The sequence below is a fragment of the Lactuca virosa genome, chromosome 9, assembly GCF_052849685.1.
Source record: "Lactuca virosa cultivar CGN04683 chromosome 9, Lactuca_virosa_CGN04683_v6, whole genome shotgun sequence".
NCBI lineage: Eukaryota > Viridiplantae > Streptophyta > Magnoliopsida > Asterales > Asteraceae > Lactuca > Lactuca virosa.
Window position 1 is genome coordinate 59,142,709 of NC_136434.1, and position 72,089 is coordinate 59,214,797.

The 72,089-nt window shown below is 35.2% G+C and overlaps 5 protein-coding genes across 5 annotated transcripts; 1 reads left to right on the forward strand and 4 right to left on the reverse strand.

Annotated features, from left to right (window-relative positions):
- Positions 1-17,911: 17,911 nt before the first annotated feature.
- On the forward strand, positions 17,912-22,104 carry LOC145135966 (phytochrome-associated serine/threonine-protein phosphatase). The gene is made up of 10 exons (XM_079070180.1): positions 17,912-18,272; positions 19,358-19,504; positions 19,591-19,658; positions 20,413-20,470; positions 20,546-20,656; positions 20,752-20,802; positions 20,916-21,059; positions 21,467-21,562; positions 21,639-21,710; positions 21,817-22,104. The coding sequence occupies exons 1-10, from the start codon at positions 18,192-18,194 to the stop codon at positions 21,898-21,900; spliced, it is 912 nt and encodes a 303-aa protein (XP_078926306.1). The 5' UTR covers positions 17,912-18,191; the 3' UTR covers positions 21,901-22,104.
- A 1,522-nt stretch (positions 22,105-23,626) lies between these two features.
- LOC145135925 (protein sym-1-like) lies at positions 23,627-25,730 on the reverse strand. The gene is made up of 8 exons (XM_079070136.1): positions 25,271-25,730; positions 24,927-25,014; positions 24,751-24,845; positions 24,585-24,657; positions 24,405-24,497; positions 24,208-24,294; positions 24,046-24,126; positions 23,627-23,824 (listed from the first exon to the last, which is right to left on the reverse strand). Exons 1-7 carry the CDS (start codon positions 25,636-25,638, stop codon positions 24,046-24,048), a joined length of 885 nt encoding a protein of 294 aa, XP_078926262.1. The 5' UTR covers positions 25,639-25,730; the 3' UTR covers positions 23,627-23,824.
- A 6,323-nt stretch (positions 25,731-32,053) lies between these two features.
- Positions 32,054-34,322, reverse strand: GLN1;5 (glutamine synthetase 1;5). Its single transcript, XM_079070315.1, is given in 11 exon segments — positions 32,054-32,206; positions 32,276-32,435; positions 32,541-32,632; positions 32,746-32,820; positions 32,946-33,074; positions 33,180-33,267; positions 33,430-33,572; positions 33,681-33,729; positions 33,835-33,938; positions 34,038-34,077; positions 34,219-34,322. Coding segments are annotated over 11 exon segments (1,107 nt in total). The 5' UTR covers positions 34,293-34,322.
- Positions 34,323-39,102: 4,780 nt separating this feature from the next.
- Positions 39,103-42,554, reverse strand: PYD1 (pyrimidine 1). The gene is made up of 7 exons (XM_079071460.1): positions 42,052-42,554; positions 41,152-41,415; positions 40,884-41,054; positions 40,661-40,773; positions 39,683-39,869; positions 39,487-39,596; positions 39,103-39,403 (listed from the first exon to the last, which is right to left on the reverse strand). Exons 1-7 carry the CDS (start codon positions 42,325-42,327, stop codon positions 39,247-39,249), a joined length of 1,278 nt encoding a protein of 425 aa, XP_078927586.1. The 5' UTR covers positions 42,328-42,554; the 3' UTR covers positions 39,103-39,246.
- A 1,386-nt stretch (positions 42,555-43,940) lies between these two features.
- Positions 43,941-46,445, reverse strand: D-CDES (D-cysteine desulfhydrase). Its single transcript, XM_079074488.1, has 10 exons — positions 46,118-46,445; positions 45,978-46,043; positions 45,478-45,672; positions 45,287-45,397; positions 45,112-45,203; positions 44,928-45,020; positions 44,749-44,806; positions 44,561-44,674; positions 44,392-44,489; positions 43,941-44,278 (listed from the first exon to the last, which is right to left on the reverse strand). Exons 1-10 carry the CDS (start codon positions 46,370-46,372, stop codon positions 44,074-44,076), a joined length of 1,287 nt encoding a protein of 428 aa, XP_078930614.1. The 5' UTR covers positions 46,373-46,445; the 3' UTR covers positions 43,941-44,073.
- Between the last annotated feature and the right edge of the window lie 25,644 nt (positions 46,446-72,089).

Sequence of the window (72,089 nt, forward strand, 5' to 3'; positions counted from 1 at the left end):
CGAATTTTTATAGAACATTCTGTGGGGTTTTAACCCACAAAATTTTAGACATAACTTGATGGATATGTTAAGTTTGTAAAATATTTTTCCCCAGATTTAATTTGGGGTGTAAGACCCTTGATCATGTAAATCAAAACTAATGATCATAGAAAGAGTGTTGTTTGCGCAATTATTTTGTAAAAATTGTCAAAAATCCGATTTTTAATATTTTACAGTACGGCCAATTGGGTTCGAAATCTAACTCATAGAACTATCCCTCACAAAAAGAATATCGTGATTTGGTTTAGTAATGAGTGAGTTGTGGCCGTTCAAATCTGAACAAAATATTCTGACAGAATGCATGTCATCCTAGGTTGCTTTGAGTGTGCTCTTAGGGGCACTTTGACAAAGACAACATGCATACTTCTATTATGGTCAAAGATAAATATCAATAAACTAGAGTTTAAAGAAGAAAAATAAACTTTTAGGTTCATTCATCCAAGTCATAGATTTAGGGTTATTCCAAGGCCCCAAAGTGGGTGTTTCATTCATGTGTTATAGAACTCCTTGGAACCATCGAATCTTACACTAGGATTGCACCACAAATCTGATTTCTAGCACATGCATGGTGTGAATAAGCATCCAAAATGTACTATAAATGGTTTAATTGGTTTTTGTTATGTAGAATACAAAAGAAATGAAGAAGAAGATGCAAAACTCGATTTTTGAAATCATATGAACATATATGCTTCTTTTCACTCTTAGCATCGGTTTGATCCCGGATTTTCACCATCTCAAACACATGAAATGTGTTATGGTAAGAATCTACAAACACCAAGAGGAAAAACAAGGATTTCTAGCCATAAGAGGGCATAGAATCCGAGTTTAAGAAGAAAATTTGCAAAAACTAGCATAAGATGAAGAGCTTAATGGAGGGGATGAAATCTTTGACCTTGTATCTGAGTTTGAAGCTTCAAAGGACACTCCAAGGATTCAAGATTTCGTGATTTGGCTGAAAGTTGCTGGAAAATCTAGTTGAGGGGATTTCGTGTCTAGGGAAGTGAGAGAAGGTAGAGTGAAGGAAGAGGAGTAATGAGTAGTTAAAAGTGGAATAAATGGTGAGTGAGAGATATAGAGAGAGGGATGTATTTTTGAATGGGGTATAGGAGAGAGAAAGATCTATTCTTGGTATTAGGCATAATCATAATAACCTTCTTTAATTTTTAACAAATTTGATTTTTGAAATGGATTTCTAATTCATTTGTGTTTGCCATATAATTTAGGTTAATAAAGCTTTTGTGTTTAACTTAACTAACTCAAAAAAATGGTTAGTTTATGATTTGATTTTTATAAAATTAATATTTATATTTTCAAATAAATGAATTTTAAAGGTTCATAACATGGAATATAGGATTAGGAAATCCTTAACTCTATATTTTGACTCATAATTCAAATTATGAATTGTATGATCTTGTCATCAACTTTGTAGTTGGATCGTATTACGATTTAATTTTGTTCATATTAGCTTAGAATACATAACCTTGTTAAGCATTAGATTTTTCCAATATGGAAATTTTAGGGTTGTGGTCTACCGAACATAGTTTTGTGTTTAGACTTAAGGTTCAACTTTGGCACTTTACCACTCAGTTGGTTCATTCATATATCAATGTGATCGTTCAATACAAGCTAAGGTACACTAATTGTTCCGAGGGATCTATTAAGTTGCAAATCTAGTTTAACTTGTACTCTAGAGCCAAGTTAAGTGCACACAAGGAAATGACGAGGTTCTAGATGAGTACTGACCTGAGTTTTGGCGAATGTCACATCCACTTTGAGATTGGTTGTCCCATATAGGTCTCCATATGTCTCATTGCAAAGACCCCACAATCAACTTTGTTTTTAACTGTTCTCCATGGCATTTTAAGTCTTTGGGGTGTGATACTTTCTTTTGAGATGGCATTGGCTCTTGGATGGTTTATTTCTTTCAAGTATCTCACAAACAAATTTTTCTGATCATTAAATAAAATAAAAGTTAGATATGTAATAAATTGGTTCTTATATGTTGTTGTGAATTGGGTACTTACCAAAGGTTTCAAAATTACTCCATATTTCCCTTCCTAATCGCCCTCAACTGCACTATTGTTGAGAATTTCAATTGATGGTTTCTTTAAGTTGAAGACAATCACAAAAATGTAAGCATTCCTAAGAACTGGAAAGAATACTTGTTTTTATTTATATAATGGTAAGTATTTTTTGACAAAATATATACAAAAAAAAAGTTTAGTTAACATACCATGTCAATATCTTTTATGTTCAAGATTTTTTTGTACCCATCAGTGCTGTCATGAAAGTTCTCCTTGAATTTTCCATACTTTCTTTCATCAGACAATGTTGAATATACATAAGCACTCTGTAACCAATATAATTTTAAAGGATTAGTAAGTTGTTAATCATAAATGAATACATCATGTTGGTATAATCATAAGTATATAGTAAATATTTTTATTTTTGATTTTTATTTTCAAAGATGAATACATGATTTTGTTATAATCATATATGAATTTCAGTTGCATATACATAATTATATTAAAGAATATATGATATTGGTATAATCATAAATTAATATAAATATAATATTCATAAATGAATACATCATATTGGTATATTCATTTATCAATAAAGAAGAAATTAATGTTAGAACATGAACTTACAGAAACTTCAACTTTCAAGAAAAGTCTGTATGGTGAATTTCCGAAATCCTTTTCCAGTTCTTGGTGGTTAAGTAAATAAGCCCCAAGTGTCTAAAACTTCTGCAAAAATCTCTGTGTTTGCATATAGACTTTCCATAAATGCTATTTCTGTTACCTGGCCATATATTGTCTGGACAACCACATCTCTGCAAATATATAAGCAAATGTCATACATTATTATCTATATAATAATCATATGTGAATATGTCTATAAAATAAAGTTACTTACGATGTATTCCCTTGCAAGTTGAACAACCACTCACAGACAATACTCTCATGATTTGTCAGCTTAGCTTTTGTGTCTATTATCCTGCATTTGTAAGGTGATTTGAAAGCATCAGCAAGCTTCTTCTCTCTTGGTTCCTAAAGATCATTCTTTGATGGTCCTACTTCTGTAGGAATTGATACAGAGATTGGATTTGGATTAAGAACATTTTTGTTTGCTAATTTGATCACAACCCTCTGATGGTCTTCTTTGATTTGTTTCTTTGTAAGTGGTTTTTTTGGTGAAGATTCATTAGATTTTTTACTTGAAGTTTGATCTGAATCTTGACTGAGACCTAGACTAAAGCTTGGATGTGTGTTATCTGCATGGCAAGAGATTTATCATATTAAATAGTTTTATGTTAATTATAATATTTTTGAAATGTTTTTCCAAATTGTTACCTTCTTCCTTTCCTTTTGTCTTGTCAGCTTCTCCTCCTTTGTTGTTTTCATTTTCAGACTTTTTCTTTCCTGAAAGATAAAGAACATATATGAATATTTTATATATGTTCAAAATGTTGTATTAGTTATTCATAAATGAATATAAATATTGCAATATGTTAATTTTTGAATAAGTAATGCATAGCATTACTTACATTGTCTTATTCACTTGTGAATAAGTAATGTATTCAGTTATGAATAAGTAATGCATATCATTATTTATGAATAAGTAATACTATATTTTTTATTTATTCGTATATTTTGTTATTCATTAGTGAATAATCAAACTTATTATATTCATTTATTAGTGAATCAACTATTTACCTCTATCATCTGTATTTCCTTTCTCAATTTCTGTTTGTTTATCTGCACCTCCATCTTTTGTGTTGTTAGCTTTTACTCCTCCTTTGTTTACATGTTCAGAGCTTCCGTTGACTGAAACATATACATCATATATGAATATTCTATCTTTTTTACTCATTTATATAGTGTCTTATTCACTTATGAATCATTCATTTACCTGTATCATCTCCCTTTATTTTTCAACTTCTTCTCCTTGTTTATGTACACCTTCTGATTTTCCCTTTTCTGCAAGATCCAGTTAATATTATATATTAAATATAAATAATTAATGAATTAGTGAATAAATAATAAGTTGATAGTAACATACGTTGAATAACTTGACTGATCAGAGTATTAGTTTTACTTCTAGTCGTTGGTGACCCTGGTCAAAATTTATTAAAAAAATTGGTTATTGTGTATTAATATTTTTATATATTTTATAAAATAAAAGTTAGTCAAAATTTACCTATATCAATATTATCCAAAATAGTTTTCATTTCAGGGTCATTCCAGATTTCATCTTCTTGATTATTTAAACTTGAAAATCCAACTCCAAGGACATTATCCACAATGTTGTCAACAACTTTATCCAACAGATTTTGATTTGTTTCATTTTGTCGACTAGTCTCTCCATCTTTATTTGTTTCTTCAGTCTTCTCATCATTTTTCTCTTCATCATTCTCATTTTCATTGATCTCTCCATCATTCTCTTTTACTTCAGTTTCACCATCTTTTTTATTGTTATCTCCATCATTCTTTATTCCTTCATTCTCTGCTTCGTTTGAATCAAACAAATAATCTACTTCTGGTTGACATCCATCATTATCATTTTCTTCTTCACGATTTCCTTCTTCATCTTCATTTTCTTTTTGATCATTTGTTTTTTGACCCATTGTAACGCCCTGTTTTGAATTAAGTCTTAATTCGAGGCGGTAGCTGAAGAGCAGTCATCATAAGGATTAGGGCCTTTATAAAGGTAAGATTTAGGCCCATTTGGATGGGGGTAATGTGGGTATGTAACCCAATAGTTCGGTTTGCACTTTGGAGTCAAGGGTAAAACGGGAATGTAGTGTTTCAGACTTCTTTTATGAATTTTGGGTTTTAGTTCGGTTGGTTTTCAGTTTAAATAAAGTTGATATAAGTGTGGGGATTCTCGTTACCTTTCCGTGGATATAAGGATCGTCAGAATCGGGTTTATAACGAAGAAGTTATGGCCTTCGGAAGTTTCGTGGGTTTTCAGGCCTAGCCGAGTACACGGGGCGTACACAAAGCGTACGCGGGGCGTACTAGTAAAGAAGGCATTACGTTGGGCGTACCTTGGAGTACGCTGGGCATACTGACTAGGATGGTCGCGAATGTTCTTCGTAGTACGTTGGGCGTACGCCAAACAGATCAGAACCCTATTTTAGGGTCTTGGACCCTATTTAAACTCCTTATCTCATAACCTAACCCTAATACCTTCAGCCTCCACCCTCTAAAACCCTAGAAAACGTCATATATCATCCATGGTGGCATTTTAAGCTCATGGAGTCCATTTTTGGAGTGTTTGGGTCCATTTCCAAGAAGGTGGAGTTGATGCAAAGATGGGGGATCAAGGAGAAGCTTATGGATCTGGATTTTGTGACTCATTTTCATCTTAATGAAGGTATAAAGCTTTGAACTTGATCATTGGTATCTTAGATCTACCATTTGTGTGTTTTTGTTCATTTTGGTCCCAAGTATGAGATCTAGTGGTATTGATTTCATTCCAGGAGCTTTGAGTTGCCCCTCTTAGTGTTTCTGAGGTCCAAGGTCCATAAAGTTGGTACCTTTAGAGCTTAAGACCATCTATGTGGGAGTTTGGGTCATTCCCATGAAAGTAGAATGTTATTTGGTCTTTTTGGAGCATGCAAAGGCATAAAGTTGTCAACTTTATGCCTTAGGACTCATCAAACAACTTAGATCTGCGTTTGGGACGTAAAGTCTTCATGTATTAAGAACTTAATGGACTTTGTGCATAAGCTGTTTGTACGCTAGGCGTACTATGTTGTACGTTGCACGTACAACCCTTCACCCAGTACGCTAAGCATACAGAAGAGGTACGTCGAGCGTACGCTCTCAGGAAGACTTGGGCCTTAGCGTACTTCGGGCCTTTGGGCCCACATGGTTTTGGGCCTGGATTTGCTGGTTGTTGGGCCTGAATGTATGTTTGGGCCAATATTGGAACATTTGGGTCCATTGGGCCTTGTGGCCCAATAGAATCGTCTGATTACATGATGCCTGCTAGCCTAGGGTTTCCTCTATATGAGATTGACATCATTACTGTAGTTGCTTAGTGTATGCATCACGGTTATACATAATTAAGATCTTATAGCCTGAGAATGTTTGATTCGGCCTTATGTTCTGTTCTTGCTTAATTGGGAGCTTAGGGTAGGATTGTATATTCGAAAGTCTATAGGGTCCAGCGTTATGTATGGCTAGCATACACTAGTGCTTCAGGGTTGGTGGAAATTTCATGGGTGGGTTGTGCGAGGCCGGGAGGCCAGTCATGAGATATTTAGCATTCCTCTAGGAGTGGGGATTGAGCGATCGCTATGTTTATGTATATTGTTAGGGTGTTGTGGTGATACTTGAGACAAATATGGGTAGGTGTGGAAGGTAGTATGGGCCCGTACTACTGAAATCATAGGACCTATACGCGTAGCAAGGAAGTAACAACCCCTAGGGTTTGGTTGGGAGTTGGTTCCATGTCATTATATGGGTTAGCAGAGATCTTTTTGGTGTATTAATAGAATGGTGGTTACGAGACGTCTTGAGAACGGATTCTGATCAGGATCGGGAGCTGGCAGCTAGGATAGGCCAGCATTGTCAGAGGATCGTGTCAGTGAGATCATCCAGGAGGAGGTGATCGAGATCGTCCGGGGACAGTTGCCGGAGATGTTTGGGTCTATCAAGACCACCATGGTTGAGTATTTTGATGAGCGCTATGCAACCATTGTCGAGACGGCTGCCGCGACAACTACATAAGTTGTAACGGCAGCAGGGGGAGGAGCTGGTCGAGCTTTCCAGTATCGGGACTTTGATAACGCGAAGCCTCGAATTTCGATAGGGTTCAGGACCCGGTTATAGCCATGAGGTGGCCATATGACGTGGAGGGATGTTGCTTCACACGATCATGTCCTACTGATCAGAAGGTCAGGCGCGCTATGAACCTGCTAAGGTCCGCGGGGAAGGACTGGTAGGGACTTGTTACTGGGATGTATTCTGATGAGTAGAGAGTTGCAGTTACTTGGGAGCAGGGAGATTTTTCGTACTCGTTGCACTCCGCGGGGTGAGCGGGGGAGGCTGGCACAGGAGATTCTGGATTTGAGGCTTCGAGGGTTTTGTTCGAGGTCAGGATTCGAGTCGCGGGGACTCCGGAAGGGAGTGATGATTATGATCAGTTGGAGTTTCACAGCTGGAAGTAGAATGGTTAATTGATGGATTGAAATGTCGTTTTATAGGGCAAGGGTTGTGCTCTTTCAGTTTTCGAGCTCGAAGGAGTGAGCAGACTTGGGACCCCAAGATCTGGTTGTAATCCAGCTCGGGGTCAGTTGGTCGTCGGGATTGGCGACAGTAGTTCAGCGCTGGTGAGCGCGGATGGGTCGATGTGGCATAGTATTTTGTGAGGTCCGGTTTGTCTTGGATCTCTTGTATCGGGCGGTAAGGATTGATTGTACGATCTATTGCACTTTTAGGATTGAAGACTATGTCTTGGGAGTAGTTTGTAGCCCGATATAAGGCAGAGGTTGCTTCAGCTACTGCAGTTCAACTGTGAATGATTGAGCTGGTGAGTGAGTCAGGGTGCGAGACCCTGAATGATATGACTTCTAGAGCCCGGGAGCGGGAGATTGGTTTGGAGCACATTTCGAAGAGGGGACCAGATCTGGTGCATTATTGGAGGGTCCCAGGAAGAGACCCAAGATTTCGGACCAACTTTTGAGAGGCCAGCAGGGCCGAATTCAGTGCAGCTTGCGGGTAACTGCACGATGGAGTTTTTCGCTCCAAGGGTTGTCATTATGTCACCGTTGGGCTGTATCTTTGGGGAGTGTTATGCGTGTTTTGCATGTCATGAATCATTAGAGGGTTAGTGACGGGTCATTTCTCGTATAGCAGCTCCAAGTGTTTGGTTACATGTTGGGTAGTAGTCGAGATCGGTTCAGGGGTATTATGAGAAAGGTATGTGCCTCGGGTTCAGCAGGGTGGTTATCCACCATCGTCGGGGTTTGGGGTTTCAGTCACTGTGTTCAGATCGGTTGTGGGGTCGCCAAGGGAAGTGGTCTATTGTTGTGGTTTGGTCAAAGCATTTGTCATTTGGATTTCAAGATTTGAGTGTAGTATCATTCGAGCGTCTGGGATTATCAGTGTGCTGGGATTCAACAAGTGTTCATTTAGCCTTCAGTGAGTATGCGGTCTTTTAAGTTGGCTAGAAATGGATCAATGGCAAGGTTAAGCGTTAGTAGTCAACGGGTCGATCGTTGCAAGATAAGAAGGATTGGAAATCCTTTAGTTCTCGTGTGCTTTGAGGATTTAGTTGATTCAAAGTGGGGGAGAATCGTCCCAAGATTCAGAAGCAGGAGCGATTTTGAAGTTGGGATAAGTTTCGCATCCCCGTCGGGAAGGAAGGCGACCCAAGTGGCTGTTTGGTTTGAGGGTTGTGTGAGATGGGAATTCGCTAAAACTCCTCAGCATGTGGATCGCGTCTTTTGAGTGCTTGATAGCAGAATTTGGGAAATCAGGTTGGGATTTCAGTCATGCATTGAGTTCAGTTCGGGTGTTCGGTCAAGTGTGTGCTCGAATCTGAGTAATAAGGAAGGGCCTTCGAGAAGAATATGAGTGTCCATTTTAGAGAAGGCTTATAGTGGAAACTCGCGTTGGGAATCACGAGAGTATCTACGCGAGGCGTGCATTCTGGAAGTCAGTAACATAAGTGGGGAATCTTTTGGGTTTGAGGTGCGAGTCGCAAGTTTTGGACGAAGAGTGTGATGTCATCGATGGTGAGATCGAAGGTGGCTGGGTTAGGATGTCCCTGTCTTTCAGGTTCTGGGAACCGGGTTAGATCTTTCTCATGATCGTCTATGGCAACACATTGTATTTGGGTAGGGTTGAGGCGGTCCTGCTCTATGCAGTAGGCCAAGATACCCATTGCAGTCCAACTAAAAGTCGTAGGCACGAAGGCTCAAGAGGAGCGGTAGGGTTGAGGCGGTAGGCCAACAAACCCTGAGAATTTCAACTCGATGGTTGGATTGATTCGACATGTTGGTATTTCAGTCTGAGGCTGATCGGACCAGTCATGGGTGTTTGTGGTTAGGAGCTAGCACTGATGTATATATTGATTCGGGGGTTAGTGGAAGAATTTTCGGTTGGCACAAATGATTCATCTCCCAGTTTGTCTTCCATTATTCATCATATCATTGGGAAATCCTGCCATCAGAATTAGCTTACTCTGGAAGGATTATCGAATCTCTTTTGTCCAGTAAAGAGTTCTCGGCAGTAAAGTATGATCGGTGGTTCTGTACTATGGTAGGGACATCAGGTTTCCAGGGTTGAGTAGTCCGTTTAGGGAATAAATGGAATGGAATTAGCAATGGTTAGTATTGGCGGTCTGTGAGGGAGTCAGGCCAAATTCAAGTTTCCGGATTACAAGTTTTCAGGTGAAGTAGGGTTGATTGGCTGCATGGGATTATGAAATTATTTTCTTCAGGTTGGAATTTTCTGTGGAGTTAGCCTCCCTAGAAGATTTTCATGCGTTATGGTTGTGAATGTGCCCCTCGGGATTTCGGGTTGCCAGGATCGGTAAGAAACGATTTCGAGGACGAAATCAAATTTAAGTGGGGGAGAGTTGTAACGCCCTGTTTCGAATTAAGTCTTAATTCGAGGTGGTAGCTGAAGAGCAGTCATCATAAGGATTAGGGCCTTTATAAAGGTAAGATTTAGGCCCATTTGGATGGGGGTAATGTGGGTATGTGACCCAATAGTTCGGTTTGCACTTTGGAGTCAAGGGTAAAACGGGAATGTAGTGTTTCAGACTTCTTTTATGAATTTTGGGTTTTAGTTCGGTTGGTTTTCAGTTTAAATAAAGTTGATATAAGTGTGGGGCTTCTCGTTACCTTTCCGTGGATATAAGGATCGTCGGAATCGGGTTTATAACGAAGAAGTTATGGCCTTCGGAAGTTTCGTGGGTTTTCAGGCCTAGCCGAGTACACGGGGCGTACACAAAGCGTATGCGGGGCGTACTAGTGAAGAAGGCATTACGCTGGGAATACCTTGGAGTACGCTGGGCATATTGATCAGGATGGTCGCGAATGTTCTTCGGAGTACGATGGGCGTACGCCAAACAGATCAAAACCCTATTTTAGGGTCTTGAACCCTATTTAAACTCCTTATCTCATAACCTAACCCTAATACCTTCAGCCTCCACCCTCTAAAACCCTAGAAAACGTCATATATCATCCATGGTGGCATTTTAAGCTCATGGAGTCCATTTTTGGAGTGTTTAGGTCCATTTCCAAGAAGAAAACGTCATATATCATCCATGGTGGCATTTTAAGCTCATGGAGTCCATTTTTGGAGTTGATGAAAAGATGGGGGATCAAGGAGAAGCTTATGGATCTGGCTTTTGTGACTCATTTTCATCTTAATGAAGGTATAAAGCTTTGAACTTGATCATGGGTATCTTAGATCTACCATTTGTGGGTTTTTGTTCATTTTGGTCCCAAGTATGAGATCTAGTGGTATTGATTTCATTCCAGGAGCTTTCAGTTGCCCCTCTTAGTGTTTCTGAGCTCCAAGGTCCATAAAGTGGGTACCTTTAGAGCTTAAGACCATCTATGTGGGAGTTTGAGTCATTCCCATGAAAGTATAATGTTATTTGGTCTTTTTGGAGCATGCAAAGGCATAAAGTTGTCAACTTTATGCTTTAGGACTCATCAAACGACTTAGATCTGAGTTTGGGACGTAAAGTCTTTATGTATTAAGCTCTTAATGGACTTTGTGCATAAGTTGTTTGTAGGCTGGGCGTACTATGTTGTACGCTGCGCGTACAACCCTTCGCCCAGTACGCTAAGCGTACAGAAGAGGTACGCCGAGCGTACGCTCTCAGGAAGACTTGGGCCTTAGCGGACTTCGGACCTTTGGGCCCACATGGTTTTGGGCCTGGATTTGCTGGTTGTTGGGCTTGAATGTATCTTTGGGCCAGTATTTGAACAGTTGGGTCTATTGGGCCTTGTGGCCCAATATAGAAATGGACTTTGCATTTGTAGGCCTTAGTTTGGGCCATGTCTTGGATTAGGTTGTTGTGGGCCTTCGTGGGCCAATTGGAAATAGTGTTATGGACTAAGGAAAATTATTGGGCTTGAGGATAAGGCCCATTAGAGAAGATTGGGCCCAATTTGGAAAATTGGGCCATATGTTGGGCTTTGGCCCATTACTTGACTTTTGGACTTTGGAGAGTGAGTTGGACTTTGGGCTTGGGACCCAATTATTAATTGGGTATTGTTTGATGTTGGCAGTTCGAGAATCTGTCAACCAGCAGCTGGAGTTTTATTTGCAGGACTTCAGCGGCGCCAAGTGAGTTCTCCTCACTATACTGACAAGGTCTATGGCACCAATGTCGGCCCTTATCAGATTTGTATCCGGGTTATTGCATGTTATGACTATTGATCTGTTAGATCTGTATGACTAGTTGTTCATGCTAGCTAGCGTTTGGTATATATATGTTGATTTACATCTTGGTAGTTAGGATGGTGATATGCTTAGGACCTGGTAGGTCGGTATCCTGGTTTGTAGGACTATGATATGTTAGTGATCTGTTAGATCGGTATCCTGGTTATAGGATGGTTATTATGTTGCACATCGGTTAGATCAATATCCTGGATATAGGATGATGTTATATTAGTGACTTGGTTAGGTTGGTATCCTGGTTATAGGATGTTGCTATGCTATTGATCTGTTAGATCAGTTTGACTGTTATATATGCTAGCGTATGATATGTATGTGCACATGCTTGTTTGATTGGGGGTTGGGTTGAGGCGGTCCTGCTTTGTGCTAAAGGCCAACATACCATGGGCGGACCGGATAGACTGCAGACCCGGCCAGGGTCCAATCAAACAAAAGGCCCGGCGAGCGGTCCAGATAGGCTGAAGGCCCTGCGAGGCGATCCAAACGTGCCGAAGGCTCGGAGAGCGGTCCAGATAGACTGAAGGCCTATGAGGCGGTCCAGTCAGACTAAAGGCTCATTATGCATGTTGTTCTGTGTTTGTTTATATTATATGGTTATATCTGTATGGCGTTGGTATTTTGGGGGTAACTCACTAAGTCTTCGAGCTTACATTTATCGATTATTGTTTCAGGTACTTCTGGTGATCGCGGGAAGGCGAAGGTGTGATCGTGCACCTCCTTGTTTTATGATTTGATTCTGGGAAACTTTGACATTAAACCATTTTGAAAACATATTTGTAATCATTATCGGTTTTTGAATATCTTAAGAAGTTTTAAATTGGCTTGAATTTTTTGGATGTTACACCCATTATTGGTGTCAAATTGATACCTTCAACTCCAGTTTTATTACCTGGAAATTCAAAAAGTGTTGTGCTTTCAGTTTTTTCTCCAATAATTATATTTGTCGTCTTTTCTTTGAAAATCCTAAAACTTTCCTTTTAAGGGAACTTTGTTATTGCATCATTGAGTTTTGAATTCAGCTTCCCCTTCATTCTCTCAAAACTATTAAGCATTTTATCTAATTTTGATTCATATGCCTATGTAATAAAAAGAACTATGATTAGAGATTAATATAATAATTTAATGTAATCATATATTATTAAAATGTTTAAAATAATTACCTCAACAGAATCATCTTTATCTTCAACTTCATCTTCGAGATCTGTATCTCCTTGATCTTGTTCATTAACAAATTCTCCATTTAATTCTCCAAGTCCAAATCTACCTTCTTCTTGTTCAAATGTCTCTCGATATCTAATCTTCTCTGAACTCCAATAACAAATTGTTGGACATTTACGTGTTACCGTTAAAGCTTCTGAGCGGATGTTATAAGCATAGAACAACTGCAGACAAATGATAATTAGATGATATTCATAAATGATTTTTATATATATACATATATGAATAAGTAATGTAAAGCATTACATGTGAACAAGTATATTTTACTTATTCATATATGAATATGTGCTATTTACTTACGAATAATTAATTATTATTAAAAAATTCAATATAAACATTATAATAACTTCCCACCAAGAAAGCTGAAGGTCCAACAAAGTAGTTGTTATCTGAGTATGATATGTATGAGTTCTTTGTTCTGACAAGACAGTCCAAAAGGTAACTGCACCAGTCTATGTTGCTAATATCTGTTTTTCTTGAAATATAACTCAAAGGAAACATGTTGCATCTTCCCATTGATGTTGACTCACAAAACGTGTTGACAAAAAGAACTAAGAAGTTCAATTTGAAATTGAAATCATCTTGTATGGTAGAAACAATAACTTTTTTTATTGCATTCAGTCGGATGATTGAACCTTCTTTAAATTGTTGCTTCCATTCATCATAACTTGTATCATCTTTAGGCCATTGATCCAGTTGTGTAAGTATGGTTCCACCAGTTGGTATGTCCAACATGTCATGAACAAACTCTACTATTACTTTCAGTTCCTCTCCTTCTATATCTATCACCATTCTCTCAGAATCAAATTTTTTAAGAACATAAAATTCTGGCTTCAGTGGTTGATGCGTGCAATTAGCTACACCTAGTTTTAAATTTATAACCTAACTAACTTAACTAACTAAAATGCACCTAGGCAGTGTACATAGTCAAATTATAGAATAATTTAGGTAAGTCGGGTATCGATCACAGAGAACGGTTTTAACTAATTAATTTACCTACTATTAAATTAACCTAAATTTCTAGCAAAGTATTGGTTTTTATCTAATTTTGCAATTTTTGATGAACTTAATTTATCAACAACTATCAAATTATAAAAACACTTATGTTAGGTTGAATCCACTTTCCCTCAATGGTTTATATATTAATTATGACAATTCCTGTTGGTTACCAATTAAAATATTATTAGCAATTCAATTCCAAATTTACTAACATGCAATTAATTCATGTAGATCTATGTATGGTCACACATAATTTAACACAAAATCAATTACTACAATGGATTGGAGCTATGTAAGATTGAGTTGACAAACACAATTATGTTCATAATATGAGTTCTCTAGCACAACCAAATTCAATAATTTAATTACTTATATAAGACTGGTTCGATCTTAGCTCTAATAATCTAATGTTCACTAAATTATTAGGTATTCAAACTCATGCTAATTAATGATCACTAATTACACAGAATGAGAATCTAAAGCAATCTAGTTATCAAATTAAGCATGTTAGGTGTAATCAATCAAACACAAGTCATTAACCAACAAGAAAAGTCTAAGTATTATAATCAAACCATGAGTTCCAGTTTCATCTAGCTAACAGAAGCAGCTAGATTTAGCTACTCATTTTAACAAATGAACACAAACAAGTTATAATCAAAAACATGTTTAAAGTACCAAAGTAAAAATCGAATTATGAACTTCTTCTTCCTTGGTGTTCAAACCAATTCCCTAGCCTTCAAACTCTCTGATTTTCGACTTCTGGAACCTCTCTAAGTCAGCCAACCTCTAAAACCGTAGGGATCAAGGTCTATATATAGTTTTTTGAAATATCCATGCTCACGTCGTGAGCTCGTTGTTATCCGTGTTCAACAAGGACTCTAGGTTCGTGATGTTTATCTTCTGGAAAGTCCTAACTCACGTCTTGAGCCTTTAAAACACACGTCGTGAGAACATATTTTTTTGGATTTTTTTTATCTTTAAAGCCTTTATCCTCCAAAGTTCCTTTCTTTAACGCTTTTAGTCCATTTTCTTCAAAACGTCTTCTTTTTGGCTGCACAATATAATTTAACCTTATAAGTATCATTCATCTATGCAAATAACCAAAATATTAATCAAAATGTAATTAAATATTACCTAAAAATATGTATAAATATGACAATATCAGTGGTATATCTGTGATTTTCATTTTTAACAAAGTTCCAAAACCCATAGATCTTACACATTCTTTTTGTTTTTTGCTCAACCCTGGGATTATAGATAGTAATGACTCTAGTGAACATCTCTTTTTCATCGAGTAAAATTCCTTTACCACTGGTTTTTTTTCTCTTTCTTGATTGGTGACTCCTTTTTTTTTGTCTTCTTTGATGGACGACTACTTTCAAAATCAGAGTCTGAATCGTGTAGTTATCGTTTTTCAGGAGTTTTTCTTTTTGATGGAGTTTTTTTTTGCTTTGATGCTTTGTTTTCTTTCGATGTTTTTGTTTCTTTTTTTTCTTGGAAATGAAAAGGTATAATACTTGAATAAGTTGTAATCATTCATATGTGAATATTGTCGTTGATTTATTAATATTTGTTTATTACAAAAGTATAACATTGATATACAAGTTTATTCATATATAAATATATTAGATATCATAGGAATTTTGTACCTTTGGCATTTTTCATTTTCAAATCTGTTTCTCTCATTGTTGTTAGCTCTTTATCGGAAATGTCAATCTTGTTACCTTCATAAATTAGTAAGTAGAAGATAAATAAATTTGAAATACATTTGAATATATATGTTACATTCATATGTGAATATACTGAAGATCAATCACCGGTTTCAAAAGAAATTTTTTTCAAAACAAAACAACATAAATGTATGAATAATTGTTCCCATTCGCATATGACTATTTTTTGAATACAAACAAAGCTAATCCATATATATTTATTCATATATGAATACAGGAATTCAATAGTTTTTTTATATTATAAAACATATCCAGATTGAAGTATTCACATGAATACAAGTTATTCATAAATGAATATAACTGATATATCAATATTTGAAGATACTGAACATCAATCACCAATTTCAAAAGAAAAATATTCCAAAACAAAACAACATAAAGATATGAATAATTGTTTACATTCACATATGATTAGTTTCTGAATACAAACAAAGTTAAGCCATATATATTTATATTCATATATGAATACAGGAATTCAATAGCTTTTTTTTAATATAAAACATATTGAAGTATTTATATGTTAATAGAAGAAACTTATAGTAGGGATATACAAGTTTTTCATAAAATGAATATAACAGATATATCTATATGTGAAGATACTGAAAATCAATCACCAATTTCAAAAGAAAAATCTTCCAAAACAAAACAACATAAATGTATGAATAATTGTTTACATTCACATATGATTAGCTTCTGAATACAAACAAAGTTAAACCATATATATTTATATTCATATATGAATACAAGAATTCAATAGTTTTTTTAATATAAAACATATTGAAGAAGAAAATTATAGTAGGGATATACAAGATATGATATGAATTTTATACCTTTGTTGTTTTTCTGCTTTGATCGTGTTTCTCTCATTGTTGGTGGGTCTTTATCAGAAATGTTAATCTTTTTACCTTCATTCATTAGAGAGTAGAATATAAATGAATTGGATATACATTTTACAAAGAAACTATTTTATATTCATAAATGAATATTTGAATAAAACATATATACTCATATTTTTTATTCACATATGAATATGTATGTTATATTCGTGAATAAAACATATATAAGTCATTTTTTTGTATTCATATTTGAATAATGTATATATGACAGCAAATTATGTTCTATTCATATGTGAATATAACATATATAAGTCATTTTCTGTTGTATTTTTTAAGTAAAATCTCATTTAAATGTTGGCAATTACTTATGAATAAAGTTAATCAGATCTAAATGGAATACCTATTTTATTTACCTTTTTCATTGGTTTTTGTTTTTCGTTTATATGTATGCTTCACTTTTGGAGTTGTTTCTGTAAGCGCGAGTAGTTAATATTAGGACAACATAAGCGAAATTTGAAGTAACGTTTATATTTTAACAGAAAAGTTGTGAAATATGTATGAAAAATGAAGAGAATATGTAAAATCATTTATATATCAACTAATAATGCATGATTATTACAAAAAATTGAATTAAATCAAGTAATAATGAATGACGATTACGAGAATGAACGAGGATCACAAAATTTGAAGTAAATAACCTAGTTTGAAGAATGAAGAGTGTGAATAGAAATTTTTTAGTTATAAATCAACTAATAATGAACTACAATTACGAAAAATTTCAAGTAATCAAGTGATAAGTTTTACAAATGATTAGAAATCGTTAAAAATCGAAGAAAAAAAAACGCTGATGAATTACCTTTCATAGTCAACAGTGAGGAAATAGTTTTGTGTAAGTTTTCTTCTGAAGACATTTTTCTTCTATTTGTTCTTTCGTTATGTTGAGGATGGTTTCTGTGATTGTGTGCTTCTGCTAATGGTTTTCGTGTTATGGAGAAACGATTATCTGTTCGAAGAGGGAAATGATGGTTTTGCTGTCGAGATTTGATGTGCGATGAAATTACTCAAGGGGCCTGACGGTTTAATGTATTTGGATTATTTACAAGTTTGTCACCGCTCATTAATGTATTTTGATTATTTACAAGTTTGTCATCGCGTTTTTATATTTTTTAAGGTCAATAAGTGATTGGCTGAGAATGGTTCCCCCATTCTCAACCTTTTTTTTTTCTCAATTGAACCGTCCTCTCTCTCTCTCTCTCTCTCTATATATATATATATATATATATATATATATATATATATATATATATATATATATATATATATATATATATATATAAATTGTTTGCATTTACAAAAGAATAAAAACATTTTAAGCTCTTACGCCTAGTTCCCGAGTTTATCAAAAGAAAAGAAAAGAAGAGAAAAGAAAGTAATGAGAGAAAAGAAAAAAAAAAAACAAACAAAATTTTCTTTTGTGTTCCCGAGTTTGAAAGAAGTGGATGGAAAATAAATCATTTTATTCTTTCTTTCCAAATCCTCCCAAATCATTTTATTCTTTCATTTCTCCCCACTTCCTCCTTTAATATAACCCGAGAACATCAAAAAAAATTTTTTTTTTTTTCATTTCCAGCCGTTTCCTTTCAACTCGGAACCGGGTGTTAAACGAACCCCTAAAACAATTTTGCATCCGGTTGCATAAACCATGGTTAAAAGAATTCACAAGCAAACGAGTCTACGGATATAACAGGGGAAACTGCACCTACCCAAGAGCTCCTTCCATAGCAGAAGGCCAACAAAACTGATTTCGTCGGCCGTCTCTGTTTCTCCGTCGATCCACCAATCGGAGGTTAACCCGCAGAATCTCAACCTCCCAAAGCTTGTATTACACGTAGGCCACCGGATAATTTCAGATACAAAAGTTCGGAATTCGAACGATGGATTTGGATCTGTGGATATCTAAGGTCAAAGAGGGACAGCACTTGTCCGAAGATGAATTGCAGTTGTTATGCGAATACGTACGCTTCTAATTCCCCTCTATTAACGTCTTTTTCGATGTTCATATTGTTATGGATTTTCTTTGGATGAATTAGGTCTGGGTTCGAGGTTACGATTTCATGTTTTTCTAGATTGACTTGGAATATTAAGGAAATTTTCTTGGTTTTGTGGTGTTTTGGTTTAGGATTTTTGTATGAGTACAGCAAAATGGAAAACCCTAATTTTTGTTGCAGTATGTAGTATGTGTAGATTTTGTGATCCAAATGGACGTGTTCGTCTACATTTGAATGCTACAAATTGTTTCGTGATAGGAAATGATAATATCGTAAAGAACTCAAGATCCATGGAGTTCTTCATTTGCTTAAAACCCGCTATCGAGTTCAAGATTTTAAACAGGAAATAACTAACTAAATTCTTATCCCTTTTTAGTTAGTTGAACGACTCCTACTTGAAACTATTATAGGTTGGTCAGTACTAATGGTAAAATAAATTAGAAAAACATTTTTTTCGTGGTCTTCTGATCTAGAACTTCAATATGAGTTCAGCAAGAGTGAAACACCGGTTCTTGTTATCTATGTGTCAAGATTTTTGTTCTCTTCATATTCATTGGAATGGTGGAAATTGTTTTTTGATAGGGGATCTGGGGATGTTGCTAAAGGGTATATAATTGAAGATCCATGAAGTTCCCCCCTTTGGTTAAAACCTGCTGTTGTGCTCAAGATTTGCAACAAGAAATAACTGTTTACTTTTCCTTTCTTTTTAGTTGAATGATTCTTGGTTTGAACTTTTATAGATTGCCCAGTAGTATTTGGAAACATATATTAAATAGTAAATAATAGTAAAACTTAATTGAAGAAATTTATAGAGCATAACCATGGTTGTCTCTTTCAACTATCTCATGACAAACAAAGGGCTTGCAAATCCTAATGTTGGATGAAGGCAGTTGTGTATGAAGTTGGCTTTATCTTTTTGCTAGAACATTAGTTGCATAATATGAATAGTTTCTTAAGGTTGTGGATTCCATTTCGAAAGGATCTGATCATATTAAAATTTCAGCCAGTCAATAGTTTTACTTTCTGGTAAATCCAAATTGTTTTACTTTCAGGTAAAGGATATCTTGATTGAGGAGTCAAATGTTCAGCCAGTTAATAGTCCAGTTACTGTGTGTGGTGATATTCATGGCCAATTTCATGACTTGATGAAGCTTTTTCAGACTGGAGGTCATGTACCTGAGACAAATTACATTTTTATGGTAAACTTTTGCTGTATAAACATTTCTGCACATATCTTTATTCATATGTATATGTATTCTAGAAGTTTCCTTGTGTTCCTTGGCAGGGAGATTTTGTTGACCGTGGTTACAACAGTTTGGAGGTTTTCACAATACTTTTGCTTCTTAAAGCAAGGTAATTAATATTTAGGCAAAGGGTATATATTGTCACAACTCACATATATGTCTACACTGTAGTCATTGACACATATATGCACATATCTCTGCATGCCTTCAAAATGTGATTAATATAACAACAATTGTTAACAAGTGCAAGTCTTTCAAATAACTGCCTGGATGTTGATGCTTCTTAATCTTTGTGAGTTATAAATTTGAAGGTTAGGGATGAAATAGGACATTTAGTGGTAGGAATTTTGAACAAAATGATATGAAGGTTATGAGGGTGTTTGGATGTGCTATTTGGAACTAGTTATAATAGATTCTGCTTCTGATTATTTTGGGGTCAAAGGGTAAAGCAAAAGTATCTATTTACCCCTTCTTTTAACCTAGTGTGTGAAACTTTTACTTCCATTTCACTATACATCTTTCTTTCTTTAAAATGAAGTCTTTTTTTGGTTATTTTCTTGCAACTTTAAACAGTAGAAGCACACCCAAACATCTCCTTGTGGTTCAAGAATTTGATATGTGTTACTAACTAAGTTATTCTTTTCTGTTTTCCTGACATTTCCTCTATATATGTGTTGTTAAAAGCTACATTGGGGTCAGGTGATTGGTTTAAAAAATAAAAATAAGTTGGTGATCCACATCCACTGTGTTTTCCTGTTGTGTCATTTGTTAATTGTTATGTTCTCTGTTACTGAATAAAATACATATAATCGAAATTGATTCTTAATGTCTCTGTATTATGTTTACATGTGGTTTGGTTGTAGATACCCTGCAAACATTACTCTTCTGCGTGGAAACCATGAAAGCAGGCAGTTAACACAGGTAAAAATTGAAAATAAAACAACAAGTATGAGTTAATTTGTTGCTGATGTCATCTTGGTTATTAATATTGTGTAGGTGTACGGATTCTACGATGAATGTCAGAGAAAGTATGGGAATGCTAATGCATGGAGATACTGCACAGATGTTTTTGATTATCTAACTTTGTCAGCAATAATAGATGGAACCGTATGTTCTTTTTCTTTTCACAATTATCATTATGTTACAGTTATGATTTTGAATTTGTGATTTTAATACAAATTGTGTCTTTGTTTTTTTCACAGGTATTATGCGTTCATGGTGGTCTTTCACCAGACATTAGGACCATTGACCAGGTTTGACTTACTATGCTACAGTTTTATATTTAGCTTCATATGGTGGCTTGGCTTCAATAATCCTGTGTTATTATTATTATTTTTTGTCTTGTTTTCATAACACCATTTTTCAGATTAGAGTTATTGAGCGCAACTGTGAGATACCCCATGAAGGACCATTCTGTGACCTAATGTGGAGTGACCCTGAAGACATTGAAACATGGGCAGTCAGTCCTCGTGGAGCTGGATGGCTTTTTGGATCCAGAGTTACATCTGAGGTAAAAAAAAATTACGTTTTTACCCTTTTCCAACGTGTTTTAGATCTTTTGTCTTTGTGAAAATGAAAAAAACAGCAAGATATAGAAAAATTACTTTTTTACTTTCATCAATTTATCAGTTTAGGCACTTAACTATTTTTTCAGTAAGCAGATCATTATATAGAAATGCACAACACACTTTTACAGGTTTATTGATTTAGCCACTAGACTACTATTATAATAATCATTAAAATAATAATAGTTCAGTGGCTAAATCAATAAAATAGTGAAAGCATGTTGTACGTTTTGCTAGACCAGTAATAAAAAAGAATTGTTTTGGTAATTGGTAATAATGGTTTAACCACTACATGATGTACAATGTAATTTGCTCTTTGAGTGATCTTTTTTTTTTTTTTTATATGTTTCAGTTCAACCACATCAACAAGCTTGATTTAGTTTGCCGGGCCCACCAACTTGTTCAGGAAGGTTTAAAGTACATGTTTCAAGATAAAGGACTTGTAACTGTAAGTTTCCTGTTTTACCCTTTCTTTCACTCCCAAAAATCAAAACAAAAAAATTTGATTTTCCATTTTCTTATAGGTCTGGTCTGCACCAAATTACTGCTATCGGTGTGGCAACGTGGCTTCAATTTTGAGCTTTAGTGAAAACATGGTATTCCCATGAACTTGATTGTTAATTTATTTTTTTTTCTTTTATTTTTTTTAGGAGTTTATTAATTAATAATGAATTAATGATTGTGGTGGGTGTGGTGTGACAGGAGAGAGAGGTAAAGTTTTTCACAGAAACTGAAGAAAACAATCAGATGAGAGGACCAAGGACAGGGGTACCTTACTTTTTGTAAGAGAGGAAAGAAGAAAGAAATATGTTTTCTCATGATATGATGATGATGATGATTTTTGGGTATTTTCTTTACATTGCTTGTTTATTGTGTTCCATAATTAATCATATTCATGTGTTGATATTCTATTCTGCTAGTAGACTCTGTAATGTAACTTCTCTCCATCATTTGACTTTTCATTAAATCCCTACTTATATTTTCAGAATTTATCTTCCTTTCACATTCATCACATATCTAGCTCTATCAAATTACAAAGGAATGGATTATTACATTCCATTCCATTATTATGTTTGGTTGGCTTGTACTAAAAATATTGGTTGGTTATATCTAATTTAAAAGCTAAATGAAAAAGAAAACTAGGAAAGTGATCAATAAAAGGGAAATTCTCATAACAAATAGGTTAGGAAGATGTTATAGATATGTAGGTAGTCTCACCTACATATGTGAGTAGAGTCGTAGATGATCAAACAAATAGGCATAAATATGTAGATACACACAAGAGAGAATAAAGCAACAAGCAAGTAGTTGCTAATATGTATATACAACCAATAGAGTAGGAAGTATCAAACATGTACAAATGCGGGTACAACCAATAAAGCAATAGAGTAGAAAGTAACAACCTTGGATACAAGCCACATACAACAAGAGCCAAAGTATGAGGAGGGATGCATACATAGACAGGTTTTACTACTAAAACAAAAGAAAATCAAGAGATGTGCTACTTCATAATCCTAATCATAACCAACCGGGCACCTATGCTACCATGGTACACTAATTCTAAGTCATTGTTCCTTTCTACACCCTATCTCCTTTAGTAGTCTAACCTCACATTATCTTTCTGTTTCTCATCGAAGACTTCTCATTTGCCTATTGCTTGTAACAATCTCCACAATCCTTGATGTATCCTTGGGTCAGTTGCCTCCTTTAGACGTGGCAACGCTATCATAATCTTTCTTCCCTCATTTTTTCGATGATTGACACCACTCCCATCCAAATTATGATTATTGTATTTGTTACTATGTCCAACATTGTTTTGCCATAAGTAATGTAGCACCATCAAATTTGCAACTTCCATGTTACTCTCATTTGCCTTTTTTAGTGACTAACATTCAGATCTATACAACATAGTTGGCATAACCGTCAATTTACATTTCCCAACGAAACCTCTTTTCATAAAATTCATGTATAAAATTCATGTGGCTGCCAGATGCCCTTTCACCACCACACCCAACATCTCCAATGAACCGCCGTATACTAGTACTCCATTAGTAGAACAAAAAAATTGAAATATGCGCTCTAAATAAATCATTTGAAATATATACTACACGTTTTTTAATTAGTCAAAAAGTTTCACTTTAGAAGAAGTATTTACAAGAATAAAATAATGAAATCTTAATATATAACTATAACAAAAAAAGATATTCTTAGTTGTTTTTAGAAAAGATCAATAAATAATTGAATAGAAGTTATGAAATTTTTAAAAAATATTGTTATTGAAAATTATATAAATAAATGTAACCAGTTAACCTTTTTCTATGGATATTTTTATTGCTGCTTCCATCAAGGAACGAAAAAAAAAAAACACATTCCTCCTCCATAGAGTGAAATTCAAATGGGAATCACATTTCATGAGGAATATTATGTAGCAAACAAATGACTTTTTTTTTCTTCATTTCGTTGCAATGCCCGATTCAATTAGTGCATACAAAACACAACCTAAAAGACTCCAAAACGAAATCTCAACTACTTTTTAGATGTCAAATAAAGAGGCCGAATTAGTATTTTGAATCATTTTACTACTTGGATTCCATATCAACAAGAAAATGCAAACTCAAGTTGACACAAAAGAAGGAAAAAGACATTACAATTAACCAAAAAACTGTGCTGCTGCATGCCAACATACACCATTCGAGCCCTGATAAGAAATCTACAGATTGTTCATTTAAACATGTAAGATACCAAGAAAACTACAAGACTGGAATATATGGATGTTTCTTTTCAACTTAATGCATAAATAAGGACTTAAATACAAAAATTAAGGGAAACAAGGCTTTCGCGATTAAGTCCCAACTTTTTAAAATTTCAAATTTGCCCTCAATCAGTTTTTTCCTTCCATTTGTTTTAATTTAGAAATTGGCTTTTGCATACCTATTTTGCAATTACTTCTTTATGAGCTTTATAAGATAGAATTACATTCCACACCAATGCAATAAAGTTAGCTGCAAGGACCTGCCAAATCAATTTCAACATTAATAAAAAGAACAAATTTTGATTTTGATCATAAAAAAAATAAAAATAAACAACTCAAACCTGAAATTGTTGAGGGACAAAACGGAAGTTGAGAAATTGAAAAGGTATCCATAGCTGCCAATTTGCAATTACCGAAGATACCCACTCCTAAATCATAAATAATTATTCGTTTTTATTAAAACCGGATTTCATATATTATATAAAAACAAATCAGTCTCGATAAATGTTATAAAATATACTAAAATATAAAAGCATACCTGCTGAAGCTTTGGCATAACCTGGGATGGCCTCCCCTCTAATGTCACCAATGTTGATAGAAAAACTCCAATAAAAGCCGGAGCAAATATAAACTGAAAATATTTATATATTAATAGACCTCTTGCTAACAATTTTGAAAAAAAAAATCATCCCAAAATGATTTTATAAAAATAAGTCACCTGATCGATTATGAGGCGCACAAAAGCACCAGAAGCTCCAGTCATTGTTACCAATTTACTCAAGTATAAGTACCTACACAAAAGTTTATACTTTTACTTCTTTTACACAACAAAATTAATGAAATTATATGCCCACATTACAAAATCAAGATTTTGATGTAATTACCAGAAGTGCAATGTGGGTCCAACCAAAACCAGCCCAAGAAGCGTGAAAAGAGATACCCGTTTCAGATCCAAAGATGGCACTTGATCGATTACAACCTGAATCATACAAGTTTTGGATTTATTTATATTTATGATATTGTTATAAATAGTTTTCACCATGAGAGAAGAAAGATATACCTGGCATATCAAGTCTCCAACGAAAGTCAAAAGTGCAGATGTCACTGCTTTTGTCCATACAGGGTGTGCTTCAAGAAGAGTCAAATACCTAGTAGTATAAAAGTAATGAGATAATGGATGCATGGATGCATAATTAGCTTCTTAATTGTGTTCCTCTAATGGGTATCTTGGTATTTTGAATTTTAGCATATGATGATGAATTGAAGAATTTTGGCTGAAAAAGGACGATTGCTTTAATGATTTATTCTTCAAGTTCCAGCATCTACATACCTTTACTAAAATTGACATGAACAGATTTAATGCAAAATCGAATGTGAAATTCAATTCAAATTGAGAACCTTTACCATGAAACAAACGACCATTTCTTGCCACCGTCGCCGTCGCCGCCACCATCACCACCACCTCCTCCAGAACTTCCAGAGTCGGAACCACCGTATCCACCACTTCCACCACCGCTGGAGGTGGACTCAACCCGAAATCCATTATGACCCGATATCCGTGACCCTTTTCCAGAAAACCCCAATTCTGTAGAGAATTTTTTGCGAAGATTACACTGAAATGTAGATGGTGAAAAGCTTCTATTACAAGGGTTCCCAAGAGAATCTGGTTCCTTGACTCTTGCCAGATTGACTCTATGGAAAGTGGGCTTGACGTGGCTGCCAAATATCACAGGGCTCGACACCATGGTTGTTAATTTTATAGTTGTAAGCATTTTTCTCGATAATTCTCAGGCCTCAGCAGTCCCCGAGCAGGGTTTATCGGAATGGGGTATGTACTAGTTGGAACTTTGAAGTGACAAACTGACAATCATCTTTTTGCAGTATCACCCTTCAATTTTCCAGACATGTAATTTTAAACCCTAAACTTCCAACTCCATGGGCTTTCATTAGAGCGGGCAAAAATCGACCCAACCCGAACCGAACCCAAAATTAACAGGTTGGGTTGAGATTTTCAACCCACTTAGACTAAATGGGTCAACCCGTCTAACCCATTTAATCAAACGGGTTGGGTTGGGTTGGGTAAAAATTATCAACCCGTTTTCGACCCACCAACCCATTTAACTCTAATATATATTTAATTTAATAATTATTTAAATATTACCATGTATTAATCTAAGTATTAATTTATAAATTACAATGTTGTATTTTTATTTATTTTTTAAAAAATGAAATCCTAATTTTTATCTTTTTTCTTTATACCAACAACATTAGTCACTCTTCAAAATTATTTTGAAATTACATATCTTTAATGTTATTTGAACAATTTCTTTGTATTTATGAAGTGAGATTGTGCTTTTATTATACTTTCAAAATTTATTTAAGTTTGGAACTATTTTAAATGGTGTAATCTTTAGTTAATTTATTTATATTTTTATTTTAAATAGATTAACCTAGGTTTAACCCATTAATTTAATAGGTTGGGTTAAAATTATATAAACGGGTCAACCCGATGACAACCCATTTATCTGAAAGGTTGGGTTGGGTTGGAAATATTCAACCCAATTAATAAATGGGTTGAACCCGAACCCAACCCAGATCTAGCTTTCATAACCATATCGTGTGTGTGTCTATATATATATATATATATATATATATATATATATATATATATAATTAGTCATTTTGTTTGATATATTCATTAGAACGTTCTTAAACTTCAACCCTTAACTTAATTTATTTCGAAGATTTTCGAAATTTTACTATTATTTTTCTCCTACATCACATCTTTTTGCCGAACACCTATTAGACTATATATATTATAATTGAAAATGAAAATTATGTAAGAAGAAGGTAAATGTGAAATTTATAGAAACCATGAAAGTAAATCACGTTGGAAGTTCAATTATAAGAACATTGGACAATTACAATGTATATATGATCTAAATCAGTACCTAAAACTTCGGACATCTGAAATTTTGGATTCGGATTAGAATCCCAAAATGAATTTCCAAAATTTTAAGATTTTGTTCACTATTAAATATCATTTGGATTAAAAAAAAAAAAAACCAATGTTATATATGTTAATTCGCTACATTAAAATAGCCACATCTAAATTCCTTAACAATATATTTTGGGTTAAGCAAACCATTTTTCATCACTTCATTATGACATAAGATATTAAGATATGAGTTCGACTATAGATTAGATTTTTGTATGTGAAAAAAGGTGGTGTTTCAGGCCTTCGTTATATTATTTTCAACTTAGTATTATAGGGATTTTCTAATATGTGCCCTAAGGACACATATAAGAAGTATTAATTATGGAAAATATTATCATAATTAAATTCAAAATACATTTATTACGGAAATTATTAATGCATTTTACATTTAATTATGTTAAGAGAAAAAGCATGCGTGATTCGTGAATGCGTACATATTTAAATTCTTTATTCTCGTGAGTACGTGACTAGCATGCTGGTAATAAAGGGGTTTAAGCTTTAACCAAAGGGTATTATGAATACTTTTAGTAATTCATTTTTCACCCGTTATGTAGCAATATTATTGGAGCCTGAAATTAGACATCGTAAGAAGGGTGTGGAATATTGAGTTTGAGAGCCTCACCGTGGTCTCTTTGATCCAGAAACTTTCACGTAAGTTATGGCTAGTTAAAACTAGTCCGATATAAACATGAGAAATTGAGGAATTAATCATTATAAATAAGTTTTTTTCCAAAGAAATCTCTCTACTTATGTCTGAAATGTCAATTACGAAACGTTTAATGTCATCGTTTTTCAATAAAATGTATGATTGTATGCCCTAATATCATATATAGCTCACATTTACTATATTTGTTTAACTTTTTGTTAGCTTTAAGTAAAAAAACAATTTTTTTTCTCGAAATTCTGGAATTGTTCATCAGATTTGTTACTTGTTTTTGAAATTCCGGAGTTTCTTTTTCGAACTCTGAAATTTCATTTGGGAATTCCGGAATGACAGTCTCAATGTATTTTTTTGTCAAAAAACACATGTTTTTTCTAAGTCCGGAATGCCCATTCCGGACTAAGTGGTTATTTTTGCCAAAAACATTTTTTTTATTATTATCTCAAATACACATTAAATTGTGGTTAAATTACTTAATTTCTGTAAACAAATGGAGATTAAAAATAAGAGAAAAGAAATGAAAATTGTTGGGTGATCTCACTAAAAACATTGTTGCCATTGATACTATTGTCAAAGTCGGATTTTCATAGATGATAATTAGTTAAAGGCGAACTAGAAAGAATGTATTGTAAATATAAAAGAAATTGAGACTACTCGATTGCTTGACCTTAAGCAAAAATTCACGATGCAAATGGTTACTTGAAGGTGATGAGAACTCGAGTTTTTCCACCTGATCATTAATGCTAACCTTAAAAACTCAAGAATAATTTGTCTCGAGATCAATGGTGTGCGGTGTACAAACTCAGGGGTGATCAAAAGAGAGACATTAGAGTTTTTCAATAAAATGTTTAAGGAGCTGACAACAATAGACCGAAATTCCAAAGTAATAAATTTAACAATTGAATAATGAAGAAAATGATTTGTGTACATGTCTGTTTAGTACGAAAAAAGTAAAACATGCAGTTTGGAGTTGTGACAATGATAAATCCCCCAACTCAGATGGCTCCACATTCGAATTTATAAATAAATTTTGGAATATTTTATGCTCGAACATTTTCTTGGCTATAATTTTTTAGCAAAACACATACATAAATCATGGGAGTAATGACTTTTTCATTACCTTGGTTCATAAAGTGAAAGACTCTCTTATTCTTTCGAATTATATGCCTACTAATCTTACCGGAAGCATTTATAAAATTATCACTAAAGTCCATGCAGAAAGATTGAATAAGGTTATTGGCTCAATTATTAGTAGTGAGCAATTGAATTACATTAGTGATAGAAACATCCTTAATGTAACACCCGTTTTCCAGGATAGATCGATTTAGGGTTTCAAGGAATCAAAAGGTCGATTTTTGGAAGAAATGGAGTGTCACGACGTGACCATTGAGTGGTCACGGCGTGAAAAGGGTAAACATGAGAATTGTGTTTTGGGACCAATCTCACGACGTGAGACATAAGGTCTCACACGTGAGAACTGTTGCAGCCCAAGCCCATTATCTTTTAGGGTTTCCTTCGTATTTAAGCCCCTCTAAGTCATTTTTAGGGTTCATTACCGACCTCTAACACCCTTTTACCTTAGAAATTCCCTAGCCCTAATTCCTTGGTTGATTCTTGGCCTTTTGGAGAATTTCTTGTCTTGAAGAAGAAGAGAAGAAGGAGAAGAAGGTGTTCTATTGGTGGAGCTTGCAAGGAATCATCATCTCATTTTTTTTTTGGACCTTTGTAAGTGGGAAAGACTCAAACTTTATTGCTTAAAGTGGTTAGATCTAAGTTATTGTCCCATTTCTTTCATGTCTAAGCAAGTTTGAAATGAAGGAATACGTAAAGTTGGCAACTTTATGCTTTCTAAGGGTTCATTCAGTATTATATTGTTCAGATCTAAGAGTTGGTTGATTATTGGTCCCATGCATGAAGATTTTGGGTTAATCCCTTCATTTTGACCTAGAATAGATGGAGGACATGCATGCGACATGCGTGTCCATCAAGTTATCATTTTATGGACCTTTGGAGTCCCCTTTGGCTTCTGGAAAAGTTAGAGTGAAAGCCTTAATGGATTAAGGACTTAAATCTTTGGATATTGGCTTCAGACTGTAGTCACGACGTGAGACATAAGGTGTCACGTCGTGAGAATGATAGATCTCGTTTATGTTGAACATTTCTGGGGATCACGATGTGAGGTTAGCTTAGTGAGTTATCCGTGTTTGAGTTGGCTGAGTTGGAGTGAATCGAGTTGGAATTGGGTCGAGTGAGCTCTCACGACGTGACCAAGGGCTAGTCACAACGTGAGGCTTGATAGTTGACATTATGGGTTGTTGACTTTGACTTTGACCGTTGAATTTTGTCATGGGTTGACTTTTGGTCAAGATGGATGGTTTTAGTGTGTAGACTAAGGTTGAACCTTGTATGTTGTGATAGGAGTGCTGGAGCAGCGGTTGCAAGGCCTTGAGCTGTAGTTTAGCTGATTCGAGAGTCAGGTGAGTCTCCTCGCTAAACTTGTGGGTCAAAGGCACCAATGCCGACCCATTAGAATGTGTTTCGTAGGATGCTAGCTATCTTTGCGACTCTCACATTATATGTTGGGATGGGCCCATTGGCATGCATGTAGGTTTGGGCCCATTTGCATGAGTAGGTTGGGCCCATTCTATGTTAGACTAGGCCCATTGTATGTCGGGCTAGTCCCGTTTGTATGATGGGTTGGGCCCACTGATTAGGAAGGGATAGGCCCATTATTATGGGTCGGGCCCAATGTGCGAGCTAGGCCCGATGATATGTATGGTATGTGGTATTTTGGGGAACTCATTAAGCTTTGTGCTAACAGTTTCATGTTTATGGTTTTAGGTACTTCCAGTTCCAAAGGGAAGGGCTCGGCATGACTGCACAATATCCCCCAGAGCTTATTCCACATCAACTATTTGTGATTTTTACTCTGATGTTTAAATATTATATTTCACTTAGATTAGTTTTGGAACAACTTGTTTGTATTGTTTATGGTTTTAAAAATGAAAATTTTACTATGAATTTTTTTGGAACGTTACAAGTTGGTATCAAAGTCTTGGTTTGAGGGATTCGGGCACACTCTCGGGTGTGTCTGGAGTCAAACCGAGGAATTGGTAATCTTTTTGAAAGAAAATAAGTTTTCTAAAAAGATTTTTTTAAAGAAAAAGGGAGTGTGATGCATGAATCAGCCGAGCTCAAGTAAGTGATTCCCAGAATACCCATACATGTTGATATGTTATATGATATGAAATGTTTGCATGTTAGGATAAGGTTAGGGATACCTTCAGGAATTGCATGATAGATTGGCCTGATTTGTGATGTCTTGTAGCCTAGGAGGAATTGGATGCTATGTTAGATTTGGAATCTATAACGGTGGAAGTGATTGCTAAGTGTATGTTTTAAAAATTGTATACGATTAAGATCACATAGCCCTAAAATGACTGATTAAGCCTTATCTCTTGGTCCTTGTTTGGTTGTGGTCTTAGGGTATAATATTTTATTCGAAAGTCTATTTGATCTCATATTGTGTATAATTTGCATGCATAAGGCAACTGACAGTGTTAGTAGAAGTTTCTAGCATCGTAGCAGCAAGTGAGTAGGGGATGTCATTTAATTGTTTTGTGGCTTCTTAGTGTTACTGCACGAATGTTGCTTGCTTTGTGCTTTGTGGGACTCTTGATGATGTGAGTTAACAATTAAGTGAATACTTTAAGTTACATGCTGCAAAGGTTAAGTAATCTCAGAGTGATTGATTTGGCCCTATTGCGCAACTCTCGTTTGAGTCTAATCGTTGTAGGGTTGAATATTTTAGTCGAATATTTATCCAAGCTTTGTTGATGTAATTGTATTCATGAAGTAGCTAACTAACATAAGTGGGAGGAAAGTATGGATAGGTGTGGAAGGTAGTATTGGATCCGTACTACTAAAAGCACATAATCCGTACTCAAATCGAGGAAAGACGCGGAGATTCTAGGAAGCCTGTAGGATGAGGAATTTTGTGGGTATGTTCTGATTATTGTATGGTTGTTTTTTCAGAATGGCGATGAACACTCGTGGAGAAGATTCAGGTTCTAGTTCAGGCTCACGTGTTGGTGCTGAACCAATTGATGAGCACACAAAATGAAATCTAGACTCGGGACATTATATTACGATGAAAGAAAATCTTAATCATTCAAGTAAAGCACACAAAAACAAGCTTTGGGTCTCACACGATGTTGTGATGGAGAACTCTATACTACACATTCACAATTCGTATAAAGCTTTGGAGAAAAAACAAAAATTGAGATGCAATGAAATTATACTCATCAATCTTCATTGCAACCTACAAATAAAAACAAGCTAATAATATATAAGCAAGAATTACTTCTACGGTTCTACCACTAAATATTTGCACATAAAGACTAAGAAACGTAATCGAAATATAACAACTCTTTTAAATAAATAATAAATAGAACTAAGCACTACTAGCTAGAAATCCTTGATCCAACCTTTGATCACAAAGATGCCAAAACAGGAGTGTTCAAAAGACTCAAGGCTGCCAGATAATGGTTGTCTCAGCAATCATTGAAGTGACAACATAAGGATCCATATTCGATGATGGCCTTCTGTCCTCAAAATAACCTTTATTTGCCTTCTCCGTTTCTCTTCCAACCCTAACTGATGCTCCACGATCCGCTACACCCTGTAATTAATTAACCAAACGCTAATTACACATTCATGAACCAACCAAAATATATTTATAAAGAAATACCCAATTGAAGTTATTGATATCTGCCGTCTCATGCTTTCCGGTTAGTCGGCGCTCATTGCCTTCTCCATAAGCAGCTATATGTTCCTTATGCCTCTTTTCAAGCTTTCCAATCGCCTTCCTTATCACATCAAAACCTCCATCTGATCTCATTGATTTCGTACTACATACAAACCAACATACATATATATTCAAGTATAACAACATTAATTCACGTAAATATATATCTCAAAATGTCTTGTAAGTAGCACCATTTGTATGTATGTACCTGTAGTTCGTGTGAGCACCTGCTCCATTCCAATCACCATGAACAGGTTTTGGGTCAAATGAAAGAACCACTCCGGCGATCTCAGTTATCCTCTGCGTATATTCGTAGATTAAAAATAATGTCTTTAATTAACATCAAACTTGATTATTTTTGGATTTTTTTAAAGAACACATGCATATAATATTACTTAATTTATCAATCATACCTCTAAAATGTAGCGAGCCACCCACACCTGGTCGCCGGCGGAGATGCCAACCGACGGACCAACTTGAAACTCCCACTGGTGATCATAAGCACATTAAAGATCATAAGTTCACCCAATTATTACAAATACAAATGAAATTTATATATCAATCGTCTTTTTATTTTTGTATAGATCAGAATCAGATCAGATAAGATATATACCTGGCCAGGCATAACCTCTCCATTAGTGCCACTAATATTTATTCCGGCATACAAACAAGCCTTGTAATGTGCATCAACAATATCGCGCCCAAAGGCTTTATCAGCACCTGTACCACAATAATACGGTCCCTATACATATACCAAAAAAAAAAAAAATCATTCAAGATATATTTATCATTATATATAGAATCTATATATGTTTTGACAGTTTGAAAAAGGTGATCGAGACATTACTTGAGGTCCAGGGTACCCTCCAATAGGCCACCCAATTGGCCACTTTACATCTTTTTGTAGCAATGTATACTCTTGTTCTATGCCAAACCTGTTTTCATTTATAACACTTGTATCATGCAATCTTTATAATAGACAATAACTTTGGGTTTAATTCGTTTTCATCAAAATAACGTATGCATGGTCAATCGTTGTTGTAAAAGTAGTTTTTTTGTTTTCCAAATGAAAACTATAGATACATATATACATATACCAGGTTTCTTCTGCAATGACGTCAGAATGGCTAAATATTTTTGCGGCATTATGACGTTTATTAGTTGGAATCGGGTCTCCTTGAGGGTTGTATGCATCACACATCACCTATAAATATACATATATATTATGAAATGAAATCAACTTTAATTAATTTTCCAATCAGTAAACCAGCTAGCGTTTAATTAGAATCTATAAATGGTTATCAACAAGTTTGGAACATTTAAACAAACATAGATATGAACAACTTACAAGAATGTTGTTGCCTCTCCTGAATGGATCCTTATATATTGCTTGAGGACTAGAGACATGATAAAAATGTGTTACTTGAGTCGATTCAGATTATATTAATTATATATTAATTACTGGAAGTATAAGTTTTGATGAAAGATGGAAATTAACAAACTGTATAATGATTTCACTGTCCTCGCCAGGGGCTTGCTTGGTGCTAGATCCATCGTAGTTCCATTTTGGTAGTTCTGAAGGATCAGAAACCGGTCCAGGAAGGGTCTAATAGTAATTAAACACAATATATGGCATACAAACCTCAGAGCATGATTTATGTAAGTTATTCATGCATGAAAGAAAAATTAAGAAACTATTTTTTACCCTAGCTTTGCTTCTTATGTCCACACCAGAACCACCAATCCTGTTTGTTGATCGATCACAAGTTAATAATCAATCCAATATTAGCAAATAAATAAACTGTACAACTTTCATGTGGTCTTCTAAAAATGAGTATAAATGAATAAAAAGAAAGAGAGCATGCATGCATGCAGACAGATCTAACCATATGTATTCTGCAATGATCTTTTCAGTGGAACCAGAAAGATCGAGATTAACGAGATCGGAAAGAAGAGACATTTTGATGATTAAACAAAATTTTGTTCTAACTTTTTTAGTTTCTTTCTAAGGTTTTTTCTAGGGTTTTGTGTTCTTGAGATGGAGTTTAAAGAGAGAGAGTGAGGCATTGACGGGATTCTTGTTAACAAACCCCATCCTCTATTTGACCCATCATTAATTTGTGAGTTTGTTATGATCTAAAGTGAAATCATTTATCTAAATCTAAATACTTTAGTTATCACTAAATCGTATATAAAATATATATTTTTATTTAGTTGATAAATTTTATGTACTAGTTGTTAACTAAAAATATAGCTAATAGTTAAAAAGTTAGTTGTTAGCCGAAAAATTAACTACTAACCGATAAAAAAAATATTTTATAAAAACTATAAAATTACATAAAATGCATTTAGAATAATATTTTTATACTCCATCTGTGTCATTTTTATTGTCTAACTTCCTATTTCTAGTTGTCCCAAAATTATTGTCATTGCTAAAAAGTGCAGTTTTACAATTTTACCATTTATTTGAGTCATCTATCATATCTTTAATATTCTAATTTACGAGAAAGAAAATAAGAGTAAATTAAAATATGTACTTTACGAAAACAAAAGACACAGTGGCAGTAAATTTGTGAACTTCAATTCCAAAAGAAAAAGCTCTTTACTTTTTCATTACATTCAAAACACCGTGAATAGTTTTTTACAAAAACTTTCGATAAACAATTTTTTAATGGTTCAAATACATTACAGCATCATCTATTAAACTCTGATCACACTCAATTTGGAGTGGCAAGTTACCTTGTCCTTCTAACCTATTTTTACCAATATGCGGTACATGATGGTTGTTGCCACCTTGAACCTTCATGATTTCCTTCATGCATGTTTGTAGAGTTAAAAAATCATTGTTAAGTTGTTATGATTGCATTCTTTCAAATGATGTTTGAACCGCATCAACCAATTCATCAATTGTATGCAAAGCCTCTTGTTCTTGAAGTGATTGTATTGCTCGAAAAAATCCAAGGTCTAATACATTCAAACCCGGGCTATTTGGGAGCTGAAAACAAAGTCGAATATCAAACTCATCTCGAGATGCCGCTTCAAGAAACTCGCTATCATTAACATCAACATGGGGTTTTGCGTTGTCTTGTTGAATAAATATGGGACCTGTGTAACCTCACGGCCATTTAGCTCTAATATCCGGTAGAACTTTTTCTATCAACCATGAATTTGTTACCTCTTTGTTCACCGATAGAATAGGTTTTGTCTCCAATGTTTCAGCAACACGGTTTTTGCTTGAACATTTAGCGGGTTCTAATGTTGTAAATGGATAGATACCTATTTTTCCTGAAAAAACTCCGTTGCCCGATGAATCAAATCTTGGTGTTGCTACCGCCGTAGAAACATAACATTTGTGATAAATTTTTTGCTTTTGCATGTTCTTGACAGTTCATCCTCACCGGGGACTAGATAGTAACGTTTTGATGGTTTTGACATGTAAAACCATTTCTCATCAATATAGACAACGTTAAACATATCGTAGAATGTAGGAAGTGGACTAAATAATGATGCCAACGTAATTTTTGATAAACAAAATTCTAACCTTGCACTTTTATTCTCATGAGTTAGAGTCGGCTTGATGGCATTTGTATGCGGTCATAGCACACCTTCCTTAATCCGTCTATGCATAGTTGATTTTGAAACATTTAAAGATTTTGCAAGAGATCGTATATTGGATCAACGACGTAACGTAATTTCTGAAACTTAATTCAAATTTATTTGTACCCTTTTCCGCCTGACAACCATTGACATGTTTGAAGATAAATCAACCGGTAATCCTTGCTCAACTTGATTTTTACCTTGACACCAAATACGACTAACGGTCCGTTTAGAAACCAAGAATAGTGAAGCTACTTCACGTGCAGAACCTTTCTTTAATCGTCCATCCAAACTTTCTTGCAATAAGGCTTGGAATATAGGTTGATCGTTGTGCAATGGTAGTGTTTTTCTAGTGAGTGGATTTGTGGAATGCTCCATATGAAATTTAAGTGTCAAATGAGAGCAAACTAGCTTGAATCTGGTGTATTACGAACTGTTAGATGCAGATAAATATAGCCAAATTTATCTTTAAGTATGGAGTTATACATATTTGCCATCAAAAGAATATGGAATTTTAAAAGTGGTTGAAAAAAAATTGACGATTAAAATTCTTCATTTAAAGTTAGGATATGGAATAGTCAAAAATTTAGGTGATTTTGGTATAAAAATATGGCGGCACTTTTACTTCCATTTGTTTACCAAAAGAAATCAAAATTTTTAAAATAGGAATACTACTTTTGTCAAGTAAACATTTTACAGCAAAGTTTCTATTGCATACAGAGTAATTAAAAATCTAGAATTTTAAAAGGAGTAAATTACACGAATGGTCCCTATGGTTTAGGGTAATTTAAACGAATGGTCCGTAACTTATTTTTTTAACTCGGAAGGTCCCTACTTGTTGTTTTTGTTACGCACCTGGTCGCTATCTTACCTAAAAAGACTATTTTGTCATTGATTTTTTATTTTATTTAAATAAACACACCTCCAACCCCACCCCTTTCACCTTACCTTATACACCCCACAATTTTTCCCTATTTAAATAATAATAATTTTAGGTAAGACATGGACCAAACGCATAACAAAAACAAACAGTAGGGACCAAGCGCGTAACAAAAACAAACAGTAGGGACTTTCCGAGTTAAAAAAATAAGTTAGGAACCAAGCACGCAAATTACCCCAAATCATAGGGACCATTCGTGTAATTTACTCTTTTAAAAGAAAGTAATGTAAGATTTTTAAAAAATGTATAAATGTCATTTTACTGAATAAAGTAATAGTAATTATTGTATTCTTAAACTTTGTGTTTTTTTATCTGTGGACAATAAAAATGGGACGGAGGGAGTAATTAATTAAAGATATATTTGGAAAAATTTTTAAAAAAAAAAACTCATAACAATGAGTCTAGCTAGTTTTTTAAAAAAATAGCTTATAAGTTTTTTTTGACTTTGTCAAACATGACAACTATCTGTGGCACGCCAAACACAGCCTAAGTAGATTTTTAAAAAGTTAGCTTATAAATTATTTTTTATTAGTCAAACATGACAATTTAAAATAACTCGAAAAATAAGTTAGTCGTGGCACGTCAAATACAATATTACAAATATGCACAAAAAAAAGTTTTTATCATTTTATAAGTTTAATCGATGCACTTGTTATTAAATTTTGGATGGTTTTTTAACTTTTGGTAATTATAGTTTAGAAAAAATAAGTTATCATCATTATATTTCAATTTTGGTTTATATCCATAAACTATATATCTTTTTATCTAATTTTACATATTTAAAAAGCTTTCAACTTATTGTGTTGAACACCCAATACGAATAAAACCTATAACTTCTAGCTTTAAGTTGCTGGTTGTCAATTGTCAGCTTCCAGCTTCCAACTTCAGCTTCAGCTACCAGCTTGCAGCTTCCAATTACTTTTGAGGAACACACCCATAATGTTCAGACTTATGGCTTGTTGGGCACGTAGTTTTTAGGAGCTTCTATCTTTCAACAAAAACCACCTTGACTTCACTCTTAATTGAGAGATGAGTGAAAAAAATAGCTTAAAAAATTTATAGGTAGTTTCCTAGCCACTTACAAATATCACTAGAGCTTGAAGACATTCTAAGCTATCTCAAATTAATTAAGACAGAGGGATTTGTAGTATTGTTATTGGTGACTTAGGTGTTGTTTGTTTTTTCTGAGGCAAAATGTTTGTAGTCTGCGGACCACATTTGTAGACCTCTACAGTAGAAGATGTGCAGTAGAAGAGGTGGACCAAACGTCTGTAGTCTGAAAAAAGAAGACTGTTTGTTTTTGTAACATCTGCATGTTACTAAAATCTAAATAAACTGATTTTTTTAAACTTCAAAGTGATTTTTTAATATTTTTATGACTTTGTTATAAATACTTAACAAAACTAGATCAGCGTCTATGTATTATTGTATAAAAATTGAAAATAAAAATGATACAAATTAACGTATATATTTGATAAAAACGAACAATTTTGGTCGCAAAGTTATACTTAAACATTATAATTAGGAATCAAATAATTTGATACTTAAATGGATGAAAATAAACTTCGATTTTTTCAATTAAATCAATTAAAAACATACCATAAATATTTTCCCAAGAAATTGACGATACTGTATTAAATAATGTTTTATAAAATTTGGCACAAAAAATATAAGAATATATTATGCTTTTTTTCATATTTATATAAACAACTTCAACAACCATTATTGTAATAAATATTTGTATATAAATTTGTCAAAAATATCATGTTTGTGTCATCGAAAATTTTTTATAAAGTATTGTAACAAACGATACCTTATTCAAACCTTGTCCTTAAATGTTTGTTCAGCTCCAAGTTTTGTACTTTAAACCAAAATCTTTTTAATAAGAAATTTTTATTATCCTTGGAATTTTATTGTATCCTATTCTGCCTTCTACAATATTTATCTCTATTATTACAAGTATTACAATATTTAGGCCCTCAAGAGCAAAACAGTTTATTTTCCAGTTTGGTTCAGACATATGGTCATTGATGAAAGAATGAATTACGTTTGAGTTGTCAACACGATCTAACGCCACCTATTTCCGATTCTTTTTTCAAATAAAGGATTCCAAAAAACATATCCTAAATCATCATCGCATTAGCATTCAATCGACCAAACCTTCAAAACACATATCTAATGTTGAATGATGATTTAACCACACATCACGACTTAATCAACATCATAACTACCGTTTGTAACCCATATGAACACAATCACTTTATTTGCAACGCTAAAGAGTACACTTTTACACAGAAACGAAAACATGTAAATATATTTAACTTAAGAAACAATTCATAAACAACCCTTTTTGGTTAATTTATCCATGTTTTAATCATCAATTAGAAACCATGCTTTCACTTTCTTTCACAAATCCATCTCCAGTCCAATCTTTATCAGATGCCAATCCTTTCTTGATCGCGCGTCTCTCCTTAATTGCTTCTTGCTGTATTCTCACAAGTTCAGTATGCGTAGTAAAATATTGAAGTGAAGCCCTGCATAAAAGATTAAAAAAACATTTCAAAAATCTCATTTCTTTTATAAAATGTAATTCAAACTGACATTTTCAACTGCATACCCTCTAAATTCTTCTATGGTTGCAAAGTTATGAGCTCTCATGAAGTCCTTGAGCTCCTCACACAGCTTCGATACCATATCATATCCATACATCATCACACCCGTGCAAACCTAAAGTTACAAATAATTTTTAGCAGTTTGATTTGTTATTTGAATAAAATATAACCCGATTTTTTTTTTAATTTAATTATACATACTTGAACTGTATTTGCACCAAGAAGAATGAATTCAGCAGCATCTCCACCAGACTCTACACCTCCAATTCCAGAAATTGAATAGTCTCCATCTTGAAATTCTGATTTCATCATTTGTGCAATGCTCATTACTTTTGCAAGTGCAATGGGATGAACTGCCTTTGAAGAATAGCCTCCTGGAGTTGAGTATCTGTGATGTGAGTCATACAAGTGAAAGGTTGTTATTGGAAGGAATGGAATCTGTCAAAGGAATTGGAAGTTTGAAGGAATTGTAATGTATTGTGTGTTTAGTTGGCAGGAAATGAAATGGAATTCAATTAAAAAAAAAAAAAGATTGAATAAGTTATTAGTTTTCATTTATAATTTAATCTTTTACAGTAAATTATATTTTTGGTCCCTGAGTATAACTGTTTTTTCAATTTTGATCCCAAACGTTTCTCTTGCACTTTTGGTCCCAAAAAAAAATCTTGCAATTTGGGTCCTTATTTGAGGTTTTTGTAAAGTTTATGGTCCTGTTCCAAGAAAAAGATCATTTTGGGACCAAAATTGCAAAAATCTGCTATACTCAGGGACCAAAAATGACTTATTTTACTTGGAATAGGGACAAAAACATTACAAGAATCTCAAATAAGGACCGAAATTGCAAGAGAACCACTTGGGACCAAAATTGCAAATATCATCTACACTTATGGACCAAAAATGTAATTTACTCAATCTTTTATTTCAATATATATGAGGGGTATTGCGGTCTTTTGATAAAAAAGAAAAGAATAGAGCTGATTTCCTTCCACCCGACCGCCCTTGAGAAGGGTGGAATCCATAAAACAATGAAATTTGAAGGAATCCGACTGAAATGAATTCATCTAGCAACCAAACACACCATGGAATGGAATCTCGGATTCCAATTCCATCAAATTCCAACCGAAACCATGGAAAACACTTGTCAAACTAGATATACAATATAATAATACTAATACTAACCCCTCAACACAAGGCTCGGGATGTAATGTCTTCAAATTAATGCCCATCACACTCATTATTGTGTTAATTGCAGCTATACCCTCGCATCCGGATTTCAAAGCCACCCTAGCTGGCTATAACACACACACAAACAATAACTTTTCATATAACCTGACAACGACGTTGTCACTGACACCTCACTTATGGATTCTGACCTCCTTACTGCTAAAGCAAACACGCATACCTGAGTAATATCTGTAATATTTGGAGTCATTTTTGCCCAAACCGGAACCGTAGCTTTAGCATTGATCCATCCACATACCTCTTCCAACAAATCACAATCCTGCCCGACTGCTGCCCCCATTTTTCTTTCGGGCATACCATGAGGACACGAGAAATTGACTTCAATAGCATCCTATTTTTTTTTTTTTTTTTAAAAAAAAAGTTAAAAATATGACATTCCAAATGACAGATGAACTTAGATTTTTTTTTAATATTTTACAAAAACTTACAATTCCAGTTTGCTCGACTCGGTCAACGAGTTCTTCCCATGCAGCTTTGTTGTATTCCTCCATGATTGATGCAATAAGTATCCTGTCCGGATACTCTTCTTTCAATTGTTTGAATTCTTTCAACATTGTTTCTAAAGGTCGATCACTTATAAGTTCAATATTTTGCCACCCAATAACTTGCCCTTTAGCTGACCCATTCACGCCAGCTCGTAGGCGAGCGTATCTTGGGGTAACATTGATAACTTTTGCAGCATCTAGTGACACCTGGATAATATTGCAGGTTAAAGTTAGAAGCTTGATTGAAACAAAGGTCAGTTTTTTGAAATTTGAAGAGCCCAAAAGTCATTATTGCGACTTGAAGTGGATTTCTGACTGATTTATGAAGCCTGTTTGGAACTTGACTTCATCAACCTGTGAGAAATCAATTTTATTGCATATTTTGGTAGAAACGTGTAAGCTTGTTGGTGGATTTGCTTGGGAAAGAAAGGAAAGATTCTTAAGTTGCGTGAGAAGCTAAGAAAGGCTGATAGTTTGACCATTTGGCACTTAGTGCAAAAATAACAAACTCTTCCTCCTTTTCCCTTCTCTGATCACGACTTTTCTTTGTTTCTTTTCCTTCTAATCGAGATCAGATCAGGATCGGAAGATTGGAGGAAAAAAAGTTAAAAAGTAATTATAGCAACTAAAACAATCGAGATCAGATAATTTGAAGTTTATTCCGGTGTTCATATCAGAATTCAACATTATAATCAGTTTACACAGACGCAAACAACCATCCGACTTCAAATTCAAATGGAGGTGATCAGTTAAAATCAATCTATGAAACTTCACACTGTTGTAATGGAGTAAAGTTATAGAAGAAATTAAGAACGATCAAACATTATGGATCAGAAGACTTACTGTTTTAGCTATGACTGCACCCCAGCCTTCATCGAAAGCTTTTTTCATGACTTTATAGTTGGTCCCTGGAGGACCCGACCCGATTACGAATGGATTGGGCATATGTAAGCCATTAACGTTGACACTCAGATCAGGTTCTTGTTGCTTCGTTTCTGAAGCAACGATCTTCAAACCGCCAACTCTTGCTCTGCCACTGACACGGCGGCGAGACGATGGTAAAGCGACGCGGGAGGATGTGAGGCCACTGAGATTGGTTAAACCCAGGGAAGACGCCATACTCGTAAGGAAAGAAAGATCGAAGGAAAGACGATGGAGATGGGGACTGAAATCTGGGGAATATGATGAGGAGAAAATGGTGAAATTGAATATCTGGGAATCTGAGTAAAATGTTAGAATAATTGGGATCGGGGAAAATGAGGCATCTTGTTGTGAGTGGATTGGCGTTGGTTTATGAGCTGAGGCTGAGCTGCCGAAAATGTGTTACGTAATCCTTTGAAAAAACAATTAAGATTCTTATGTAATAATAGAAGGTGATATGCTCGTAATGAATTATTATTTTTATAAAATATTATAATTATTTTAAATTGATATCCAACTATATGTTTTATTTTTTTCACAGTTCATTAAAATAATGGTATTTTTTTAATATGCCTACTTAATTCTGGAAAGCGGATGATTTTCTGACCATTTCATAAATAATATTATTAATTCATATGCCAAATTGTCATTATCAATTTCATAGATGATATCATCATTTAGAAGATGATATGAGTAGAATGGATGGCTATTTTGTTGAATAGACTAATCTTTTTCATTATTACGTGAAGAATGATCGATGATATTAAACATATTGGTTTTTTTTCCTTTTTTATCAAATATTAGAGAAGCAATAAATATTAATTAGAATGTTAGGAGTTATAACTTCAGATAACAAACATGTAGCAAAAGGATTCTAGCCCAGTGGTATCCGATGTTGCCCTCTCTCTTTGAGGTTGAGGGTTCAAGTCACTGTGGACATATGTGGAATAATTTTGGAGTAGTTTAGTAAATATTTGTATTTGTCGTTCCAAAAAAAAGAAAAAAAAACTTTTCTTATATTCTATTTTGTTGTCACTGGTTATCAAATTATTATTATTATTACTAAATGATCATTTTCAAGTACAACCGTGGTCTAACATCATGTTAGAGTTACGTATGAACAAATATGATGACAATGAAAGCATTATTAATCTATTCTAAATCATATATATTATCATTTTCTTATTATTGTGATATTGTCTTTTTTCCAATACAATAATAATATACTACCATGTTCGTTCATTTTAAGAGTAGACTTTTGTTTACTTTTACTATAATATAAAACATTTACAACTAAGTTTAATCATTATATTAAAAAATGAAGTAAAGAGAAAAAGATAAATCTAGTTAAATTTACTAATTATTTTTAAAAAAAATTAAAAAATACCTATATATAATCATCAAAATCACAGTTGGACATTTACAAACTGCAATTTCATCAAAAGTATTTAAAAAAAATAGGTTTTATCATTTTGACATGATGAAAATTGCAAATGACATGAAATTCATCCAAACCCATTGGTTATTTCTCAGAAAAAAGTTGAAAAAATTAGGTTAAATTTGTAGGGAAAATGACATAAAACCCCTTATGTTTATTTTCAAAAACAAAAATAAAAATAAAAATAAAAATAATACAGTTTTAGGCTAACATGACTTTAGTAGGTAACACCCTTCTCAGCGGGTTACCACTAGCTGATGTGGGTTGTGTAAGTTACCATTTGAAAAAGTTCAAATGTTCCCCTTTGTATAGTCATAGTCAAAGCACATCTTTGTTCTTCCCGCAGCCACATAGGAAAATAAAGAAGGGGAAAGAAAGAAGAGGTGTTTTCTTTGAGAAACAGGTTTTGAATATGAATACTACGACTTAATGTTAGGAACACTTTCAGAAATATGTAATGCACGAATTCAAACTTGGAATACATGTTTTGAAGCTCTAAAATCCTTTTAGAACATTTTCCCAGTGCCATCTTTTCGTGGAATAGACTCATCTAGCTCCATTCTACGCCATCCCCCAACCAATGAACCTATTTCTTCGTTTTTATCATACAAACCAAGAAGCCCTCCCGTGTGTATAAACAGAATCTTTCTTCCTTCCCACTTTCTTGGATTTTCTGCCATGTCTTTCATCATTCCATAAGCCGCCTTTCCACTACAAAACACACATAAATAAAAACCAAAATATGAGTTTTTTTTTTTTTTTTTTTTTTTTTTAAAAGTCAAAAAATAGTTTCATGGTTCAAAAGCAAATATAATAGCCCGAACCTGTAAACAGGATCCAGGATCACAGCGGTGCTTTCTGCAACTTCCTTGACAAATTTAAGCTCTTCTGCTGTACTCATGGCATACCCGACTCCTTTGGCCTATCAAAACAAATATTAAACAAACATCAAAATGTCAAAAATTATACATGAAAATAAGTTTATGTTGTTACATTTTCGATTTTGACTATATCATGTGAATCGACTCCAGCTTCAAGTCCATCAAGTAGACCTTGGACATAATCATAGAAGTATTCCGGATCATCGCATACACAATATGCAGTAACCTGCAATTTAATTTTGTTAAATTAAAAGTTTTGAATCTTTAAGGAAAGAAATTAAATTAAAATAAAAGATGTACTTTTGTTTTAAGTTCACTTAGACATGAAGCAATTGACAAACCAGCAACTGTACCACCACTAAAAATCAACACAAATACAATAAAAAAGATGAAGTTAGAGAGAGATAACTTCATATCATATCATGCTTAAAATATAAAAGTAATCACATTAAAAGTTGAAATAATAACAGGACTAAAACCTGCCACATGCTACAACAATATCATCAAAGCTTGTTTTGATTGTCCCTTTTTGGACCTGATTCTCAATCTCCCTAATTGCTTCAATATATCCCCTACATCACATGTTGGAATTCATCTTTTAAATTTTTTTTAATATTTTGTAAAAAATATACTGTATATATCTTAAAAAAAATCCAATCTCACCAGGTCCCTAAGGAATTTGATCCACCAACCGGAATGACATAAGGTTTTCTTCCTTCTTTTATCAACTTTTCTTTCAACAAATTAGTAAGTGTCTGAAAGTCAAGCAAAAAGGAAAGAAAGTTTTGTAATTTACTACAATATTTTTATAGACAAAATGTTTGAATATATTACATACCAAACTTCCAATTCTTGAATATTCTTCCTTTGAAACAAGATCAATATGTGCACCAACTAATCGCTCCACCAACAGGTTTCCTGTCAATCCAGGGTCTTTTTCCACAAGCATCTGCATAGTAAATAAATTAAATTAAAAAGTAAAATTTAAAGATTAAGAAAAAAATGAGAGATGGTTTGAATATAGGACACCTTTGAGGTACGAAGTATTAGAAAACAATCTAGGTTGAGATACTTGGCAGCGACAGCTGTCGCACGACAATGATTGCTTTGAATGCCGCCAATGGTTATGATGCAGTCTGCTCCTTGTGCAACCGCATCTGCTAACAAGAATTCAAGTTTGCGAACTTTGTTCCCGCTCAATTGCATACCTGAAAGATCATCACGCTTACATGATGAAGAGTTTCGTGTCAGTATTGCAAAAAGAAAGTAATAAACTATGATGATATCCAGTATTACTGATAACTACCCATCTAGGTTTTACTGGAATTCGATGCTATCCGTACACATTTTCAGAAAAGAAAGCAGCAAGTACTTGTAAAAATCATCAATCATACAACAATTGCATCAATAAAAACACTTCATAAGTCATGTAACTAGGCATAAAACCAAAACTTTTCACCGATCTGCATTCAAACAAAATCCATATACTGAACGAAGTACAAACCAAAATATGGATATGAGCTAGTTACCTTTAGCCAGACTTCAGTGTCCTTGGGCAAGTTAGGAAGGTTCCATTTGTGAATTGGAGTCGGAAACTGAAATCAAACAGAACCAACAATAAAAAACGGCATAAAACAGGGAGTGAAAGAGGGAAAAGGGTACGAATTACATGTCCAAGAGAGAAGGCGTGAGAAGGAATTGGATTGAGTTTAGATGCCCATGTCGGAGGATGATATGGTCTCTGCGTCAAGAACTCAGAAGTCGATTGTTGTTGTTGTTGCTGTAATTGAGTTGTGGATGCCATGAAACGAAATGGAGTTTGATTTGGGCGTAATTTGGGGGTGTTGGTGGTGGGTAATGAGAAGAATGGTGATAGGCTGGGACTTGGGGTTAATCGCCGAATGCTCCAGGTGCTGTTCAACATCAGGAGAGTGGACTAATCACTATGGTCCCAAATCTGTGAAGAAAAGATAACCATGGTGGCCAGGTAGTAAAATATAAGACTACAGTGCTCAAATTGTTAAGTTATTATTGAAGATAATCAAGAAGAGCACACAACTTGAAGTCATGTTTTATGACTCTAAAAGAAATTAGTATATATTATAATATTTTATTCAAGAAATTTATTACTTTTATAAGAAAATAGTTTTTAAATCATTTAAAAAGCATACAACAAGTTATTATGAGAATATGAGATAATGTTGTTAAATAATTATTAAGTTTCACAATTATATTACTTATTTATTACATGAATTATTAAACTTATTTAAGAGGTAACATGTTTCATGTTCATTTATTCCATTATCGATATTTTTTTTCTAACCTAGAATATAGTATACAGTCATGTGTTTTGAAATTATTACGATAATATTATTAAATAATAATCAAATTATATTATGGTTCATTCTATTTTAAACTTCTGTTAATAATTTAATACCAAGTTTTAATTTTACACTATTATTACCAAAAAAAAAAAGTATACCGAAAACTATTTGGTCTACTACCTTCTTGATTTTCAAATATTATTGCTTCGACTTTACACAATTTAGAACAACAAACTAGTTCGATTATGAAATTGTGATGATACACAATACTTAAAAAATGAAATTTTATTATATACAAATTAAAGCATAATATAACATAATATACAAATTACAGGTGATTCATACGACATGTCAATCCAACACATGAAATAAATAGTTTTGGTAAGATATTTAAAAAAATGAATTAAACAGGTCGACACGATATGATATGAAAATTAAACATGTAAAGTTAGGATTGAGTATATTAGACAGTTTGTAATATAGCTAAGTAGTAGAAGGGTACAAAGTGTAAATATCTACTCTATATATATATATATATATTGTAATCGTATTCTCATATTATAATAATACACACAATATTACAATCTGATTATCTTGGTATCAGAGCACAATTGTCGCTAAACCTAGCTGCCGCCAAACCTTCTCTGATATTCATCTTCTTTCTTTCTTGCTATCAATGGCGTTAATTGCTGCTTTCACAACGGCTGAGAAAACCTCTCATAATTCCCATAAGTTCGGTTTTACTCTCTCTCCAACAAACTATGGATTTTGGAAAACAATGATTCATCCTTTTCTTATCACAAACAACCTAATTGGTTATGTTGATGGTACCGTCCCTTGCCCATCACCACTGATTGAACAAGCAACATCATCAGACAAAGATGCCCCCAAACAATCCCAGCCGAACCCGAACTATGCGATATGGGTCGCCAATGATGCTCACGTAAGAATGCGGATCATCTCTACAATCTCAGAGGCTGCTTTTCCTCATGTTCAAGGTACTACTACATCTCGTGACGTTTGGTTGTCCTTAGAGCGTGCATACGCTCCACATACATCTTCTAGGGAATATACCCTAAAAACACAATTACTAAAGATTCAGATGAAAGGAGACGAAACATCCTCTGTGTAACACCGTAATTTTTCAAACAGATTTTTCATTTTAAAATCGCATACTTTTCATAACAAATTGTATGGAAATCTCGTTTATTCAAATTACAAAACACAACTCCATTAAAAATTCAGGATCCTCAAAACATAACTCTTTCTCTGGTGTGTACAATCAAGCTGGTGCCTTCCCGCGATCCTCTGAGATACCTGAAACACATAACACATAACACGGTAAGCACGAAGCTTAGTGAGTTCCCCAAAATACTGTTGGATTAGTGTCTAAGTCCATAACTATATTTGGTATGTACTTGACCCAACCAGGCATGGTCCATTTGGGTTGCATGGCATCATGCACTTGGATAGACTAAATGAGAGAAATAAGACACTTATGGTTATTAATATATTATAAGTTCTAATATATTAATAATAAGAATAATAATATTTAATTAGTATTGATCAAGAATTAATTTAGAATTAATTATGTGATCAAAAGAAGACTAATTAAATATATGGGTTGATTGTGTAAATCATCCATAACTTATATAGTGGGCCAAAGCTCCATGGATAATCAAGTTAGGTTAAACCCATAGGATACTCCATGGATGCTCCATGGAGGTTACTTAACCCATGGGTCATGGAAATGAAAGGTCATGACAATTAGGGTTTACATGGTGTAACCCTAATTGTAACATACTATATAAGCATCATATTATTCACCAAAATCGGGACTATGTGTGAAAAAGAAGGGCTAGCCGATTTCTTGAAGTGTGGATTTCTCTCTAAGTTATTCCAAGAGCATTTGATGTTGTGTGAGCCATTTGAGGTGTCACATTTGAGGCACTAGGCACTCAAGCCCCATGGAGTCAAGCTACACTACAAAAGGTATGTATTTTATCTATATTATTACCCAAGTATCTATGATTGTATGCTAGATAGGGTAATACCTTGGAATATTAGCATTTGCATGTATATTAGAGAAAACATAGATCCAAGGTATTTAGGGTTGCATGTACACCATAGGAGTGTTAGAATGTTCAAAACCCAACAATGGTATCAGAGCCTAGGGTTGTTTTCAATTATACTTGATGCAACTTATTTTTCAAGGCTGAGAATCTGTCCAGACAGAAAACTCGATGAGTTCTGGCCATAAACTCGACGAGTTCATGTGTTAAGGCATGAACTCGACGAGTTTCCTATAAGAACTCGACGAGTTTGTGTCCCAGACAGCATATCTTCGACTGTTTTGGCTGGAATTGGACTAGGAACATTACCATAAGTTGTTTTTGAACTTATAAACTTGTTTTTGATGTGGTAATGTTCATGCTAATCCAATTTCAAAGATAATTGTCAATAGATTCATGTTTTGTATTAGTTTAAGTGTTATGCTAATTACATGAAAAAGTTTGATTCCAATTATCTTGTCCATATGAGTTGCTTAGATTAATAGGAAAGTTAATTGAATAGTTGTTTTCAATCCATTTTAATCTAAAAGTTGATTCTAAAATGTGTTTTTGTAACTTGTCCTCAAGTTATATGAAAAGTCACATTTAAGTTTCATAAAACTCATAAAAGTTGGCAATGGTTACAAAAATGAAGAGTCTTGTCCTCAAGTTATGGAGATTCAAAAGTCACTTCATTAAGTAATAAAATGTGTAACCTTAATTAGTTCCATAAGTTACAAAAATAAAGAAAAGTTACATTCTTTTCTTAGTTTAAAGTCTTCCATAACTTGTCCTCAAGTTATGGAACTTGAAGAGTTTTTTAATTAAAACTACTTTAAACACATAAGTTATGGAATTAATTAGTTTTGAATGTTTTCAAAACTTGCCCTCAAGTTTTGGAATATGTAAAGTTTCCCTCAAGAATACTTTAACTCCAAGTTAAGCCCTTAGAGTTTTAAAAGTTAAAATTCAACCCATATACTTTATAATATTATAAGTTAATAATATATATATATATATATATATATGTATAAGAGCAAGTCAGTCTTACCATTAGTAGGCCTCATTCACGAAGCCGGTCTATAAGGGGGGTATAAGGTTGTTGCCTATAAAATGGCAGCTTAATGGGTGTCTAATCTCACCCACCGCTTCCTTGACTGGTGGAGGGTCGTTAGCCGAACGGGTAGGACAAAGATTATAATTCTCCCTTCATTAAAAGTATTAATGATAAATACTAAGTAACTAAACATTTATAAATTCCCAATCTTAGTTACTTAGGAAAATGTGAATAAGGTGCTAATCCATGAAATTACACTTTGCACTTTGTTTAAGCCGTTAGTGGAGCGTGTGTGGTTAACCGGCACACTAACCTGGACTTAACAAGGTAGGCAAAGGGTAACTTAATGTTTATCATAGTATCGATGGAGTGTGTGTGGTTAACCGGCACATCGATTGAGGGGTAAACACTTAAGGCTACCAAGTAATTTGCATGGTTACTTCACACCTTGCTTTGTGATCCTCGGCATCCCAGTCACAAAACCTGAAGGGCACACTCGAGCTTGAAACATGTCATTGAAAAGTTCAATGAATCTCAAAAGATCTAGGAGTTTCAAATCCAATTAAAACCTAATAATACATTTCGTTTATCTTGGTGGAAATTGGTGAATCGGCATTCACCTACCTTCAAATATTTTATAGCTTGGATTACGGCATCCCTCTTCTAAGTTATAAAATAGTTTGTTGGGTCCTAGCCTTAATATTTCATATTGGGTGTCATATTAAGGACTTTACATCAACTATCTTGAATATCTCCCAAAAGATGTCTAAGTTCAGACATCTATGATCTTCCCAAATCTCTTGGAACTTTACTTCCTCCACCTCCTCCAATTATTCTCCCTAACCCACAAGTTCAAAGGTCACTCAATCCCTATTGGCAAGCAAGGTCTATGTGTGATCGCATCTTGGAGATGAAGTCACATATTGACAAGCTGGGAGAGTTGGGTGTCAAAGTCTTAAGAAGGTTGGATGTTCAATCACTTTCTAAGTCACATAGTAAGTTCCTTATGGACTACCATGTAAAGTACTATGACATGACCCTTAATGATCTTATCTATTTGCTTTGGGGTGCTTAATCAGCAATGATTTGGAGCACTGGCAGAGCAAATCTGATTAGTAGATCAACTCCCAAAACCTTCAATGGACATTGACAATGGTAACATTGGATACCCAGAAAAAGCATTCTCTTCCCAATGGAAAGGGATTGGCCATAGTCAACCTGGTTGACCAAATGGTAAAGAGAAAGGCTAAGTCTGAGATAGTCCCATTACCAAAGAGTCCATATGTTTACCTTACCAAAGGAAGGGGCATTGATTGCGAAGCTGCCTATTTACCTGAAAGATCAAAAGGTTGATCAAGTCAAGAAGTTTGACTCTTCTTCAGGTAAAAGTCCACTATCTAACTCTGTTAAGTTTCTGTTATGAGATTCTCATTACATGATGTGACTGGGTCACATGTTGATGCTTTAAGAATCAAAGAAAAGTGAAGAAACTTAAAGGAAGTACATGATGATTCTGATCACGAAGATGGATTTCGATCGAATCAGAATTTTTGAGCTGTTACTTAGGAGTTATGATATATTGCTTAGGAATAGATAACAACAAGTTTTTCATATGCATTTGCACTGTAAGGATAAGTTTTTTCCGCAAAGTTTTGAAATAAAATAAAAGGTTTTAATTTTATATTTATTTTAAATATCCTTACAGTGGCATTTGTGAAAAATGGTTGTTTATATGATTCCATTGATAGCGATATTGGAAAAATGGACTTAATTCTTCCGTTTGTGGTAGTGTCATAATTTACCAAATAAGGAAAGATTCTCATTCCCAAGGCTTCAGTTGGATAGAAACTTGGAATCATGCAAGTTGAATAGTATGATGAATGAGAACTTTCAAGCATTGGAAAATTAAGACTTGTTCACATGGATGTGTGAATCAAGTGAAGGACTAAAGGGATCGAGTACACATTCTTGTGCACTGGTCATGTCCACCACAAAGCTCATTAAGCCTATTCGTCATGATTTACTAAAGTTTAGTAAAGATGGTTATACTTATAAGTTTAAGTATAATTCTGAAGCATTGGAAAAGTCTCGATGTATGGCAGAACGAATGAGAAGAATCAAATTAGGCAGAAAGATTAAAGTTTCTCAAATCTGAAAAGATGGGAGAGTACTTTAGTATAATGTTTTGTGATCATCTTAATGATTAAAGAACCACATCACAATTGGTCTTCTAAGGACATCTTAGTGCATTCTTATGGATAAGAAGAGGAGTCATGAATTGTTGAAATGGTTAAATCAAGAAGATGAGTCATACCTCGTTCCAAAACAAGTCTTAGAGTCATACTCCAAGACTATAAGTTGAGTGACATATCTTAAAGAAAGGTTTATAACACTTGTCAAATGTAAGAGTAAAAGTGTCCTACTCTTGTACATTTGAAATTGGTAAGTTGTGATGTTTTGGGTTAAACAAAGACCAACTTAGGCCAAGTGTGTGAAGTGTTTGTCTTGATAAAGAATCCGCACTATCTCTTGTATATTTGGCAAGTGAGTCTTATATGTCAAGAGGACAGTGGGAGCCCTAAAGCTCTTGAACGTTTCAAGACCTAATCAAGAATAAAACCTGGAATTCTTCACTAGCACACGACTTGAGGTGTATAACCTATCGTGTTGACATTTCTGTGCCTATTCAAGTTGACTTTGCATAGGAGTTCTGAAAGTTCTCAATTGGTTGCACAGCTACTTGGAAGCTATGGCAGGCCCTTGTGCTGCCAGGTGGCAAGAACTTAAGATTGCACAAGTTCAATCCATATGAGTTTGGATTTGTCACTAACCTTGTATTGTGGTTATGGTTTTGACAAATTCATATGGGTAGGAACTCATACACCATAAAAATCTAAGTGTTATAAGGTTTCTCTCCGATTCATGAAAATGATGGTGAGGAAACACTTTCACTAAGTAGATTTTTAAGTAGATAGTAATCTTTGCATTCTCAAAGTCGTTAGTAGAGCACACTAACATGGACTTATGAGAAATAGCAAAGGTCTAACCAATTGAGACTATGATTACGGCATCCCTTTTCATAGTTCTTAAATTTTTTAGACACTCCAGTGAGCTATTTACAATAAGGTGTATGATTTTGATAAAGTCTTATCAAAGCAATCTAGTATCAGAAATTTGAACTTTGGTAAGAAAGTCAATAAAGTATTGATTTCTAGAAGTCCACTAATTTCTGAATAAATGTCAAAGCTAGTGGGAGCATAAGTATTATGCTGATAATCATCATGTTAGTGGGAGCATGATAATTATGATAAGTATTGCAAGTTAGCAATGTTAATTATAGAAAACAAAAGTTTAACTCGTGAGGTTGCAAGGGTTGAAAAAGTTGTTTTACTATAATTAAGAGAGAGGAAATTATACTTCATTTCAATTCTAAAAGGCTTAGATTGAGATTTTAATCATTTTAGTCAAGAATATATATATGAATTTCATGTTGGATTGGTTCAACTTAAGAAAATTCTATATATTGCGTTCTCAAAATTCGGTTATGATTACGGCATCCCTCTTCATAGTCAAATTTTGAAAACATGGCAAACAAAAATTATTGTAGCAAAAGACTGGTCTAGAATCATGTCTTTATGTGAGACATTATGAATCGTGTCCCATTTGCTTTGGGTACAGGATCGATTGCATGTGCTATAATATTTGTCCTTTCTAAAATTTTCCGAATGCATGGGGCATTAAGAAGGGAAAAGGTCTAGAATTGGATATGACTAAAAGGATTAAGCAATTGTCGAGGACAATCTAAGGTTTACCAAAGATTAGTTGCTCAGGGACAGTTGGAAGTATAGTGCTAATTTTGGAAGGACCATATTGACATATTCTGAAAAGAGGCATCTCTTGTTCAGAAGTGATAGTCAAAATGAGAAGATGGATTTGTCTCCATAGGTGGAAGTTATCTGTGTAAGATTAGAAAACTTAATGCAACAAGCATGTTCAAAGCAATGTACTTTGAATATGAGACTTAGTTTCCATGGAGTTGAACTCCATTGGAATACCTTATAATGACTGTTGACAAGTCTTTGTGACTTTGTACATATTCATTACAGGAGGGTCAGTGCATATAAGTTTAAAATCTAAACAGATTTCGATAAATGATAGGAATTTGAAATTCTCACATTTTTCGATAAGGATTTGGAGGTGTGAAATTAGAATCATTGAAATTATGTTCAATTAGTCTATTTCACAAAGTAAGGATCATAGACAAACATAGAGTGCATACTTGATGCATTGCAAAGCTATTTCTTAGAAAAACATAGTGTACATGCTTGGAGCATGGGACAACTAGTGTTTTCTAAATTCAAGTATAAAGTTGATAAAACCGAAACAATGAATAATGAGTAATCAGTATGGTGATAAATAAAAAGTGTTTTATTTATATTCATAGTTTGATACCATATTAGATTCATTTATTTTTGTGTTTCATTTTGCATGTTTTGACTTCCAGAATAAACTAGGTTATTCTTCCTGAATGACTAAGTTATTCAAACCATCCACAGTCGGTCATATGTTGGAAGTAGATATGAATCAAGACTGTCATGGGTTGGCTTGTAGAGGTCCAAGTTGGTGGACAAAGTGGTGCTACAACACTCATGAGTGCTCATAAGTTCTGAGTATTGGATTCAACCGGCGCTCATTTGAATCACTTCATGGATTTTATCACGAGTGATCATGACACGATAATATCGTATATTCTTCAAAGCTAGAGATATGAGTTGTTACTATGAGTTGATAGTACATTGATTGCACGAAAACGCATTGGTAACTCGATGTTATAAAACGTGCCTTTGTATATGATTCAACAAGTAGTAGAACAAGCCATATGAGTCGAAGTTTATCCATTCCTTTTACCTTCGGGATAAAAACGATATATGTGTGCCCCTCGATGATTTAGTGATGACACATGTGAGTGCTTGGCCAAGCCAGGACTGATTTGATTTGTTCAATCAGTCAATCGTCATAAATCGGAAATCGGGAAACAACAAATGGACAGAGAGAATGATTATAATCCATGTCTCAGTCCATATGATATCTAGAATGGAGGAATATATGATCCCTTATCTAATAGACAAGTCATTGGCAAGGTCAGAGTTCAGTTACAAGGTCAGAGTTCGACAGCGGCTTTTGAGAGCTACGATTGCCAGTTGGTTCTTGAAGTCATACGAAATAATAGTTTGAGACTTATCCAAGTGGGAGACTGTTGGAGTAGTGTCTAAGTCCATAACTATATTTGGTATGTACTTGACCCGACCAGGCATGGTCCATTTGGGTTGCATGGCATCATGCACTTGGATAGACTAAATGAGAGAAATAAGACACTTATGGTTATTAATATATTATAAGTTCTAATATATTAATAATAAGAATAATAATATTTAATTAGTATTGATCAAGAATTAATTTAGAATTAATTATGTGATCAAAAGAAGACTAATTAAATATATGGGTTGATTGTGTAAATCATCCATAACTTATATAGTGGGCCAAAGCTCCATGGATAATCAAGTTGGGTTAAACCCATAGGATACTCCATGGATGCTCCATGGAGGTTACTTAACCCATGGGTCATGGAAATGAAAGGTCATGACAATTAGGGTTCACATGGTGTAACCCTAATTGTAACATACTATATAAGCATCATATTATTCACCAAAATCGGGACTATGTGTGAAAAAGAAGGGCTAGCCGATTTCTTGAAGTGTGGATTTCTCTCTAAGTTATTCCAAGAGCATTTGATGTTGTGTGAGCCATTTGAGGTGTCACATTTGAGGCACTAGGCACTCAAGCCCCATGGAGTCAAGCTACACTACAAAAGGTATGTATTCTATCTATATTATTATCCAAGTATCTATGATTGTATGCTAGATAGGGTAATACCTTGGAATATTAGCATTTGCATGTATATTAGAGAAAACATAGATCCAAGGTGTTTAGGGTTGCATGTACACCATAGGAGTGTTAGAATGCTCAAAACCCAATAAATATCACATACAACATATACGCCACTCGAGGCTACAGTGCGACCCTCCGGTCGATGTGTCTCAGCGGAACCCTCCAGTCCCGTAGCTCGTTGGACCCTCTGGTCCGGTCATAGCTCGTTGAACCCTTCGTTCCGGTTTGTATCGTTGGACCCTTCGGTCCGGTCTATGTCGTTGGACCCTCCGGTCCGGTCTATACAGCACATAGCATACATATATCACAATGCACATAATCTCATACATACACATAGCACACAAGACCCTCCGGTCTACATATAGATACCACTCTAGGTAATGTATAGTGAGAAGACTCACCTGGCCAACAGCAAGTAAAGACCCCGCTCCCGGATCTCGAACTAGCCTCCACCTAACACAAGGGATGAATATCTCTAAGTGATACTATAATCACAACTCTAATGACCGAAGGCTATTCTTCCTCCCTTTAACATTTGAAGTGGATAAAAGACCATTCTACCCCTCCATGGTCTCTACTACTTATGTTGATCAAAGCCCCAAAGTCAACAGAAGTCAAACTCGAGTCAACAGTCCATGTTTGACCCGACTCGCCGAGTGCACCCTTGCGACTCGTCGAGTCCACTTACTTTCCTCAGAAATCTCGTGACAGTCCAACTCAGCTCGTCGAGTTGACCCCCAACTCGTCGAGCTATCGCATGCTCAAGCTTATCGGGACAAACCCTCACTGACTCGTCGAGTCAACTCATGGACTCGACGAGTCCCCTCGGTCTGATTCCTCATTCAGAGGTCTAAAGTCAGATCTCTCATTCCAAACCCTAGATCTAGCCCTTTAAAACACCAGAGGCACATAAAGTATCGACCTTTACGTTCATGCATGGCATAAATGCCTCAAAATGCCAAAACAAGCCCTTCTTAAGGTGTTAAGCACAACATGTGACAACCGTCAAATTTCGGTCAAGGCAAAGTCAAACTAAGTCAACAAGTCAAACCGGTCAACTCCCTTAACCCTTGTATGTTAGGGTTTACGTTATATAATAACTGTACAATTCGCTACTTTAATGAGAAAACATCATTTGGAAAATTCGTGTGTTTGATTTTCCTTAGCCTTTACAGTGCTAAACAACATTGGAAATTTAATAAACCCTACTCAAGATTACTTGACGCTAATAGGATCAAAACCCATACACTACGATATAAATTGACGTTAATAGCAACATAGTATAGTACAACGTTATAACTATAATCTAATTAAATTATGATACCATATTAAAATCAAATCAAAGTATAATGCTCTAATTAAATTAAAAGAATCAAACTTGAATGCTATAATTAAACTTCAAATCAAAGTAGATTGTTATAATCAAATAATAACCTATCTTTTATAAAACTCTATTTTTATAAACTTTACATTAAATTTTATAAAACTCTTATATTAATTATGTAAGAGATGCTTATGTTAGTGGGAAATTATGAAGACCACCAAAAGCAAAAAGATTATTCCCATGGTCTCCCACTCACACCTCCCATCCACTTTCCTTTCCTTTTTCTCCCAACACATTATTCTCTTCACCACTTAAACCTTCTCTATTCTTTCTCTCACTCTCAATCTCGAAATTCATCCAAGAAATACTCATATTCCAGCCAAGAACAATCTATTATACTCCAATCTTCATCCCTCTTGAAGCATTCAACAAGGTATGTGGTTAAAAGTTTCAAATTCATACAAGAAACAAATTAAATCCACCAAACTATCTAAAACTCATTTTATGCATAAACCTGATTTTTCTCAGAATCCCATCAATAAAATAAGAAGTTCTGGAAATTTTCAGAAAATAACTTATTTTTATTGAATTACTATAATTATTGCAATAAAATAGGGCAATAATTCACATAAAATACTTTTTGCATTCAATAAATTCTGAGAAAACTCTGGGATGACCTATATATTGATTAAACATAATTTATGAAGTTTCATACATTTATATTACTGTTTACTATTATTTATGATTTTATTGATTAATTAATAATGAAATATATAAAAAATACTTCCCATAGTCACAAATATCCGAAACTTATACAATGGGCTCTATATTATGTTATAAAACTATGGTTAATTTTACAGAACTTTTGGGAATCATTTATTATTTTTCCCGGATTTTGTTGTTGTTTAATCATTAAAGTATTAAATAAATACTAAAACAGTTCAGAAAAATATAAAATTTTTACGGTAATTATTATTGTATGAAATAATGATTTCCTAATAATTTCATAATTTTTCAATATTGTTTACTATTTAAAACCATTTTCCTAAGTATTTAAGCATGTAAAAATGTATTTTAATGATTATTTCATATAAATAATTGTTAAAATCTGTAAATAATTATAATTGGGCAAGTTATTATTTTAATAAGAAATTATTAAAATCTAGCCTAAATTGAAAATATAAATTAATTATGCAAAGTAATTAATTCAATTTAAAATTCATTTAACAAATGAATACCTTAATATTCTAATCAAAATGAATTATTGTTAATTCATCTAATATAAGAATATGTGTCTAATTATTTGTATTAATACTCTATTCTCGTTTAGCAGTTCCTAAACCAAAACTATTAATTATATTAGGTTCTACGCCATTTTGACCCGAACCGTCTATCGTACGACACACGCATTTCGTTTTGGGACTAAGGTGAGTAATCTACCCCATATTTTATAATTTCAATACTTTTGGGGTGTATCATGTGGTTCTAATATGTTCCAACTTCATTTTATTGTTTTATCACAATTGAGACATTGTTGGGACATTTATACGTGAGTCATTAATTGTATAACTATAGTTTGTTTACGCTACATGTACTTGTAGTGCATTACCATTTTTAGTCTAATCTTCATGACTATGCCCGTATTCTTGAGGTACGTTATGGACAATAATAGCGCTATTGGGTTGACCACCCCGCCTTGGGACGCTAAGGTGATTGATCGCACGTGGTTGAGTGTGTTTGATGATTAGATGCTCCATCCTATATATATATATATATATATATATATATATATATATATATATATATACATATGTATATATATAGGGTGAGGACTTATTGTTGTTGTTATCATTTGTTAATCAATTTTTGATTTATAAATCGTTATCTCAAATACAATTGTTTGCCGACTTCAAAAGAAAACAAATTTCAAAGTATAAATGTTTCAACTTCACAAATTTCTCTACTAAAATTAGATTACTCACCAACTCTCGTAGTTGACCTGTTTTTACCCATGATGCAGATTTGAAGAATGAAGTTGATGAAAAATAGGTTGTGCCTTAGAAATCCACAAGACTATTTAAATTTGATGTAATAAATGTTGTTCGTATTTGGATTTGTATTTGTATGTTGTGGATCTTGTTTGCATACTTAGTACTTAATTGAATCTAATCATATTATAACATAGTTGTCATGAGACTTTGAACAATATATCACGCCTTGATCGATTCCAACAAGGATCGGGGTGTGACAGATTGGTATCAGAGCCCTTGACTATAGGGAATTAGGTTAATTGCCTTGACCTAGTCTATAGCCTCTAGGGTCCTCTCGTATGCTAGTTTATAAAATGCACACACAACTGCATGCAATTCACACTTAGAAAAGCCTAGGAATACCTTTGTGTGTTAATTGCTCCCTTAAGTGCATACGTATTACTCCTGACACTTATATGTGTGCATACACTGGTGAATATTCTCCTCTTTCTCTGAAAAATCACACACATATTCAAGTGGTAAAAAAAATGTATATACATATATATTCCTTAAAGCTCATAGGAAATTCAAAGTCATCCACTCTAGTTGGGTAGGATCATAGTAATGGACGCGTAGTAACTGGAAGGGGGGAGGTGCCGGTAGCCCGAAAGTCCTGACTAGGCAAGCATTCGTATACATCCCAATCAACCGAGGGACCAGTTTGCTTACCTGGGGACCAAAGGCGAGAGTTCCCAAACCTATAGGCCAAAGCACGTCATTCACATTACTTTTGAGCCATCAAAATACCTGACCTTATCAAACGTATCCGAAAGGATACACTCCAAAATGGCCAACTCATTGGACTATTAAGTTCCCTAATGGGCCTAGAAGTGGGAAAGACATGTGAAAACTTAGTTTTATGGGGGCCCACGCAAGTGCTACATGTTTCACATTTAGTAACCATGGAAAGCCCAAAAGGTGCCCAACACTCCTAACCATGGCCCAACAAGTGTTTTACAATTATTTTACCCAACAATGTCTAAAAACTTTATTTCCATAATCAATTTACAAATAACTCACAAGTCCATATGCGTGTTTCTCGTAAATGGCATTACGACCCCCATATGCTGCTCGCAACAACCGAAGGCTAGCTGCCCTTATCGCCAAGGAGGTAGCAAACGTCATCCCAACAATTGCAACCCAACTTCATTCTCTTCAGCCACAAGCTCCAGCAACCACTCCTCGTTGCTCGTTCAAGCACTTTCGTAACTGCAATCCACCTTACTTCAAAGGCATCGATGGTGCCACCGCACTCCTCACATAGATTGAAGAAATGGAGAGTACTTTCATCCATAGCGAGTGTCCGGAGGACCTGATGGTCCGTCATGCTACAGGGTGCCTCCAAGGTCATGCTCTCACATGGTGGAACCTAGAAAAACGGGCAAAGGGAGAGTCTGTTGCCTTGGGAATGACCTGGTCAAAACTAAAGGAACGCATGATGGAGAAGTTCTGCCCTGACAGCAAATTGCAAACTCTCGAGGATGAATTCTGGAATCTGAAACAGGTGGGAGGCGACAACGCGACCTACACCAATAGATTCCATGATCTCTCGAGACTCCTACCTCACATGGTTCAACCTATGAAAACTGCAATACGCCGCTACATCAAAGGGTTACCACGCCAGATCCGTGATTCGGTGACCAGCAGCAGGCCATCTACCCTAGAATCCGCCATTGAAATAGTAGGTCAACTCAACGAGGACAATATGAACGATGGTGTCCTCCCACGCAAGGGTTCAAAGATGTCAACTGAAAAGCGGACCCCTGAGACCTCCCTAATTGTCAAGTCCGAGTCCTCCCACCGACATGACAAAAAGAAGCGGAAAAGTCATCACCACAACCATGCTGTTATTACCCCTGCTACTCCTATCACCCAAGTCACCCCACAAGCCCAACCGAATAAAAAGCCGTATACCGGACCTCACCCCCTCTGTAACCACTGTAACTATCACCATATGACCACCAGCCCATGTCGCCTCTGTATGAATTGTGGTCGCTATGGCCACTTGGCGGACACATGTCGTGCACAAAAAACTCAACGACCACTCTATCTACCCTCAAATCAGCAAACACAAACCCGGTATCCAACTGGAACATGCTTCAACTGTGGTGACCCCACCCATTTCAGAAACGCGTGTCCTAGGCTAGTCAATATCATCAACACCCACGCCCAGGCAAATCCAACAATGCAGGTTCCAGCTCCCAAAGGCCGAGCCTTTGTCATTACCGCAACCCAAGCAAAGACCGATAACAAGGTCGTAAATGGTACGTTTCTCATAAATGACTGCTACGCGTCAGTACTTTTTGATTCAGGTGCCGATAAAAGTTTTGTGTCTTTGGAATTTGAGCCCACACTTCACACATCTCGCACGATTCTTGATGAGTACTTTACCGTAGAAGTCGCCGATGGAAAATACGGTTCACTCAATGCAGTCATCCAAGATTGCACTTTCGATTTTTGCGGTCATAAATTTTCTGTCAATTTAGTTCCTATGGAACTTGGTAGCTTCGACATCATCGTAGGAATGTATTGGCTATCCCAAAACCATGCTGAAATAGTATGTTACGATAAGTTCATTCGTATTCCTCTCGCCAACGGTCAAAGTCTTCGTATTTATGGCGAGACTCATTCGAAAAAGCTTAGTCTTATGTCATGTACTCAAGCTCGATCATATCTACGAAAAGAATATATGTATTTCTTAGCCCATGTGGTGGAAACAAAGGTCAAAGAAAAGAAGATCGAAGATATTCAGGGTAGACTCATTAGGATCAACAGTCTAATAAAATTTTAATTACACATAACTAGGGGCATGTCGAGTGAATCTTAGGAGTGGATCAGACATGGAACAAATCACAAGATTATAATCAAGTTATTCCTACTAAATTCATAAGTCTATTTATATAGACCTCTGGTATAGAGTCGTCAGCGTAGTCGTGTCGGCAATCTAGAACATAGCTAAATACATAATACAAACTATAATACCCAAATTATACAAAATTTTCTGCATTAAAAATCAATAGACAAACACAATGAAACTAAAAAGGGTATCAAACTGTCAAGAGAAAAACACATACAATGTAGATTAAAATCCACTAATTATAACAAAATGGCTAAAAGAAAAGATAAGGACTAAGGATTGTTAAGTCCTCTCTTCTTATAAATAGCTTTGAAGCAAGCTTGCCTAAGCTTCTTTGTTCTTTCTGTCAATTCCATACCTGGCAATTTCTCCATCATCTTCTTGTGCCCTTCTAACGTCTCTATCTCCTCCTTTAATCCCAACTCCTAGTTTTTTTTTAAAAAAAAAAGGTAGATGCAATATATTTTCGTGTGAGTTCACAAAATTTACAATGAGTTAAGTTTATATAAATATAAATCAGGAAATCGTAGTAAATCAATTGATTTGATGTGGAATATGCCTAGGGCCATTGTTTATGTTATAAAGAAACTAATAATTAAAATTTTAGAAAATACCAAAACTACTTTGGTTACCAAGTGCAGGCATGCATGCATGAGTAATGTATAGAAGGTTATTATCGTAATTTACGTTGGCATTTTGAATGAGGGATTGTAGGCTCGTAAGTTTTCTATGAGGCCATCTGTTTATGTTTAGCTCTCTGCATCTTTTCTTCAACAATGTTAACCCTATCCCTAGTTCCTTTGCTGCCATGATTATCGGCATCTCAAAGTACTTCTCTATCTCTTCAAACTCCAATGGTCTCAATCTCTTTGCCACCTTCCGGCCACCGTGATCAGTGGTGGCAGCACTAGAACTACATGTAGCCTCACCACCGGATTTACAGTCTTCACTGAAACTAACCAATGGTAAATTACCATCCTCCCAACAATCCCATAAGCTTATGTCTTTAAGGGGATCAAAATCGTGAAACTCATTTCTAGAAATGATGTTTTGATCTTTGTTAAGTACTGTGGAAACGTTCTGATCGAGCACTTCATGCAATTTTTCCGACAACTCGTAATCACGATGGTCGATCATGTCACCACTACAAAAAAATCCAAAAAAAAAAAAAAAAAAAAACTCAAGATAATCAAATCCAACACGATGAAAGACTCTTTTTGATCACTACAAATCCAAACCATGTTTTGATCAATGTCGACAAAATCACTTTTATGTGCGAAAGATGGTGTAATGAGTGACGTTTATATATACCTGAAAAGATCTTGATGATCAAAGTATTGAAACCAATCGAGGTCATCTATGGGGTTTTGGTGATCTGCAGGTGGATCCATTTGTGAGGGAGAAGTTAAAAGTCGCGATAAGAATGTGATGATTTATATAAGTGAAGTGGGAGAAGTAATTAATAGCAAGTTGTGGGAATGCAACAAAACAAGTTAAGCACTTCTGAAAAAATTGATAAATGATTTCGGTAACACTCGCGGAATATAAACTAGTGAAAATTACAAACGAAATTGAATATATATAGTCTATGATGTTATGGTTATTGTGTATCTAACAAATGAAGAAGAAAATGAATATATATATTCTTTGAGCCGTAACCTTCTTCTTCAATTCACACACATATACGTATATGGTGCTGAAAATTATGACTTGTGTGCCTCATGCATTTAATGCATCACATGCCTACTGCATATTCTTGACTTTGAAGCTACGTACCAGTTTCCAATTTCCCCAGTAGCACACTTTTCATTAGAAAGTACTCCAAGTCTTCACGCATGCAAATTATGACTTGTGTGTCGCTATAGGTATGTCGTTGGCCCTTGTTAAAAACCTATAGCGACAACAAGTCATCGTAATAGATTAAACCTGTGGTGACAACGAGTCGTCGCTATAGGTAACTAATAAAACTATATTTTAACCCCGTAGATATGATTGACAAAATCTATCCGACGAGACCCTCGTGATACCTCGTGACGAAATTGAAATCAACGAGAGTCTCCACTTCGTGGAAGAACCGGTAGAAATCATGGATCGAGAGATCAAAAGAACAAAGCAAAGTCGTATTCCCATTGTGAAGGTCCGCTGGAACGCTAAACGAGGACCCGAATTCACCTGGGAACGCGAGGATCAGATGAAACAAAAGTATCAACATCTCTTCCCAAACTCTCGAAATCTCAGTCAAAATGAAAATTTCGGGACAAAATTCCTTCTAACGGGGGGATGATGTGACAACCGTCAAATTTCGGTCAAGGCAAAGTCAAACTAAGTCAACAAGTCAAACCAGTCAACTCCCTTAACCCTTGTATGTTAGGGTTTACGTTATATAATAACTGTACAATTCGCTACTTTAATGAGAAAACATCATTTGGAAAATTCGTGTGTTTGATTTTCCTTAGCCTTTACAGTGTTAAACAACATTGGAAATTTAATAAACCCTACTCAAGATTACTTGACGCTAATAGGATCAAAACCCATACACTACGATATAAATTGACGTTAATAGCAACATAGTATAGTACAACGTTATAACTATAATCCAATTAAATTATGATACCATATTAAAATCAAATCAAAGTATAATGCTCTAATTAAATTAAAAGAATCAAACTTGAATGTTATAATTAAACTTCAAATCAAAGTAGATTGTTATAATCAAATAATAACCTATCTTTTATAAAACTCTATTTTTATAAACTTTACATTAAATTTTATAAAACTCTTATATTAATTATGTAAAAGATGCTTGTGTTAGTGGGAAATTATGAAGACCACCAAAAGCAAAAAGATTATTCTCATGGTCTCCCACTCACACCTCCCATCCACTTTCCTTTCCTTTTTCTCCCAACACATTATTCTCTTCACCACTTAAACCTTCTCTATTCTTTCTCTCACTCTCAATCTCGAAATTCATCCAAGAAATACTCATATTCCAGCCAAGAACAATCTATTATACTCCAATCTTCATCCCTCTTGAAGCATTCAACAAGGTATGTGGTTAAAAGTTTCAAATTCATACAAGAAACAAATTAAATCCACCAAACTATCTAAAACTCATTTTATGCATAAACCTGATTTTTCTCAGAATCCCATCAATAAAATAAGAAGTTCTGGAAATTTTCAGAAAATAACTTATTTTTATTGAATTACTATAATTATTGCAATAAAATAGGGCAATAATTCACATAAAATACTTTTTGCATTCAATAAATTCTGAGAAAAACTCTGGGATGACCTATATATTGATTAAACATAATTTATGAAGTTTCATACATTTATATTACTGTTTACTATTATTTATGATTTTATTGATTAATTAATAATGAAATATATAAAAAATACTTCCCATAGTCACAAATATCCGAAATTTATACAATGGGCTCTATATTATGTTATAAAACTATGGTTAATTTTACAGAATTTTTGGGAATCATTTATTATTTTTCCCGGATTTTGTTGTTGTTTAATCATTAAAGTATTAAATAAATACTAAAACAGTTCAGAAAAATATAAAATTTTTACGGTAATTATTATTGTATGAAATAATGATTTCCTAATAATTTCATAATTTTTCAATATTGTTTACTATTTAAAACCATTTTCCTAAGTATTTAAGCATGTAAAAATGCATTTTAATGATTATTTCATATAAATAATTGTTAAAATCTGTAAATAATTATAATTGGGCAAGTTATTATTTTAATAAGAAATTATTAAAATCTGGCCTAAATTGAAAATATAAATTAATTATGCAAAGTAATTAATTCAATTTAAAATTCATTTAACAAATGAATACCTTAATATTCTAATCAAAATGAATTATTGTTAATTCATCTAATATAAGAATATGTGTCTAATTATTTGTATTAATACTCTATTCTCGTTTAGCAGTTCCTAAACCAAAACTATTAATTATATTAGGTTCTACGCCATTTTGACCCGAACCGTCTATCGTACGACACACGCATTTCGTTTTGGGACTAAGGTGAGTAATCTACCCCATATTTTATAATTTTCAATACTTTTGGGGTGTATCATGTGGTTCTAATATGTTCCAACTTCATTTTATTGTTTTATCACAATTGAGACATTGTTGGGACATTTATACGTGAGTCATTAATTGTATAACTATAGTTTGTTTACGCTACATGTACTTGTAGTGCATTACCATTTTTAGTCTAATCTTCATGACTATGCCCGTATTCTTGAGGTACGTTATGGACAATAATAGCGCTATTGGGTTGACCACCCCGCCTTGGGACGCTAAGGTGATTGATCGCACGTGGTTGAGTGTGTTTGATGATTAGATGCTCCATCCTATATATATATATATATATATATATATATATATATATATATATATATACATATGTATATATATAGGGTGAGGACTTATTGTTGTTGTTATCATTTGTTAATCAATTTTTGATTTATAAATCGTTATCTCAAATACAATTGTTTGCCGACTTCAAAAGAAAACAAATTTCAAAGTATAAATGTTTCAACTTCACAAATTTCTCTACTAAAATTAGATTACTCACCAACTCTCGTAGTTGACCTGTTTTTACCCATGATGCAGATTTGAAGAATGAAGTTGATGAAAAATAGGTTGTGCCTTAGAAATCCACAAGACTATTTAAATTTGATGTAATAAATGTTATTCGTATTTGGATTTGTATTTGTATGTTGTGGATCTTGTTTGCATACTTAGTACTTAATTGAATCTAATCATATTATAACATAGTTGTCATGAGACTTTGAACAATATATCACGCCTTGATCGATTCCGAAAAGGATCGGGGTGTGACACAACAACCCTTATTTGGACGAATAAAGTTGGGACCTTTGGACTCTAGGGACCTTACAAGGTCCAGATCTGAGGACTAGGCTTCTAGCTAATCCATTTTACTCAAAGTCCCAAACCAAAGGTGGTAAAAGCCCTAGAACTCCAAACACATGAGATCTAACCAAAATAATGAGAAAGGTGCAGACTTTTACCTTCCTCAGAAGCTCTGGACGATCTATCACTGGATCCAACTTTCCCCCTCTTGATCCTTGCTTGATCTCCTTCTCTTCTTCTCAAATGATGCACTAAAAATCCCAAGATAGCTTCTCTCTCACTTTCTAGCTCAAATGACCTTTAGGGTTTGCTTCCAGGGAAAGGGTGGCCACAAATGAGGCTATAAGTGCCTTTAAATAGGTCCCAAACCCCAGAAATTAGGGTTTCTCTAATCAGCGCCTACTCGGCGAGTCCCTCTCCTCGGACTCGTCGAGTCCACTCATTAAATCCACGGGAGAAACCCGACTCGACTCGGCGAGTTGGACCCTCAACTCGTCGAGTCCCTCCTTTAATCACAAGATTAACCTACACCATAATACCTCTGAAAATCCGGATGTTACAATTCTCCCCTACTTGAATTAGATTTCACCCTCGAAATCACTCCTTAACCACTCACATAATGAAATCATCAACCCAAAAGGCACCACCGAAAGGATCTCATACTACACCGATATCTTTCTCTATGGACACCCGAAACCACACAAAACTCCCAAGACCAGAACTGAACCAACTCTTCTGTCGCTAATATACTCCTTCCCACTATCCGGAAGCTCTAGTGGCATGACCCGCCGCCAAACCGCCTACTCAAGCGATCACCATGATATTCGCTCCTCGAATATCAAACCCTGATAACTCACTGATCCTCTGATTCTCACAAGACCAAATCCAACAATCGGTTACCGCTCACTCATCTCATCATGCTAATGATCCAAATCACGCTCCAAAAACGGAAGGGTCCACACCCCACCAGGGATCATACACTAAACTGTTATCAGAACCCATCCGAACAAAGAATCCTCAACACTCTGCCCTTCAGACACAAGAGAATAACCAGGCTCGCTCAGAAGTGTCCTCAGACATCACAATCACAAGTCCCAGCTTCGTTCTTCATACCCCTTTTTAAATGAAATTCAGCTCTGAATCCGGAATCTCATTCTGCCTACTCAACGCACTACCAGAGCCAAACTCAAACTCGTGAGTTCGACCTAACCCAGAGCTGGAACCACTTGCCCCAACGAACCACTCAGCTCATGACTCGTGACCCGCAACCCATGCAAACCTCACTGATCCACTTCTCTTTGGCCATGAAAACCACTACTCAATTCAGAATATAACGACTTCCGACAAACATGGAGACCCTAGTCTTGCCCCTCGTCCGACCCCAGGCTTCCACAAGTCAAATATTAGGGCTACCCAAGCCTAAAACTCTTTTGCGTCAAGCTCTAATCAGAGAGCACTTCATCACAACATTCTCTCGCTGACTAGTGGGTATTTCAGCTCTACGTAGTATCACAATGACCTCCCACTGAATAGTGAGTACTACGGCTCCCTGTAGCATCACCACACCCCTCACTGAATAGTGAGTACTACGGCTCCCCGTAGCATCACCACAACCTCTCGCTGAATAGTGAGTACTACGGCTCCCCGTAGCATCACCACAACCTCTCCCTGAATAGTGCGTACTACGGCTCCCCGTAGCATCACCACACCCTCTCACTGAATAGTGAGTACTACGGCTCCCCGTAGCATCACCACACCCTCTCACTGAATAGTGAGTACTACGGCTCCCCGTAGCATCACCACAACCTCTCACTGAATAGTGAGTACTACGGCTCCCCGTAGCATCACCACACCCTCTCACTGAATAGTGAGTACTACGGCTCCCCGTAGCATCACCACACCTCTCTGCACTGACTCATTGAAACTGCAGCTCCCCGCAGTCTTACCGTACTTACTCTTACCACTTCACAATCTCATTCTCAGGTTGACACCATACTGCGATCATTAACTCATGCTCTGCGGCCCAGCGTAGATAGGTACACACACACCCATCCGGGCTAAGCATCACTACTTCGGACGATCATCGTCGTGACAACACCTCTCTTTCTCGCTGTAATTCACATTCTCAATAAATCCATTTGATGTCAATTAGATGAAGGGTCCCCACCAGAACCATAGACACTTGATACTCCACTCGTCATCTCAAACTCAAACTCAAAATAATCCGAGATTTTAGGACATTAAACTCGGATACCCCGGAATACCATCACAACGCCTCGCAGTGTCTTGACTCTACCACTGATCTCATACTCATGGCATCATACTCAGATACCGCATTGCTTCCTCGGAGCCTCGCAACCGGTCTTTCTCTCGTGCCACTTGTAACCCCGGAATACTCCATCTCCCAAACTGAAACACGGAGAAATCGCCAACGGCTCGGAACACGAAAATGACCCTCGAAAAATTCTTATCTGCCACAAGGCCTCTGACCAACGGCCACCTGCCGTGCAGACACTCATCCTTCCTTGAACGCGGACAACATGCATTAACTCCCTCTGCAACTCACCTCGACCACTGATAACCCTGGTCTCGGGAATTCGCACCGCATGTCTCTATATCCAGTCCTCTAACCACTCTTGAACAAATCTCTGATCTCCTCAAAAAAGTACCCGGTTCTCCCCCACTCAGGGTTCGAACCATCACTAATTGGTTCACCAACAATCTATCCCACAGACTGTTTTTACCAGTAAAATCGCACATACTCTTAGAAGGTGATACGCAATGCTTGATGATCCCCCCGATGGAGGTCAAGCAATTCCAGATACCCCGAATCTCCGATGAAATCCTCAGAAACTTCTCATCATGACTACCTCTAGTCCTTCAGAATCTCGTACCATCCCACTACCGGACATCTCAACTGTTCAGTCGTAGCCCTGACTCTCAGTCTGAAAATAAGGAACTATCATATTCCTCATCCTCGACTCTTCAACCAACGTTCCATCACGTGGGTTGTAATAAAAGTGGAGTTCTCATTGCCACACTCGATACTCGTCATAACAATAAGAGCCACCGCCCCAATATCTTCTTCTTGATCGTCTGCCGCTGCAGCTAATACATGCCCTAATATGCTCAAATAGGGTGTATCCTTGTCCTTAATCATCTCAGTCCCCGCTGACAACCTGCTCATGCTCTAACATTACCTCTCGACAAACATACTGCCCAAATACTCTGATGAAAGATCGTAACCAAAGCTACCCCACAGGGCTCACCCCCAACCTTGGAAACCGAAAATCTCAATACCTCTCCTGTTTCCCACAGGAACAGAAATAACACCGCTCAGGTCACAGAAAATAACATCTCCACCATCGGCTGATTGCTCAACTCATGCCGTAATCCTCCATAACCGCCATCTCTACTCATTCTTGAGCATTGCGACTCCAATTGGCATCTCACCAACAATCCCTCGGCTAACTCGATTTCCCTCTCAAGGGATGCTCCACTAAAACTCGTTCATCATGGCCCTCTGGCCCCCATACTCTTTCACATCTAATCTCAGTCAAACCAATTTCAACGGAATAACTGGTAGAACCAGTAACACTAACCGCCATGGGTCATGGTACTCGAACCATGTGGCCACCTCTCGATCTGCTATGAATCATGGTACCCGAACCATGTTATCTCTTCTCAATCACTACGAGTCATGGTACTCGACCCATGACATCACCTCTCGATCTGCTACAAATCATGGTACTCGAACCATGAAATCACCTCTCGATCTGCTACAAATCATGGTACTCGAACCATGAAATCACCTCTCGATCTGCTACAATTCATGGTACTCGAACCATGAAACCACCTCTCGATCTGCTACAAATCATGGTACTCGAACCATGAAATCACCTCTCGATCTGCTACAAATCATGGTACTCGAACCATGAAATCACCTATCGATCTGCTACTTAAAACCTCCGGAATGTTCCCTGTATCGAGTATGGGTCCTCTGCTTTCAGTAGTACGGGCCCATACTACCTGCCACATCTACCCATACTTTCCACACGGACCATCCCCGAGTCCCTAAGTAGCTGCTCGACCTTCTCAATCACCAACCCCGTCATGCGTGTTCGCTCCTCTTGCGAAATATCCAACTTTGTCAGTGTACTCATTTGACTAGAGTCACCTTTTCCTAGGCTCTTCCTAGGTTCTCACACCTCTCCGCCATCAGCTGCTGAAAAACTCCTAATGATGCCAGCCATCTACCTCCTGAATATCGTCATATTCACTTGGTAGCTAACTCCCATCATCGAGAGTTCCACAAAGCACGAAGCAAGCAACATTCGGGCATCGAATAACCTCATAAAACCTCTCTAGGCTATTATCCTACTTGCCTTCCTCACACTCGTAGGATATCACCGAACTCAAGCAACTTCACCCCACGCGGGCCTATGACTACCCTCTCAGAGGATTCCACGAATGCTCATCTAGGTATCTCTCCTAGATTACTCTTCTACTCAATCCCTCTCTCAAAAGGATTCCCTCTGGATACTCTTACTCAGCACATACTCGAAAGCATATCACAGATAACCGCAACTCCTAGGCTAAGGCATCACAAATCAGGCCATTCTAGTCCTAAAATATGAAATACCTAGCCTATCTCTAGCATGCATAATATCTCATAGAATATCTCATAACACAAAAATAAAGGTATATTGGGAAATCACCGTTCGGGCTCTGGCTGATTGTACACACTGCTCCTTCTCGTTTTCTCTTAGAAACTCTTGTTTGCTTTAGAAAAATAATTTCTTTGAAAATTTTTCTCAAATCCTCAGTTTGAGTCCAGATTTACCCGAAGGCGCATCCGAATCCCTCAAACTAAGGCTCTGATACCAACTTGTAACACCGTACTTTTCAAACAGATTTTTCGTTTTAAAATCGCATACTTTTCATAACAAATTGTATGGAAATCTCGTTTATTCAAATTACAAAACACAACTCCATTAAAAATCCAGGATCCTCAAAACATAACTCTTTCTCTGGTGTGTACAATCAAGTCGGTGCCTTCCCGCGATCCTCTGAGATACCTGAAACACATAACACATAACACGGTAAGCACGAAGCTTAGTGAGTTCCCCAAAATACCACATACAACACATAC

Bases quoted from the DNA above. Each gene is read 5' to 3' on its own strand.
- D-CDES (XM_079074488.1), bottom strand. From the start codon at position 46,372: ATGTTGAACAGCACCTGGAGCATTCGGCGATTAACCCCAAGTCCCAGC. The intron at 45,673-45,977 runs GTAACTAGCTCA...TCATCATGTAAG, and splicing joins ACACTGAAGTCTGGCTAAAG to CGTGATGATCTTTCAGGTAT. The intron at 44,675-44,748 runs GTACATCTTTTA...ATTAAATTGCAG, and splicing joins TAAGTGAACTTAAAACAAAA to GTTACTGCATATTGTGTATG.
- PYD1 (XM_079071460.1), bottom strand. From the start codon at position 42,327: ATGGCGTCTTCCCTGGGTTTAACCAATCTCAGTGGCCTCACATCCTCC. The intron at 41,055-41,151 runs GTAAGTTTTTGT...AAAAAAAAATAG, and splicing joins GAGTCGAGCAAACTGGAATT to GATGCTATTGAAGTCAATTT. The intron at 40,774-40,883 runs GTATGCGTGTTT...TGTGTGTTATAG, and splicing joins ATATTACAGATATTACTCAG to CCAGCTAGGGTGGCTTTGAA.
- LOC145135925 (XM_079070136.1), bottom strand. From the start codon at position 25,638: ATGCTTACAACTATAAAATTAACAACCATGGTGTCGAGCCCTGTGATA. The intron at 24,846-24,926 runs GTATATCTTTCT...TGTATGATTCAG, and splicing joins TTGGAGACTTGATATGCCAG to GTTGTAATCGATCAAGTGCC. The intron at 24,127-24,207 runs GTTTGAGTTGTT...TTGATTTGGCAG, and splicing joins TTGTCCCTCAACAATTTCAG to GTCCTTGCAGCTAACTTTAT.
- LOC145135966 (XM_079070180.1), top strand. From the start codon at position 18,192: ATGGATTTGGATCTGTGGATATCTAAGGTCAAAGAGGGACAGCACTTG. The intron at 20,471-20,545 runs GTAAAAATTGAA...AATATTGTGTAG, and splicing joins AAAGCAGGCAGTTAACACAG to GTGTACGGATTCTACGATGA. The intron at 21,711-21,816 runs GTATTCCCATGA...GTGGTGTGACAG, and splicing joins TGAGCTTTAGTGAAAACATG to GAGAGAGAGGTAAAGTTTTT.